General features: G+C 44.3%; 1 long non-coding RNA gene across 1 annotated transcript; it reads right to left on the minus strand.

The window, feature by feature from the left end:
- Nucleotides 1–13,099: 13,099 nt before the first annotated feature.
- LOC140470162 (uncharacterized) lies at nt 13,100–35,372 on the minus strand. Its single transcript, XR_011956454.1, has 3 exons — nt 34,866–35,372; nt 33,151–33,262; nt 13,100–13,230 (listed from the first exon to the last, which is right to left on the minus strand). It is a non-coding gene; the product is annotated as an uncharacterized lncRNA (long non-coding RNA).
- Between the last annotated feature and the right edge of the window lie 36,717 nt (nt 35,373–72,089).

Consider the following 72,089-nt stretch of genomic DNA (forward strand, 5'->3'; position numbering starts at 1 on the left):
CTTCAAACCCACCACAGCAGACGGTGGAACTTGAATTCAATAAAACATTTGGAATTAGCAATCTAATGAAATATTGTTGGTGGTCAAAACTAAAAAGCCCTGGCTCACTAGTGTCCTTCACAGAAGGAAATTTGCTATCTTCACTGGTCTGACTTACATGCGATTCCAGGCCGTCAGCAATGATAGACTCTCAAATGCCCATTTGCAATGCCCAAGCCAGCTATTAAGGCATAATACTACAAGTTCTCAAAGAAGTGAAACCAGACAGACCTGAGTACTTGTAGCCGATAGTATGTCTAAGTGCATGGGTTTAGAAAGGCAGTTCCCCAACACCTTCTCAAGAGCAACTCGGAAAGGGAAATAAATGCTGGCCCATTAATGAATGGAAGATGTCCACACTCAGGAAAGAGAGGTGGAGAGGAGAGAACTCACGTGAAACATGGACTTGGAAACATACCTACATGTGCATGATACGCAGGAATATGCGAAAAGGTGAAAATTCGTGAAAATACTCTCACATTTTAATTCCATCGCAGCTGATTATCAATAATCCATTTTTAATCCTTCTATTTCTCCATATACTCCAATCATTCCACCAACACACATTCCACAATTTCCCAGGTGCTTTCAGATCTGATACATGTTTAATGGATTAACTCTATTTTTCTCTCGACAGAGGCTGCCAAAAATACTGTTTCCCTAGCACTCTGTTTCTTTTTGTTTCTGATCACCAGTAACTTATTTTGTTTGATTTAACTTTTTTTTAATTTTGAGGGACATTGGCCCATTGAATCCACACTGACTGTCTGCACAGCATTTCACCCAGAACCACCTCATATCCTACTTCTGCACTTGCATTTGTTCACCCGTTTTCTAGCTTATACAAGCATTTTCCATAGCTAACACACCTAGCTGCACATGGTGGGTAATTTATCATGACCAATACACTGAATCAGTTTGGACTGTAGAAGGAAACATGAGGAAACACTAGCAGACCCGTGGAGAATGTCAAAACTCAATACAGTGTAAACTGTGTTCCTGGGACTGTGAGACAGCTGTGTTCATGACTGAGATACCGTGCTGCCCTCCCTCTCCCGCTCCCCCCCCCCCCCCCAAACTGGGTCCCTGGTACTGTGAGACAGCCGTGCTAACCACTGAGACACCATGCCCCCTCCCCCTCCCTCCCCACAAACCGGGCCATTGGTACTGTGAAACAGCCGTTCTAAACACTGAGACACCATGGTGGCCTCCCCCTCTCCCCCAAACCGGATCCCTGGTACTGTGAAACAACCATGCTAACCACTGACACACCATACCCCCCCCCCCCTCAAAACGGAGTCACTGTGCTTGGGAATACTGGGGAAAATGTAAATTTGAAATACAAAGAGTAAACAGTGACAAAACACCACAGATGAGTCAGGATCTGGAGGTAGAAACAGAGGCAGCATATTGAGTCTGATATGATCATCTTCTGAAAAAACTCATATTGGACTCAAGAAGTTAATTACGTATTCTCTCTTCTCAGAACCTGCACATGTTTTCCTGCACTTTCAACTTAGTTACTCTTTTGGACTGTGGATATTTGTCTGATCTGAAAGGGAACAGTGAAGCTGCCATTTCTGTTGACGCTCAAGTTACGGTTTTTGAATGAATAATTAAAAACTCTGTGCCTGACAACTCCCTAAATACCGATAGTTTATTGCCATTGTCATAATGCATCATGAAAATGTTGAACTCTGTGGTCATGACATCACATGAGCAATCCTCTGAATATAACTGATTGAAGTACTGATCCCAATTGTTATCAAATTCTTATCATGTTCCTGTTGTCACTGGCATCGTACTCATCCAGCAAGGTCTTACCTTTCTGATAGTTTGCATATAACTATGAAAACATAAAATATCTTTGTATTTTTAACAAGACATATTCATCCGGGATTTGGAAGGCACCAGCAAGGGCAGACTTAATTTGTCATCCCCAATGGCTCTGGAATAAGCGACACAGAGTTGCCCTATTTTACCTCTTCAATCCGAACTGAAGCAGATTCAGATAGAGCTGTTTGTAGGGGCATTCCAAGATTTTTTAACAAATACTTGTGAAGGAACAGCAAATTAGTCCCTAGTCAGGATGACATGCAACTTGGAAGATACCTTTCAGAGACTGATTTTTCTCTTGTTCCCATTCCCACTGCAGAATGTTCTCCAATTCCCATTAATCACAGTTTTGCTCAGGGTCCTTGATTCCACCCTCAGTCAAGTCCTGCTTCGATTGAAAGGGAAGTCACTCTGATCTCACCTCGAATTACAGGGAAATATAAGTTGAAAGAATAAGGAGCAAAAGACAAGAACACTGTTTGTTTGAACAATGTCCTCGCAATATTCAAAAGAAAATTGTTGCGTGGTCTTCTTTAATGCATTATATCTACATGACATCACTTTTCAAACAATATTCAGAATGTTGGGTATTTGTTCTTTGTATTTGCTTCCCATTCAACGTAGAAATGAGAACGTGAATTAACTTCTATAGTGTGTTTATAATCCAGAATTTAATTCAATCTTTATCATCATTGCTCTAGCTCTTTCAAACAAAATTAATGAATAAGCCTGTGTCCATCCTGCAGATGAAAGGGTTCTTTCAGCTCCGACTATTACAACGAATATTGTAAAGAATAAATTACAGGCCCACGTAAAATGGAAATGCTGCAGGACAAGGTGCCAAAAGTTAGTCCAAGGTTAATGATGTCCAAGCATTATGAATAATACATGCAGAGGGGCAGAGTATAAAAGCAGAATTCAACTCCATGTCCAAAATACTGTTTGAGGCTCTCTCACAAAAGACCATAACTGATTCATGCTGTAAATTCACCAAAATTGGAAAAAACAAGAGACTGGAATTCCCAATTCTGAAACCACGTTGGTAGAACAGGAAGAAAATCAAGTTTTTTTTCTGAAATTCATAAATGGTGATGATAAGAATGTGGGAGATGGTGGGGGGTGGGTGGTATTGGAGGATGATAAACAATGTTGTAGATGACACAATGATTAGCCAGTGGGTCATAATGAGGTAAAACTGAGATATGTGAGGTGTTGCATTTTGGAAGATGTAACAAGACAAGAGAGAACTCAAACCATGAAGATAGGTTACATTTGCTTTTGGAGCAGAGAAGGGTGAGGGGTGAACCTGACAGAGGTGTACTATAGCATGAGAGGTATGGGACGAGTGAACAGACAACAGCTATTCCCCTTAGTCAATGGGGAAATACGTTTGAAGTGAAAGAGAGGATACTAAGAGAGAGTTTGTGAAATCTGTTTTGAACCCAGAGCATAATATGTGTCAAAAATGCATTGTCTGGGAGGGTGGTTCAGGAAGGTAACCTCACAAACTTTATATAGCACTTTTATCAGCACTGAGTGATGGAGACACGATGGGCGTTGTCTTTATTAAATGATTCCATGAGTTGGCATCCATGAAAGCTCTGATATATACTGAAGCAGCAGACAGTTGGACTTGTTGGCTTGTTCCATCGAACTGTGCTTAGTAAGTGACGAGATTACTAACAAGCATCATCCCATGGAGTATCAGCACTTACTCAACTTCGGACAGCCCAGCCATCTCTGAAATCATCCAGGATAATTCACATGCACAGTGCAAGAATTGCCCAAAGACAGCATCAGCATTACTTCAGCTGTTTAACACAGTTATTTTAAGTTCACCAATAACACAGAAACAGACTTCGTTTCATTATTATATAGACTTCTCGTGTAAGGTTGTTATTTCTCTGAAGACTAATGAATTCCTTCCCATATATTTGTATTGACAAAGAGTCTGTTATCCTGCGAGCTGTTCATCACAACGTGGCAGTTTGTTTAACACTCCATCCACCACCAGTAATATTTACTCCCAGTTAAACCGTCACATGAGATGCACTGCTGGTACTCCCTCTCAACAGCCACTTGGATGGACCAACATCAACTGGACTGGAAATTCTCAAGGGCAATTAATGCTGGTCTAGCGACGTTAAAATCTCAAATGAACTAAAAAGACAACCCGATTTTCTAATAATTATTAAACAATGAGGACATTTTATTGATCTGATGGGTTTGACGCTGTCATTGAAATTGTGTGATCTATTTCTGTGAAATCATTTCGTGCATATATTGAAAGAACAAAACAGCTCAGTACACAGATACACGGTAATGCAGCGTTTAAACGCAAAATGAAAGGGAATAGTAGGCTATAGGTCTTCAGGTAACTGGGAATAACATAGATTGGTGTTTTCTGGCTGATGTATTTGTTTTGGGCTGGAGGGTCGGTTTGTATGCTGTATGACTGTCACTTTAATTATTGGAAACAGAGAATGTGGTCTCACTATTTCCATAGCTTGTGAGCATCAAATAGTGAGGAATACAATCTCCAAGGACACACAGGATTTGAAGCTATATCATTCTCCCTTCACTATCAAATTGTTAAGAACCCTATTTCTCCCGTTGTAACATTCCTGTTAGTGTTCCTGTGCCACAAGAACCCCTGGGGTTGATCACCATATTCTGATCAGAAATTAAACACAGGCAACAGAATGCTGGCCTTGCTAATGAAACGCACCTCATAACAACAACTGAAAGGAATCTGCATTGTTAAAGTTATCCATTCGACCCAATCTGATTCCTAAAGCAGTTTCAAGCGAGGCTTTCCCTTTGTCCTATGCTCCTGATGTCTCTACAACATCATGAATCTTTCCTGAGTGCTTTTGAGTGCCGTTTAAAAGTCACATATGGAAAGCTGTGCCCAATAATCTGAAAAGAAAAATCTTCATGTTCATGAGAAACGTGTCATTTTTTTTCAGTATCTGAAGACAACAAAAATGTAGAAACTAGCGTCAGGAATAAGGAATCTAAACAGCTCCGTCATGTGATAAGGTCGTGGATGATCTGATTGTGACCTCAATCACACATCACTCCTTTGCCCTGACAACGTTAGTGCGTCATTCTTAGTCAACAATCTGTTTTAGGATTATTCAATGTCTTATCCCTCAGTGCTATCTGGGAAGAGAGTTCCACAAAGACACAACACTTTGAGAGGATTACATCAAATCACCATCTTCTTTACTGAGATATTCTTCCGTCCACTCGTGGTAATCGCTCACACAAGCTGAAATATTGTTTCAGAATTCAATTTGTAACAACTACTTGGAATATTCTGGAGTTAAACAAGATCACATGTTGTTTGCCTAAACCCCAGCAGATCCAGGGCCAGTCAGTTCAAGATTTCCTCCTGAAATAAACGATCCTCAGAAGAGTCAGCTGAATGAATCTTCTCTGTACAGCATTTCATATCATTGTGGTCATAGCACTTTCGATGTGGTTAAACCATTACCTTGTAGATCTGTAGAAAATATTCCCTACTTTTAAATGTATTCTATTTCAGAAACTTTCAACATTTAACTTACCTCCCTAAAAAATGATGTGCACCGAAAGGTTTTATTTTGTAATTCAGGTTCCCAGTTCCTCGGTTCCTCTGTGCCTCAAGCCAATCTCTCCATTGAAATAATACCCTGCGTTTCCATTCAACCTTCAGACAACTTTGAGCATAGACATATTTTCCAACTGTGCTCTATACACCAATATTTGGCTGTTCATTTGACCCATCTTAATCTCTTTATAGACTCATGTCGTCGTCATATCTTCATTCTCTCACATTTTCAAAAGTTTGTATTCTTCCATAATACAGACAGAATATTTGGCCAAAGATATACACTCTGGCGACATTTCAAAGTAATTGACAATTAAATATTTTTTACTCAATGACTTAGCTAGAAATTTGTGGTAATGCTGGAGTATTTTGCAGTCCCATCACTCAGTTCCCATTACTCGAAGTAGAGTCAGATGGTATGGAATATGTGTGGGCAGAATTGAGGAACCACAAAGGTGCAAAACCATAGTTGGATTTATGTACAGGCCTAAGAATCGTAGGCAGGAGCTGGGACACAAGACAGAACAGGAGATGGCAAGAAAAAAAGCATGTGTAGTAAAGGCAAAGGTACACTGATTTGGGGGATTTCAATATGCAGGTAGACTGGGAAAATCACTGGCAGTCGTTTGCAAGAAAAGGAATTTGTGGAATGTCTACGAGATGGATTTTTGGAGCACCTTATGTGCAGGCAACAAGGGAATGGGCAATACTGGAGTTAGTGTTGTGCAATGGGGCAGACTTGAGAAGGAAGCTTAAGGTGAAGGAACCCTTTGAAGGCAGTGATCATAACATGATTGAACCTACTCTTCAGTTTGAGAGGGAGAAGGTAGAACCGGAGTTAATATTACAGCTGAATAAAGGCACCTACCAAGACATGAGGGAGGAGCTAGGTAGAATTGACTGGGAGAGGAGCCGAGCAGGACAGACAGTGGAACAGTTATGGCAGAAGTTTCTCGGAGCAATTTAGGAGTCACAGCAGAGATTCATCCCGAGGTAATAGATGCATTGTACAGGGAGGATGAGGTATCCATGGATGACTGGGGAATGCATGGCTAGGGTAAAAGAAAAAGAGAAAGCAGATAACATGGCAAATGGCAGTGAGAAACCAGAGGATTGGGAAGCTTACAAAGATGAACAGAAGGCAACAAAATAAGAAATAAGGACGGAGAAGATTAAATACGAAGTTAAGCTATCCAGTGATAGAAAGGACGATTGTAAGAGTCTGTTTAGATATATTAAGGGCAAAAAAGAGAAGCAGAAATGGATACTGGGGCACTGAAAAATGACGCTGGAGAGATAGTAGTGTGGAACAAATAATAGATGAGAAACTGAATAATTATTTCACGTCAGATTTCACGGCAGATGACATGAAACATATCCCAAATATTCAAGAGAGTGAGGAGGCAGAGCTGATTAGAGAAATTGCTCGAATAACTAAATGGATAAATAAACTGGATGGAGACATTAATAGTGATCTTTCAGGAATCTCTAGAATCAGGGAGGGTCTCAGAAGACGAGAAAATTGCGAACGTGACACCCTGTCTTTTTAGTAGATATTTTTATTGAAAACAGAAGATTTTTGAAATATTTTACAAAATTACAAAAATAGTACAAACTCGTTTATTCTGCTTTACAATATAATAACAACCCCAATATAGAATTTGTAAAAACTACTAATCTATTCTACAAACTATCAAAACATGAAGTAGGATATCCTGCATTACTAACAATAGACAAAAGGAGTAAAGAAAATAAATAAGTAAATAAATAACTAGATACATATTCAAAGTAAATCTATATTAAGTCATAACAGAACCTATATTCGTACAGGATTCCTCCTCTCAGGGGCCCCCGAACCAGCCAGAACCGTCCCCACGGCTAAACAAAGGCTCTGAACAATGTGGCTGATATATCTGTGCAAATGTAGTTCAAAAATGCTCCCATATTCCATAAAATAATTAAATTTTTGGTGCACCATATTCATAAGTAAGTCAGGGGGATATATTCCATGACTATCCTGTGCCAATTTGAAACTCCTGCGGGACCTTCGGATACCAAATTCGATAAAATATTTTTCCTCAATCAAAAGGGAAGGATAGTGAATTATTTCCTCCCGTGTACTTCCAAAAAGGGGAAATTTGGGGAGCCCCAAAGTAGAGACATTGGGTCCAACCCAATCTCTGTATCCAAACTCTTTGCCAGGGCATTCGCTACTCTGCCCCACTACCTGCAGATCTTATGGCAGGTCCACAGACTATGCGTGAGATTACCAACGACTATTTTGCATATGGGACACATTGGAGATGCTCCTGCCTTGAACTTTGCAATCACTCAGGTGCCATCTGAGCCCGACGAAGTATCTTTAGTTGGATAGCCTGAGTTCTGTTACAGATAGAGATCTTCCTGGCGTTTTCCCAGATACCGTCCCACACGTCGAAGGAGATTTCTATCCCCAATTCTTGTCTTTAGGTTTTATATAACCGTTCCATGTCCTTCGATACCTTATTAAATAGTTAGTGGTAGAGAGTACTGGGCACAGGCGGACGCATCAGCCGAAGCACTATACTTTCCCTCTCCGATTTATAAGGATTAATTATCAATTTGCAAAAAGTCGCCTATTTGAAAATATCGAAAAAGATCTTTGCTATGCAGCCCAAAATTCTGATGCAGTTGTTCGAAGGACGTCATGACCTCCCCATCGAACAGATCTCCCAAACAGAAGATACTTTTGCACTCCCAGGTTCTGAATACCGCATCACTCAGCCCTGGCTGGAATCACAACGTTCCCACTATAGGAGTATAAGGGAGGTTTTTTGTAGTTTACCCGCATCCTGTTGCATTATCTTCCAGGCTTTGATTGTATTTAATACAATAGATTTTTTACAATGATCCGTAATAACTCTCATCTTGTCCAAAAATTGTAGATTGATGAGGGGATACTTTCCGAGGGAGGCTTCAATATGTAACCAGATTGACTGTGGTTCACAAGAGACCCAATCAGTTATGAAGGATAATAGAGAGCTCAATTGGTGCCTCCTGAAATCCAGAAAATCCAGCCAACCCCTTACTTGTGGAAGCTGCAGCTTTTCTAATTTAATAAGCGGCTGTCTATGAATCCAAATAAAGGAGTCGAGCCAACCATAAAGCTAACGCAGCGCCTGTCTCGGCAGCAGCAAGGGGAGCATTCTCATAGCGTATAAAAAGCGAGGTAGGATGGTCATGTTGACCAAAGCTATTCCAACTAGCCAGGATATCAGGAGATCTTCCCAGCGTTGAAGGTCCTATCTTATTTTCTCAAACAAATGTGTATAATTGGTTTTATATAGCTGAACAAATGCCGGAGTATTAAAAATACCAAAATTAAGAAAACCTCCCAGTGACCACGGAAAGGGGAAACGGGATTCATCCGGAAAATTGGATATACTGGCAAGACGTCCCAGCACCCTCTCCAGTCTTAATGCCAACATTTTTGTGAGAACTTTAAAATCCACATTAAACAAGGTATAGGTCTATACGAAGTACAGTCATCTGGGGCCTTTACCTTTTTTAATAATGAGAGAAATATTTGCTTCTCTCAGAGAAGACGAGAGGCAGCCCTGACTATGTGAATAATTATACATATTTATAAGTGGCCTGGCCAACTCCCCAATAAATTCTTGATAGAACTCAACCTGGAATCCATCTGGTCTGGGCGCGTTGCCACCCTGGAGCTGCCTTATCGCCTCCTGTATTTCCTGGGTTGCCGGGGGGCATTCAGGAACAACACCTGTTCCAAGGTTAGGCCTGGGAGGGCCATATTATTTTTTTAAAAAGATTATATTCATCGTTCTATCCTCACAGCTCTTTGAACTGTACAATTTGAAACAGAACTTTCTAAAGGCTGCATTGCTCATTTCACGATCACAAGTCAGGGTACCAGCACTCTTTCCAATAGACGTAATGGCTTGGGGAGCCTTTTTCTTTCATGCAAGGTATGCTCGATACCTGCCAGGCTTGTCACCGTATTCAAATAATCTCTGCTTCGCAAATAATATATCCCTCTTTGCTGTCTGAGTCAGTGTGGCATTCAAAGTTGCCCTAAGGGCTGTGACCAGCTGTAGTCTAGTAATGGAGGGTCTAACCACATATGCTGTCTCACCTGCCTTCAGCCGAGTCTCGATCAGATGCTTTTGTTCTCCCTTGTGTCTTTTCCGGGTCACAGAATATGACATGACCAAGCCTCGCACATTTGCCTTACCAGTCTCTCACATCACCGAAGGGTTACCGGCCGTGTTTGAGCTGATATTCCAGAAGGTTTTAAATTCCTGAGAGAAATATGTTATGAACTTACTATCCTTCAATAGGAAAGGGTCTATACACCAATGTCGGGAAGCTATCTCGTCATCACTAGTCTTAGCCTCCATATGTAATGCGGCATGTTCTAAAATAGTTATATTACCTAGTTTACAAAACAATATTGAGTTCAAAAGGGTCGAGGGGGCAGGCGAATATCAATTCTGGTATGGCACTTGCGTGGGTTAGAATAAAAAGTAAAGTCTCTACCCTGAAGGCGAAGACACGTCCACATGCTTACCAGCCTTACCTCCCTAATCAGATCCACCAACTGCCTAGATCTCAAAGATATGCCCATAGAGCTCTTAGGTATTCTGTCCACCTCGGGACGATGGTACAATTAAAATCTCCCCCTATAATTGTGTGGCGCACCCCAAGAGCAACCAACTTGTAGATCACTTCCATTACAAATTTAAATGGTGCACCAGCGGGCAATAGAGATTCATTTTCCCATATTCCTCTCCATATATTAGGGCTTTAATTAATATATACCATCCAGACTCATGTTTTATCTGGCTTCGCATTTGGAAGGGAAGATGCTTCCCAGTAAGACTGGCAACTCCCCTACTTTTTGAGCTGAAAGAGGAAAAGAACACCTGTCCAAATCCACCCTGTTGCAGCCTCGAATGCTCCTTATCAAGTAGATATGTCTCCTGTAGAAGGGCGACATCCACCTTTTCTTTTTTTAAGACTTGATAATTTTTTTTCCTTTTGATTAATGAGTGGCTCCCCTTGACTTTGCAGGTGTACCACCTAAACGAATGACTAGCCACGATAGTCTAAGCAAGCCCGAGACCCCACAGGAGGGAGAACCCCACCCAAAAGACATTGGTTAGAAACCAAAAATGAATCACACATAAAATACTCTTTAAAAAAGCTAAATCAAAACAACTAAGAACTATTCATAAAAACAAATAACACAAAACATATTTAAAAGGAGACTTTGTCCCTTGTTTACAAGGGGCATTACTACCTTCCAATAATCCCACCATAACATCTCCCAGCCAGAGGCATTCCCTCGGCACAGGCATTACAAAGTAGAGTAAATAAATTCCAACATCTTATAAGACAGATGTTAGAGGTGTGCGAGCTAAACCACCATCACCTCGATACACTTAGCAAAACAACACAAGATGAAAATGTATAAAATTACAAAATTACAATCCCAGCAAGTAATAAGCAACCAAATAAAAAAAAAACACTCAGAAAAGTCCCCCTATCATCAAATAAACCGCACGATAGATAAGAGTCCATAGAAAGGAGAAGGAACTAGCACTCCCCCTCCCCCACCACCACGGAAAGATGGAGAAGAGAAAAAAAGAAGAAAGGAGGAGAAAAATAAAAAGAAAAGGGGGGCAAAATTAGGTCATAACCATACAGTTCAAATCCTGCAGTTTATTTGAGAGCATTCAGGAATTCTTTTCCTTTTTTCGGTGATCTGATACAGATCCTCCATGACTGTAGCATAGCATTGCCGGATATCGCATAGAATATTGAATATTTAAATCCCTCAGACGCTTCTTCGCCTCATCAACTGCCTTCCTCTTGCGGACCACAGCCAGAGAATAACATTATCCTGGAGGCCTTGTATATCATGGCATGGCGATCCTTCCCCAACATTTGGTGGACTCAAGCAGCATCTGTTTTTCCCTCTAATGCTGAAGTAGAACTAGGACCGGGCAGAGGCGCTGGTCCAAGCCGGGCCGGCGCACAGCAACCCGGTGGGCCCGCTCAACCGGCAACCAGCCCAGCTCCAACTCCAGTTTCAGCAGCTGTGGGAGCCATGGCTCCAGGAAATCAACAAGCTGACGTTCCTCCTCCCATTCGGGAAGGCCTAGCAACCGAATATTTTTCCGATGACCTCATCAATATGATCATCTAAGGTCGGATCTCGATGTTCCAGAGCCCAGACCTGACCCATGGATGACTCATCAGTGGTCTCGGAGGCCGAGGCCCATTGCCCCGCCCCACCCCTCCGCCGAAACGCTGCCCGAGTTTCTCGACCTCTCCGTCATGTTTCTGCATCATGACCGAGATCGACTCCCACCTGAACAGTGTCTCTTCAATGGACTCATCAATCTTCTCTCAGAGTTTAAGAAATTCCGAGATTAGGCTTGCCCTTGCAGGTCACGCCCCGGGGTGGACGCAGGCGTCTCTGTTGCTAAGGGGTAGTGGGGGAAAAGTCCCTGCCTGGGCTCTGCCCGTTGTGAACTGTGAGAGACTTTACCTCTGGTCATTTTAAAAAGCATCAGACTGCTAAAGTTTGATGTAGAATGGCTAAGGCTGCTGGGCAAAAGCTATTTTAGCAATTTAGCAGGTGAGATGAGGGTGGGTACTTCAATTTGCCTGAGTTTTGGGCAGAGCTCTGCAGACTGAGACCTACTGGGCCGCCGCCATCTTGGATCTCACTGGCTTCCTGTTTAAAAGGGGCATGAGGCAATAAACAGAAAATTAAAAACTGATTAGCCTAACCCCGGTCATGGGTACGTTCCTGGAATCCATTGTGATTGATGAGATTTCTGAATAATTGCCAGTGCCTGGTAAAGTACGGCAAAGTCAGTATGGTTTCATCAACGGGAGGTCATGCTAATGAATTTGTTAGAATGCTTTGAGGATGTAACAAGCAGGTTCGACTAAGGAGGGCTAATGGATACTGTGTGTCTGGACTTCAAGAAGGACGTTGACAAGATGCTTCACAGGAGATGGCTGAGTAAGAAAAGGGCCCATGGTGTCAGAGACTAGGTACTAGTGTGTACAGAAGCTTGACTGTCTGGCAGAAGGTCGAGAGTGGGAATAAAAGGATCCTTCAAGGATAGCAGCCAATGACAACTGGTATTTTGCAAGGGAACCATAACTTTTTACTTTGTACATGAAGAATCTAGATGAAGAAACTGAGGGAAATACTGTGTTTGAAATCTTATATTCAGCTAAAGAACTGAGACATCTCTTATAAACAATGATATTTGTTTATTGAACACAATTAATATTAGAACAATAAAACGTACAATACCGTAATGAAAAACACTACAATCTATCTTATTGTTTAACTGAACTTTGGATGATCACATATCACCCCACTAGAAGTTGGCCAGATTCCACGTGGTGAAGTCTTCTTGTTCTTCTGATGGTCTTGTAGGTGTCTTGTCTTTCAGTGGTTTTTCTCGAGCTACCACTCGCTGAGCAGTTTTACGTTGATTCTTATCCTCCCAAGTCTTCACGCCTTTTGGGAGGGTGTGAAGAATCTGCCAATGAAATTCACAGGTTCATTTACCCTGATTAATCAGATCCATCCTGGGGTTGTCACATTGATGGCCCAAAGGCGACATTCCATGGTCCCATTCAGGTCCAATTTCAGGTGTGTATTACAGGGTCTGGAGCTGTCAGGTTTGTTTGCAACCATTTGTGGGTAGCTGCAGCCTGTCTGCATTCTGTAGCATGTGGAAGAGTACAGAGACTTTGGTCAAGGCTAGGTTCTTCTTCCCAGCATGTTTTAATCATTGTTCATTTTTGTAACTCCATGGTAAATATATTATTGTCCATCGTAAGATTATTATTTAAGGTGGCCTTAAATACAGTGATGGCATTTCTTTTGCAATGACTTGAATGGATGGACTTCTGTGGCTCTACAAGACTCTGGTCAGACAAAATTTGGTTTGTTGTGTACCGTTTTGGGCCCCATAACTCAGGAAGGATGTACCACCCCGGAGCATGTTCAGAGTAGCTTCATAAGAATGGTCCTAGTAATTACAAGCTCAACAAAGAGGTCTCTGGGTCTATAGGTGCTGCAGTTTATAAGGGTGAAAGGGGATCTAATAGAAGCATACAGAATACTGGTTGCCTGGTCAGAGTAGACATTGGGAAGATGCTTTCACATTGAGGAGAGAAAAGATCAAGGACATAGCCTGAGAGTCAAGAGATAACCTTTAGAATGGAGATAAGGAGGAACGTCTTCAGTCTGAGAGTGGAGAATCTATGGTAGAACGGCAGTTTCCTTCCCTAAAGGACATCAGTGAACCAGGTATGTTTTTCTTGGCAATCGATTCATAACCACCATCAGTCTCTAAATTCCGGATTTGAATTCAAGCTCTGCCACTTGCTGTGGCAGGATTTGGACCCAGGTCACCAGAACATTATCTGGGTTTATCACATAAGAATTCAATGGTAATACCACGGGGCCACTGACTTGCCCAATCCTCCACACTGTGACTAACATGTGCAGTATGACATGCACTGGGATGTGCCTTCATGTTATCCTTGACTTCCTTATCAAGGTATGGATGATTTTTCTCCGTTATGCAATTCCTCTTCAATCGTTAGTATCTCCCTAATTGTTTGCCAAATTTCTTCAGCTGTCCTGCCTTTGACTGTTCTTTGCTCCCCCCAGACCATACAGCCTTCCTTCCTTAGGTCAGTATAATTATCGTTGCCTAACACTAAAACTCTCATGTATGACTCAGTCTTCACTCTTTCAATCTGAACGTGAAACTTCAGCATGTTGTGGTAACTTCTTCCAAGATAAAGCTCATCCACCAATCCTTCCTTGCCAAATAATATCAAGTCTAAATTAGATTAGATGCCCTACAGTATGGAAACAGGCCCTTCGGCCCAACAAGTCCATACCGACCCTCCAAAGAGGAACCCACTCAGTCCCATTTCCCTCTGAGTAATATACCTAACTCTATGGGCAATTTAGCATGGCCAATTCACCTGACCTGCACATCTTTGGACGGTGAGAGGAAACCCACGCAGACAGCGGGAAAATGTGCAAACTACACGCAGACATTCCCCCGAGGCTGGAATCGAACCTAGGACCCTGGTGCTGTACTAACCACTGAGCCATCGTGCTGCCCCATTCTCTGGTTGTTTCCATATCGTCCTGCTCTCAGAAATACTCTCTCATACACTCTATATTCAAGGATATCACTGTCCAGTTGATTAATTGAGCCAATTTGCATGTTCAAGCCACCCATAGTTACTGTTGTGCCCTTTTTACAAACCCTCACTCTTTTCCACCTCAGAAGTACTTTGGGGGGACAGTGGCTGAAAATTACTCTTCCCAAGAGGTTTCTTCTCTTGCTTTTTATTTGCACTGAGACGAATTTCAAATATTGTTTTTGCACAAAATACTTTGAAAAGGTCTGAGTTCCCACTCACACGAACAAATGTTTATTTTCTTTTCACTAGCCACATTTCATCAGTAAATAGCGAGGAATTAAGATGGCTAAAAGTGGTCAGGAGATATCGTTAGCAAACAGGGGTGAGGAAAATCCCAAAGAGTTCTTTTCATAGATATGGAGCAAGAGGGTAACTAGAGAAATGTTTGGCACACACAAGGACAAAGGAAGAAAGGATTAAGAGAAATTGGGGCGAGATTCTTAGTGAGTACTTTGCATCTGTATTCACCAAGGAGAGGGACATGACGGATGTTGAGGTGAGGGATAGATCCCCGAATACTCTGGATGAAGTCGACATAAAGAGGGAGGAAGTTTTGGATACTCTAAAAGGTATTAAAGTAGACAAGCCTCCAAGTCTGGATGGGTTCAACCACAGGTTACTGAGGGATGTGAGTGTGGAAATAACTGGGGCTTTAACATATATCTTTGCAGGATGATAGACCATGGGTGAGGTCCCGTAGGACTGGAGAATTGCTAATATTGTCCCCTTATTTATAAAGGATAGCGGGATAATCCAGGTAATTGTAGACCAGCGAGCCTGACATCAGTGGTAGGGAAGTTGCTGGAGAAGGTACTGGGGGACTTGAGTAAAGCATTTTATTAGGTTCCCCATGGTCGGCTGATGGAGACGGTGAAGTCGCATGGGGTCCAGGGAGTTCTATCTAGATGGATAGAGAACTGGCTGGTCAACAGGAGACAGAGAGTAATAGTGAAAGGGGATTTCTCAAAATGGTGACCTATGACCAGTGTTGTGCAACAGCGATGCGTGCTGGGACCACTGTTGTTTGTGATATATATCAATGATTTGGAAGAAGGTATCGGCTGCCTGATTAGCAAGTTTGCAGATGACACCAAGATTGTTGGAGTAACAGACAGTGAAGGGGACTGTCAGAGAATACAGCAGAATATAGATTGATTGGAGAGGTGGGCACTGAAATGGCAGATGGAGTTCAATCTGTGCAAATGTGAGATGATGCATTTTGAAAGATCCAGTTCAAGAGTGAACAATACAGTAAACGGAAAAGTCCTGGGGAAAATTGACTTAGAGCGAGATCTGGGTATTCAGGTCCATTGTTTCCTGAAGATGCCAACATAAGTCAGTAAAGTGGTCAAGGCTGCATATGGCATGCTTTACTTCATTGGATCAGGTGTTGAGTACAAGCGCTGGCAGGACATGTTACGGTTGCATAGGACTGTGGTTTGGCCGCATTTGGAATACTGCATATAGTTCTGGTCACCACATTAACAAAAGGATGTGGATGTTTTGAATAGGGTACAGAGTAGGTTCACCAGGATGCTGCCTGGGATGGACGGTGCTGGTTATGAAGCAAGATTGAGTAGATTAGGACTATTTTCATGACAAAGTCGAAGGTTGAGGTCAACAAAATCAAGACAGATATACACAGGGTGGATAGCAAGAAGTTTTTCCCCCACATTATGGAACTCAAATACTCGGGGTCATGAGTCCAAAGTGAGAGGAGAAAGGTTTGGGGCAGATATATGTGGGAGGCTTTTTACACAAAGGGCGGTGGCAGCCTTGAATGTGTAGCCAGCGGAGGTGGGTTGGGGCATGAACGAAAGCGTTATCTAAGATGTATTTATACAGAAATATAAATGGGTAGGGAGCAGAGGGATACAGGACCTTAGAAAATAGGTGGCAGGTTTAGACAATAGGAGGATCTGGATCAGCACAGGTTTGGAGGGCCGAAGGATCTGTTCCTGTGTTGGAATGTTCTTTATTCTTTATCATTCATTCTAAAAATAGCAACTTTTCAACTTATTGTATGCTACAATTTAATAATATAAACGATTTATTTATTTGATAATGCATGTCAAATTATTATCATTTCTAAATTACAGTCACAGGGTCAAAGAGATAGACAGCATGGAAACAGACTGTCTGGTCATACTTGTCCATGCCAACCAGATATCCCAACCCAATCTATTCCCACCTGCTTGCACTCAGCCCATATCCCTCGAAACACTTTCTATTCATATACCCATCCAGACACCATCTCAATATTATAATTGTACTAACCAGCACCACTTCCTCTGGCAGTTCATTCCAAGCACGTACAACCCTCTGAGTGAGAAAAAAATGCCCCTGACATCTCTTTTACATTTTTCCCTACCCAACCGAAACCTATGCCCTCTAGTTCTGGACTTCCCTATCCCAGAAGAAAAAGACCTTGTCTATTTACCCTATCCATACCCCTCATAATTTTATAAACCTCTATAAGGTCACCTCTCAGTCTCCAACATTCCAGGGAAAACAGTCCCAGCCTGTTCAACCTCCAGCATAGCTCACACCCTCCAACCTTGGCAACATGAATGTAAATCTTTTCTGAACCCTTTCAAGTTTCACCTGATTAATCAGGTTCTGGGGATTTTTCCATCTTCATGCATTTCAAGACATCCAGCACTTCTTCCTCTGTAATATGGACATTTTTCAAGATATCACCATCTATTTCTCCATATATCTACATCTCCCATGTCCTTCTTCTGAGTAAACACTGATATCAAATAGTCGTTTAGTATCTCTCCCATCACCTGTGACTCCACGTAAAGGCACCTTGCTGATCTTTGAGGGCTCTATTCTCTCCCTGTTTATCCTTTTTATCTCATGTATTTGTAAAATCCTTTTGGATTCTCTTTACCTCTATTTGCCAAAGCTATCTCATGTTCCCCTTTTTGCCTTCCTGATTTCCCTCTTTAGTATACTCCTCCTGCCTTTATACTCTTCTAAGGATTCACTCAAACTATTCTGCCTGTATCTGTCATATCCTTCCTTCTTATTCTTAACCAAACCCTCAATTTCTTTAGTCATTCAGCACTCTCTATAACTACCAGCCTTTCCTTTTACCCTAACAAGAATATACTGTCTCTGGACTCCGGCTATCTAACATCTGAAGACTTCCCATTTTCTAGCCGACTGCTTACTTGGGAATATTTGCCGCCCTCAGCTTTTGAAAGATGTTGCCTAATACCGTCAAAATTGGCCTTTCTCCAATTTAGAACTTCAACTTTTAGATCTAGTCTATCCTTTTCCATCATTATTTTAAAACTAATAGAATTGTTGGCAAATAACTGAAGCTCACACATTTCAGAGGAGAAATTAAATCGATTGATTTTATTTAAATGTGTCAGAGTTATAATTCTATTTGATTGTTCAATCATTTGCTCACTCTGAATATTAAATCATGTAGAGGTCAACCATTTTGCAAATGATAGGGTGACAATGTATGCATTTGAATACTGAGATTCAATGTGTAATTGTGATCACCAGCACAGTCAGACAACATGTCCTTTTTCGATACAAATAAAAATGTGATTCCTTACTTTTGTATCATAAAAGATTGTTTGGTGTTTATATTTTAATTCTATCAATATAAAATCAACTTCATTGTTTTCAGAGATGATGCAGTTATTGTTCATTGAATAATTGAAGCTCATACTTTATTATTGCCCAATTCATAAATATGGCAAACTCCTGATCATTGTTCAGGTCAGCAAACCCATCACTTTGCATCATGACCGACATTAAAAGTGGATTCTAAAAGGCCTGAATTCAGGTACAGTGCTACTGGACCTCACAGCTGCATGTAGCGATGACAGAGACCCTGTCCTGGTCCTGAATCTGTGAAGAGAGTTTCCAACCTGTGTCAGGGCAGTCATAGAAACATTCCCTCACAGAGAATCATTTGGAATCCCCATTGAGCAGGAGGAAACTAGCCAACAGTCTATCACTGCTCTCAGTGTAGGCACAAATACTGTCTAAATTAGATACCAATGACTGACCAGGAACCAGGTCTGACAAGTTCATCATCAGTCAGAGCCTGGCCCATGGAGCAGATGTATGGACATGGAGTGTCAGAATCACAATGCACACATTACTTATGGTGATGACATCTGGCATATCACCCAGACTCCCTACATCTGCACCCTGGGCCAGACACTGGGTGAAAACGTTCACATTTGACAGTCTATTGAAGCATTTTGTGTCTTACAGTGAATCCTCTGAAACTACATCCAATAAATGTACCTTCACATTCAACAGTATCAAAACAAAATGAAACATGTCTGTGGATATTCAGATACTAATTCATGGGTCACCCAGCAGAATGTATCTGTAGAAACCAGGAGCAAACAGCAAGCCAAAATCGTTTTAATAACTGAACTTGTGGATTTTGTCTGGTCTTGATAACCACACATATTGTGCTGACACTTAGGTGAATGTAACAATTACATCAAAAATGGAAGTCTTGGTCTAACGTCCCTACCCACCTTCCTGACCTCACACACCTCACTCCCTCACACACTCCATTCCCTCACTCCCTCACCTCCCTCACACATTCACCAACTGACGAAAATCCACAAGCTGAGTGAAATTTGCAACATAGAACAGTACAGCACAGTGCAGGCACTTCATCCCTCAATGTTTTGCCAGCCTTTTATCCCACTCTAAGATCAGACTAACCTATATAACCTTCAATGCACTAACTTTCGTGTGCCTATCCAAGAGTCTTCTTAAATATCCCTAATGGATCTGACTCTACTACTACTGCTGGAGGAAAGCCCTAGCAGCTCAAACTTTCGTTGTAAGATATGCCCTCCAGTCCAGGAAGCACCCTGGTAAGTCTCCTCTGCACACTCTCTGAGGCTTCCACGTGTGGTTGAACCACAGCTTTATAGAGCAAAGAAATAACTTCGCTGCTCATAATCTCTATCTCCCTGATAATGAAAGACAACACACCGTATTCCTTCTGAACAACCCTATCAACTTGGTGGCAACTTTGAGAGATCGATGGACAATGACCCCAAGATCCTTCTGTCACTCCGCACAGCCAAGAATTCTGCCTTCAACCCTGTATGTTTTATGCAAATACAACCTTTTAAAAAAATTGCTTCACATTTTTTTAAAGTTGAGCTCTATCTGCCACTTGTCAGCCCAGCTCTGCATCATGTCAATGTCCTGTTGCAAACTACAATAGCCCTCCACACTATCCACAACCCGATCAACCTTCGTGATATTGGCAAACTTACTAACCTACTTGTCCACTTCCTCATCAAAATCATTGATAAAAATCACAAAGAGCACAGGTCCCAGAGCCGATCCCTGTAGAACACCACTGGTCACTAAGCTCCAGGCTGAATACTTTCCAACTGCTTCCATCTTCTGTCTTCTGTGGGCCAGCCACGCCCGTATCCAGACAGCCAAATGTCTCTGCACCCCATGCTTCTGTACCTTCTGAATGAGCCGACAATGGCGAACGCCTTGTTCACCACATCTACTGGTCTCGCTTCATCAATGTGCTTTTTCCATCTTCAAAGATTTCAATAAGGTTTCTGAGGGATGACCTGCTCCTCACAAAGCCATGCTGACTATGTCTAATCAAACCATTGTTTTCTTAGTAATTGTAAATCCGGCCTCTCAGAAACGTCTGCAATACTTTGCCCACACTGATGTAAGACTGACTGTTCAGTCAATCCCACAGTTATCCCTAATCCATTTGCTGAACAAGGGAGTATCATTTGTAACCTTCCAATCATCTGGCTGGCACTGCTCCAGTGGACTGTGAGGACGCAAAGATCATCACCAAAGGCACGCCAATCTCTCACATCACTTCCTGGAGTAATCTAGGGTAACCCCATCTGGCCCAGGGGATTTACCTATCCTTATGTTTGTAATTCATTCAATCAGTGTATACTTCCCCTCAACTTTTCTGCACCCTGTCCAACCAACTGATTGACTGCTTTCCATTTCAGTGCAATACACAGTGCTGCCTCCCTGAGTAAGTACAGTTCACAACATTCTGTGAATCATGGAATGAAAAAATAAAGGAATGCACCAATGCCTTCCTGATGAAGAATTTATGACCGAAAGATCGACTCTCCTACCCCTCGGATGCTGCCTGACGTGCTGTACTTTTCTAGCACCACACATTTTGACTCTGATCTCCATCAACTGCAGTCCTCACTTTCTCCACTACTGAGGGCTGTCCCCTCTGTACACTGAGTGGGGAATTAACCATCAGAAACTCATTGTATGTGGAGCTGACTGCTCAGTTCTGGAAAGTTGCATTTGATGAATATGTTTTTTTTTTAAAAAAAGAAATTACAATTCCGCATATATTCATTTAGTGCCAGAGTTAGAGTTGTGGTTCATGGTTTGAGCAGCTTGATAAGAAACAGGAAATGACTGAAGAACTCCGAGGTACAGGGTATTCCAGGTATTATATTCCAGCTTAGATTAATGCTGGGAGTATTATCAGACAGGCTGACAGATGCGATAAGGGAATGAGTTGACATGTGGAGGTGTGACAGTTTTACCATCACAGAGGCTCTTTTGAGGGAGGTTAGAGCAAACAACTCAATACTCTGTTGTACTGGAACTATAGACAGGACAAGGCAGGGTGTTAAAGAGGAGGTGATGTTGCTTTATTAATTAACAAGTCAGTTACTGCTGAAAGGATGGACAATAGCTTAGAAGGGTCTTCAAATGAGACTTTGTGGGTTGAGGTTTGAATCAAAATGATAACACACACACTGCTTTTTTCAGCACATTTTAGCTTACATGTGGAACCAGTTCCTTAGGTCCAACAGGTCCACACAGACCCTCTGAAGAGCAATATTAAGACTGACAAGTTGCCAGGCCCGAATCAAATTTGTCCTCCGCTGCTTTGGAAACGAGAAATACAATTGCTTTGGAAACAAGAAATGCAATTGCTTCGCCACTTGCGAAGTTCTTTGCATCCTCGATCTCCACTGGAGTCGTACCTGAGGACTGGAGGGAGGCAAATGTAATTCCTCTCTTCAAGAAAGGAAATAGGGAAATCCCCGACAATTACAGACCAGTAAGCCTCACGACTGTTGTCTGCATGGTGTTAGAAAGGATTCTGAGGGATAGGATTTCTGACCATCGGGAAAAGCATGGCTTGATTAAATGCAGTCAACACGGCTTTGTGAGGGGCAGGTGATGATGAGGATCGAGCAGTGGATGTGGTGTGTATGGACTTCAGCAACGCATTTGATAAGGTTCCACATGGTCGGCTCATTCAGAAGGTCAGGAGGAATGGGACACCGGGGAACTTAGCTGTCTGGGTACAGAATTGGCTGGCCTACAGAAGACAACGAGTGGTTGTAGAAAGAAAATATTCTGCTTGAACGTCCGTGACGAGTGGTGTTCCACAGGGCTCTGTCCTTGGGCCTCTACTGTTTGCAATTTTTCCTAATGACTTGGGTGAGGGGATTGAAGGATGGGTCAGCAAGTTTGCAGATGACACAAAGGTTGGAGGTGTCGTTGACAGTACAGAGGGCTGTTGTAGGCTGCAGCATGACATTGACAGGATGCAGAGATGGGCTGAGAGGTGGAAGATGGAGTTCAACCTGGATAACTGCAAAGTGATGCACTTTGGAAGTTCGAATTTGAAAGTTGAGTACAGGATTAAGGATAGGATTCTTGGCAGTGTGGAGGAACAGAAAGATCTTGGTGTGCAGGTACATAGATCCCTTAAAATGGCCACCCAAGTGGACAGGGTTGTTCAGAAAGCACATGGTATTTTGGCTTTCATTAACAGGGGGATTGAGTTTCAGAGTTGTGAGATCTTGTTGCAGCTCTATAAAACATTGGTGAGATCGCACTTGGAATACTGCATCCATTTCTGGTTGTGCTATTATAGGAAAAATGTGGATTCTTTGGAGACGGTTCAGAGGAGGTTTACCAGGATGCTGCCTGGACTGGAGGGCTTATCTTATGAAGAGAGGTTGACTGAGATCGGACTTTTTTCATTGGAGAAAGGGAGGAGAGGGGACCTAATTGAGGTATACAAGATAATGAGAGGCAGAGATAGAGTCGAAAGCCAGAGACTATTTCCCAGGACAGAAATGGCTAACACGAGGGGTCATAGTTTTAAGCCGGTTGGAGGAAAGTACAGAGGGGATGTCAGAGGCGGGATATTTACACAGAGATTTGTGAGAGCATGGAATACGTTGCCAGCAGCAGTTGTGGAAGCAAGGTCATTGGGGACATTTTAGAGACTGCTGGACATGCATATGGTCACAGAAATTTGAGGGTGCAGACACAAGGATCAGTGGTCGGCACCACATCATGGGCTGAAGGGCCTGTTCTTTGCTGTACTGTTCTATGTTCTATGCTCTATTTCAAAGTCCTTGCACTTAATAATAAATTGCTCTTGGGTGTGGAACTGAGACCCATCATTTCAATGCTCCATACTGTGAGTTGTGCACTGTTTTCATCATATTGTTATAAAAATGAACTGAATAAAGTGGGGATTTTGTGTTTATTGGACAATTTAAAAGTTCGTATTACGAAAGGATGTCGGACCTTCAGTAATAAGACTTTACTGTTAATGGTTAGAACAATGTTGCAAACATTTACACAGAGATTTCCAGATCAAGTCACACACAAGTACGTTGGGCTGTAAAGCTGCCGGCCATCAATGGCGCTGCACAAATCTGTTTGGACACTGACATTGTAGAGATAACATACACTGGATATGGTTTATGAGGGATTCAATGTAAGATGCCATGTGCTGCAGGAGTCCATCACCTTTATAACACTTTCATTCAGGATTGCGTCCAAGGTACAGAACTACAGAGTTTAGGTCCCACACTGGAAGGGATATACTTCCAAGACATGGCTGTTTACAGGTCATTGTTATAGATGTTGAACTGCATTTTGACCAGTGCCATGTGCTAGTCCATTGACCAGTCTGCCCCACACACATCTCCCTGTTGTTCAGGTATGTCTCTAACCAGTCTATTGTGAGGGATTGTGTCAGTAACTGTCCAGCTCCAGTTAGGAAGCTCTCTGAACAGATCTTGGAGATGGCCAGTGTTTTGGACGTCATGGAGAGGCCCAGTAACACTGTGTCTGAGTTCAGGCTTTTTCTCAATGTCATTTCCAACAGCTTTGCTGCCTGTAAGATGGTGTGTTCACTGAACTGAACATGAATTGGCTGTTTACTACATTCACTGAACTGTAATAGTTAGGTTTGCGCTCTGGTAAATCAATTATTGTTCATTTCAATTGCTTTCAACTGAAAAACAATGATGTTTGTTTAAAAATGTAAGAAATAAATTGAAATTAACTCTTCAATTATACAGAATGTAAAATTGACTTGTTGTATATTTCCCACAGACTAATCAAGCAACAATCAGATATTGTCTGTAAAGCAGGATTCTGTGAACAGGACTATGTCCCAGGCATCACTATTCTCTCTGGTAGGTTCTGTACCACTGAAAGGTACAGGCAGGCAGAAGAGGGCAGCTCCATGGCACATAGTCAATATAGAGTGGCATGGTGGCTCAGTGGTTAGCACTGCTGCCTCACAGCACCAGGGACCCAGGTTTGATTCCAGCCTTGGGCAACTACCTGTGTGGAGTTTGTACATTCTCCCAGTGTCTGCGTGGGTTTCCTCCCACAGTCCCAAGAAATGCAGCTCAGGTGAATTGGCCATGGTAGTGGGTTACTCTTCGGAGGGTGGGCGTGGACTGGTTGGGCAGAAGGGTCTGTTCCCACACTGTACGGAATCTAATATAATCATAGTGCTCAGCATTGATGCTGGACACTGTGGTGGCTTGACTGCTCTGCGGCAGGTTATGGGGAACCAATAAAAGGGAAACCTATAATTGACCACATCATCACTGATCTGCCTGCTGCAGATCACCCCTACATTTCATATATCGGTAACAATGTTCACTGCACAGTCCTTATGGGGAGCAAGGGCTAACCTCACATTTTGCAGACCCTTCACACCATGTTATGTACTGAATTGTACAGACTTTAAACAGGTTAGGGAAACAATCACGATCATCCATGAGGTACAATGGCCCATCAGCAGCAGCAGAATCATATTGTGTATAACTCATACAGTCGGCAGCTTCCTGGACCGACATACCTCCCACTGTACAGTAACCGTCACAGCCCGACATACCTCCCACTGTACAGTAACCATCACACCCCGACATACCTCCCACTGTACAATAACCATCACAGCCCGACATACCTCCCACTGTACAGTAACCATCACAGCCCGACATACCTCCCACTGTACAGTAACCATCACACCCCGACATACCTCCCACTGTACAGTAACCATCACACCCCGACATACCTCCCACTGTACAGAAACCATCACACTCCGACATACCTCCCACTGTACAGTAACCATCACACCCCGACATACCTCCCACTGTACAGTAGCCATCACGGTCCGACATACCACCCACAGTAGAGTAACCATCACACCCCGACATACCTCCCACTGTACAGTAACCATCACACCCCGACATACCTCCCACTGTACAGTAACCACCACAGCCCGACTTACCTCCCACTGTACAGTAACCACCATGGCCGGACATAGCTTCCACTGTACAGTAACCATCACACCCCGACATACCTTCCACTGTACAGTAACCATCACACCCCGACATACCTCCCACAGTACAGTAACCACCATGGCCCGACATAGCTTCCACTGTATAGTAACCATCACACCCCGACATACCTCCCACTGTACAGTAACCACCACAGCCGGACATGCCTCCCACTGTACAGTAACCACCACACCCCGACATACCTCCCACTGTACAGTAACCACCATGGCCGCACATAGCTTCCACTTTATAGTAACCATCACACCCCGACATACCTCCCACTGTACAGTAACCATCACGGCCTGACATACCTCCCACTGTACAGTAACCACCATGGCCGGACATAGCTTCCACTGTATAGTAACCATCACACCCCGACATACCTCCCACTGTCCAGTAACTGTCACAGCCCCCACTATATGTTAACCATCAAGAACGGCACGATGGCTCAGTGCTTAGCACTGCTGCCTCACAGCACCAAGGTCCTAGGTTCAATTCCGGCCTTGGGTGACTGTGTGGAGTTTGCATATTCCCCCCGTGTCTGCGTGGTTTCCTCCCACAGTCCAAAGATGTGCAGGTCAGGTGAATTGGCAATTCTAAGCTGCCCATAGTGATAGGTGCTTTAGTCAGAGGGAAATCGGTCTGGGTGGGTTACTCTTCGGAGGGTTGGTATGGACTAGTTGGGCCAAAGGCCCTGTTTCCATACTGTAAGGAATGTAAGGCCCTGTTTCCACACTGTAAGGAATCGAATCTACTCTCCAAGGTTCAAGTCAGGGACATGATGGAATAATCACTTGTCTGAATGAGTACAGCTCCAACAGTACTCTAATCTGGATTTACTAGCAACCGGCAACACAGTTGTGTGGGGAGGATCATGTCTCACAAACATGACTGAATATTTTGAGGAAGTGACAAAATTGATTGATGAGGGAATGGGGCTGGATGTTGGCCGTTTGGATGTTAGCAAGGCCTTTAATATGCTTCTTTATGGCAGGCTCATACAGAAGGTGAAGTGAAAGGGGATCAGTTGGTAAGATGGATAGAGAACTGCTTGGTCTGAGAAGACAGAGTACTGGTGGGTCAGTGCTTTTGTGATCTGTAAATAGATTGGCGGAGGTGCATATTGTGAGGATGATTGCCAGAGAATACAGCGGGATATAGGTCAGCTGCAGACTTGAACAGAGAAAACATAGATGTAACTTTATCTGGACAGTTGTGACGTGATGCGTTTTAGAAGGTCGAATGCAGGAGAGAAGTATAAATTGTATGGAAAAACTACTGATTGCATCAACATCCGAAGGAATCTAGGTGTACAGCTCCACAGTTCCTTGAAAGGGGTAACACGGGTGGATAGGGTGATCAAGAAAACTGATGGCAAACTTGCAGACATGCATCAGAGCATGCAGTATGAAAACTAACAGGTCATATTGCAGCTGTAGAGAAACTTATTTCGAGGTACATTTAGAATATTGTGTACAGTACTCTTTGCCACACAATGTTGAAGTGTTGGAGAGGGTATGGAAAAATTTTACCAGCATGTTGTCTGGTTTGGAGGGTATTAGTCAGAAGGAGAAATTGAACATATAGGGTTTGTGTGCACCTGGGCATCATTGGATATGGGGCTACCTGACAGATATTTACAGAATTATCAGAGGCATAGATAGAAGGACAGTTAGAGGCTTTTTCCCCCCAGAGTAGAAGTATCAATTACTCAGGACTGTAGGTTTTAGGTAAAAGAGAGAAAGTTCAGGAGATGTGATAGGTAAGTTTCGTTTGCTGTTACAGACAGAATGTAAAGTGCCTGGAATGAAATGATATAGGGGAAGAAGCCAATATAGCAAGGTTTAAGAGGGATCTTGGCACAAGTATAAGCAAGTAGGGAATAGAATGACATAGAGGTTGTTGGAGCAAAAACTTTTGTTTTAACTTTAGAACGGCATCATGCGTCAGTGCGGGCTTGCTGGGCTGAAAGGCCTGTTCCTGTACTGGACTGTTGTTAATGTCAAGATTTGAGCACGGGAGAGGCGAGATCCTCACTGAATGATTACTGATGATCAACAACCACATTATTATAGATCCACCCCCTCATCAACTTGCAGCTTCATATCCTCCCCCACTGTGGGGAAACTCAATATGGAGAATTTGACACGAAAGTCAGACCTGTTACCTGGTGACTCCATCTCGGCGCTTGCTCCTGCAGACTTCTATCCTGAACAGCATCATCTCGGGGGACACTGCACAGAGAGGAGCTGCATGTACACACCCACCAATGATGGCATCTGACACATGCCAGCCTCACCATGCATTCCCAGCACATCCCGGACCCACTGACAGTACGCTTCAGTACTTCAATGCTGCAGCTCAGGGTATACTGACAACTCTCATTGCAATGCTGCTACAAGGACGCTGTGCTCAGGAAACACACTCACAGCTCATGGCTTGTCCCTCTGGGCTGCTCACTCCGTGTTTGTACACACTCACTTTGAACTGACTTGAATGCTCACAGAATTATTGCCTTGCCTTACCCTGCCTTTAGCAGCGTTTCCCCTCAGCTAGAGCTACCTGTTTCACCCGTCTGCTGTATTGTCTTGGTGTTTAGCAGGAACACAAACTCAGGAAGCTTGATATCATTGTCCACAGTCAGTCACGGTGCCCAGCACAGTGAGTCAGGGGGAGTCTCAGATCCCAGTCCGGGAGCTCGGACACGGTCAGTCACGGTGCCCAGCACAGTGAGTCAGGGGGAGTCTCAGATCCCAGTCAGCGAGCTTGGACACAGTCAGTCACGGTGCCCAGCACAGGGAGTCAGGGGGAGTCTCAGAATCCAGTCTGCGAGCTTGGACACGGTCAGTCACGGTGCCCAGCACAGTGAGTCAGGGGGAGTCTCAGATCCCAGTCCGGGAGCTTGGATACGGTCAGTCACGGTGCCCAGCAGAGTGAGTCAGGGGGAGTCTCAGAATCCAGTCTGGGAGCTTGGACACGGTCAGTCAGCCTCTCGTGGTTGTTAGGGTCAGGATCCTTCCCCTGTTAGGGGGTGAGGAGATGAATATTAGGCTGCCCCATATCCCTCTTCGTTCTTTGTGCCCTAGTGCGGGATGGTTCCTTCTGGAATGTGAGAATTACCAAGGAGGATTAGGGAAATGGAAGTGGTTGGTACAGCTGTTAGTGCTGGGACAGTTGGGGGGAAGGTGTCGAGGTGTTCTGAGTGAGTGAGTGGGCAGCACAGACACCAGGCAGAGTTGGGCAGAGGGGCAGAGAAGAGATTACAGAGAGACTGAGAGAAGGTGCTGCATTCACTGACAGTGGGAGAAAATGAGCCTTGGTGGGAGGTGGGTGCAGTAACAGAGAGAGTGAGAGTGAAGTCACAAAGTGCAGATGGTGGCACTTACCCTGGTGCACGGGAGAAGGTCACTGACCTCCTTCCTATACTGATAGATATTCACCCAGAAGGCTGGCACCTCACTGACCCAGGGATCAGCCTCTGACCAAGTTGGCAGGGTCTAGTGTCATAGCTTCCCCTGCAATCCCTGGAGGAAGATAATGTCCCTCTCATGAACCATGTCATACACCAGGACCAGGGCCTTGCCCACAAAGTGGGGCCCCAGTTTACCCCTTCTGCCATGTCCAGGCCAATTTCGACTTCACAATCCAAGAGTAAAATGACTTTTTAAAGATGGCTCCTGGAAACAGGGAGGCTGGTAAATTCTTGGGTATCCAGGCAGAGGGCAATTCTTATGAAGAAGGGGAAAAATCATCACGTTAGTGTCAGATGAGAGGAAGACCACGCAGGCAGGTAGGGTATAAGGCAGATTGGGTATGGTATCATGAGAAAATGCAATTCACCTTGTGGAGAGAAACACTCCATGAAACCCGATTAAAATGAGACTTGACCAAATCATAAGATGGGTTTGGCCTCTGTCTGTCTGAATCAAAATAGGGATGAAATATTGGGAGAAACAAACTTGGAAAGGAGAATTATACAGGAGATTCAATTCCTTAAAAAGGGGTAATACAATGTTCCAGACTGTTAAAAGGTGCCGGGGAAAATTCCCTGCCTTATACTTACCTACATTATATAATCCTCCCTGGATGCAGGGATGGTGCCGGAGGCCTGGAGAACAGCTAATACCGCAACTTTGTTTAATGTGGAGCAAGTGACTGACTGAATAGGTCGAGGTTAGAATTCTGCGACAGTGGATAAACTGTCACTGAGGAAATCCCAGGGACTCCAGGAGAGTCGGTCTTGATTTTTTCAAGGAAGATCGTGTGTAATTAATCTGACTGTGTCGGTTTGAGGCAGTAACTTGGAACTGCATGTGACTTACTTGGATTTGACAAGAGATCCCATGGCAGATTGTTTAAAAACAGAAACTGTGGGGTCCAGGTGAATGGAGCAAACAACCCAGAGAAGTGCAAGGCAAGGCATTTGGGGACATCAACAATAGAGAGGAATACACAATAAATGAGAGTATGGTCAGTGTGGGCAGATAAATGAAGGTAGCTGGACAGATAAATAATCTTTTTAATGCAGCAATTGGCATGATTTTCTCTGTCAGCCAAAATACAGAATTTCAGAGCAGGAAGCTTAGGCAGGAACTGTATAAATAATGAGTTCAGTCACAGCTTGGGGACTGTATACAGTTCTGGTCACCCGATCACATGGAAGGATGGAATTGGACTGGAGAGGGTACAGAGGAGATCCGTTACCCTGTGACAGTGGAAGTGCAGTTATGGGGAAAGATAGGGGAATGGAGGATACTGAGAGGAGATTTGATTGGGGTGCACATATTGTCAGGAGCCTGTGTAGAAAGGGAGAGAACATTTTGCTCTTGTAGAATTGCATTACAAACGGTGAATATTAAACGTAATTAATTGAAATATTAGCGAAGTACTGAGGAAGGTTGTTATTTCACCCAGAGTATGGTTGAGATCTGGGAGTCACGCATGGAAGTGGAGTCGAGGTAGAAACTGTCAAACCATTTTAAAAAGGTGCCGGGAGCTGAACTGGAAGGCCTATCGTCTCTGGGGAGAGAGAACTAGGGCTTCAAAAATAACATGACATCTTGTCCAATGTAGACAGTTTGCAGAGTGATTTCCTCTATACTGTACTATTTTATGAAGTTTTCAAGATTTACCAATATCTGACAGGATCAATACGCAGGAATGAGGGGAGAAAACAGGGAGGAGCAGTGTGTGAATTGATTATCATCACAATAATACTGATCCCAATCTTTATACACAGTGTACTTCACTGAGTTAGCCTTTTTATCCTTCCTGTGTTAATGGTAAACCCCTTTGATATATCCAGTTCTCGGTCATTGTCACACTGGAGCCACATCTCCATTATGACAGCTCCATCTGACCTGGTTCATGTTATTTAAATCTACCATTTCATTGGCCTTGTTCAAACGTTAGGAAGGAATTCAGGGATGGCAGCAAGTGCAAAGTCCAGGATTGCTGTAGGGTCCATAGGTGGTTAGAGAGATAGGAAGTTGTGTGAAAGTTATGGGATATTGCAGGGATATGGGTTGTTCTAGAGGCTGAAGAAGATTACAAAGACAAGAATAGTTTTAGGTTTTGTTTGAAGTGAAAATGAAGCTGGAGCAGCCAGATCAATATTCTGGCTACGAGAGCCTTGTAGAGAGAAACCCTCCCCGACACCTGATGAAAATGTTACCGGGACAATTTATCACATGGTTTATTTATCTTTACCTCTCAGCTCCAGATATAAAAAAAATTCTGTCCACTGTGCCTACATACTACCAGTCTCTGAAACATCCTACATGTTCCATGACCCTTCCCACTTCTGTAAACCCACTAGTTTCTACAAACATTCCTATTTGTGTAAAGGTCTCCATGCCTTATGAAGCTCCCTGTTTCGAATACCCCTTCCTCCTTATGAAGAACGTCACACACAAACGGCAGACCGAGTCTTTGGAACCAGTTAGTGATTAGGAAGAGACATTTTGGGTGGAGAACATTGAGACGGAGAGTTTGTAGAAAACAGGAAAAAAAGCTTGTATTGGTCCTGCAGGAGATTGATAACAGGAGGATCGACTGAAAGGTACAGGACTGTCCTTGGGGAACTTTACAGAGACAGCATTGGTGAAACTGGAGGAGGTTTCAGAGACTAGGGGATTTGTAGGTGTTAATTAACCTTAGAGATACGTAGAGTGTTTTTACAGTGATTGGAACGAGGTCAGTCAGTTAAATCTCATTAATACGTGTTACCTGATTGGGACTGTTAACTGGCTCTAATCAGGGAATCCTGGCTCATAAATAAACAGAAGCTTCAGGGACTCTGTTAACTATAAGAGCCGGCTCTGAGCTAGCTTGGGTCAGTGCCATGGATCATGCATGAAGACATAAAAGGTGATTTGGTAACAGGATACCAGCCTCTGTGGAGTTATTTCAGTTTGAACATCTGGTAGATATTACAGAGAGGGGGAGGGCTGGGGGCATTTCCACAGATCAGGACGGGTTTAGAATCTGGAGGTTGCAGAGACAGTGAGCTGTGTCGGGGCAGAAGGTGGTTACAGAATCAGGAGCATGGTTGGGACTAGAGGATGTTACACAGCTGGTTAGGCATTGGATTAGGGTACACAACAGGGAAAATTGTAGGAACTGGAGCAAAGAAAATAGATTGGCAGTGTTGTCAGTGCTGGAGAACGTTGGAGATATAATGAACACTGTAGTGGCTGGAGTCTATTGAGATATTGCAATCTGTCAGGGCAGGAGGAGATTAGTAAGGCTGATTGTTGTGTGGATTGGAGGAGATTGCAAAGATTAGGTTTCTATGGATCAGATAGTTGCAGAGAAGGGGAGAGCTGTAAAGACTTGAGAAATATTTTATAGAGAGGAAAGGTTATTGGGGCTGGAGGAGATTCCAGAGAAAGGAGGTTTGTATGGCCTGTATGAGTTACAGAGATAAGGACGGCGACATTGGCTGATGGAGATTTAGAATGTATCATACAGGATCGACGAGGTTATAAAGACGGGATATTTATGGATTTGGAGGACTCTCAAGACATCACACGGAATGACACAGACGCCTTTTGGCACAGAAGGGTATCATTTGGTCAATCATGACTACACCAGCTCTTCAACTGAACTCTTTGCTGAGTAATGATCTCCTCCTTCATTCACATCCTCACATTTGTTTTGTATCAAATATCATCTAATCGCCTCCTGAATGTTTCAGTCAAACATGCATCTACAACGCATCTAAGTGCATCTTAACTACTTGCGAAGATCTTTTTCCAGGTATAAATCCTCTTTCTAATTTTGACGCAGCCTTACTCCATCTTTTGATACGTTCGTTATGAGGGGCCCGCAGGAGGATTCCGGGACAGCTCTATGGTGGCTCTCAGTTTTCCCATAATTCCCCTCTGCTCTACCATCTCCCCTCTGAACCTCCAGCATTCCTCGTGGCTCTTAATTCGATTCTCCATCTGACACAAATTCTATTGTTTATCACACGAAGCAGCATTGGGGTTGTTTATCCTGCTGTTCCTATTTGAGGGACCATTCCTCAACTGGACCCAAGCCATCTTGTCTTTGCAGGGAGCCCATGGTTCAGTTTGTCATTTTCTGACCAAATTGGTGTTCCAGTCAAACCTTCCCAGCTTCATTCTTGCCCCATTGAAGGCTGCTCTCAGTCCACTAATGTTTCTCACTCTCAGTTACTTATATCATTCTCTACCATCATCCTGAACTTTACAATAAAATGATCGCTGTTCCCCAAAATCTTCCCCTACTGACACTGGATCTACTTGCCCCATCTTTTTCCAAGGACCAGGTCCAACAGTACATGTTGTCTTGGGCTGGACACATACTCCGGCAGTAAGCTCTCCTCCATGTAATCTAGGAATACTCGAACCTCGTGACCCTGCAACACCAATAACACAGTTAATATCAGTTAATATTTATTCCCTCCGTCATTTTCTTTTGGTTTCTGCCGACAGACTGTACCTCACAGTGTAATTGTATATTTTTTTGTTCTGTAGCTCCAGCCAAATTAATTGTTTCCTTGGATGGATCATCTTTGTCTTGGACTCCTAAACTAATGCTAATTTAAACCAGTACTTTTCCCTTCATCCTTTCCCTTCACTTCTATCATTTTGGAATTCTTTATCCCCAGCAATATTTGACACCCAGTCCTGCCATTCCTTGAGCCAGATTTAGACACACCAATCTGCACCTGTAACTCTACACACTCCGAGTATTAATGTCTATGCAGAGAACCTCAGATTAAGGCTTTCTTTCTTGCTCCATCTTCCACTGATAAACTTGTTGTTGTAAGTTAGTACCAAATGTATCTCCCAGTATTTTGAGAATCCTGGTAGTCTCCTCTAATATTCCTTTTTGGATCCTAAGCACAGGCCAAGTTATTTTCAATCCCTCCCAAAAAACCCCGTAAGAAATTCAGTCCCGGTTCTGTCACGTTAGCCCATCCACCTTGCACAATTGCTGCCTTCCTCAGAACCAGTCCCAGTGTCGCAGGAATCTGAAGCCCTTCCTGCTGCACCATCGTTCCAGTCACACTCTCATCTACCTAAAACTCAGAGTTCTGTTCTCACTTTGACACGGCACTGGCAGTAACCAAGGGATTGCTACATTTGAGGTCCTGCTTGCTAACTATCCACCTAGCTCCCTAAATTCTGATTCCCAGACCACTTCACCCTTCCTACCCAGATCATTCCTATCAGCATGGACGTGACCTTGGACTGCTCACTGTACCCCAGACGAATGTCCTGCAGACACAGTGACATTCTTAACCCCACTATCCTGAAATTACAGAAACACTGACATCTTCTTCAATTTCCGGAATCTCCTGTTCCTATTGTTCCTTCTTCCTTCTACCTCCGATCCTGTACAGTCAGGCTGCTTGTGGGGCCACAGACATGGCTCTGACTGCCCTCCCTTGAGCAGCCTACACCTTAATCAGATTCCAAACTGGGAAACTGAATTGGGAGGGAGATATCACGGTATTCCTGGATTCCCTGACTGTTTCTCTTCGATTGCCTAGTCCCCCATTCCCTTCCTTATTCCAGGCTGTCATGTCTGCAGGGTGATCTGCTCTCTGTGTGCGCTATCCCCATAACTCTCAGCATCACAGAGTCTCGAGCACTGTCTGATCTCCGAGACCCCGTGTTCATCTAGGACACGAGCAGGGGCTATGAATTCCCAATGTAACAGAACATAATTTCCATCTGACAAATATGTCTTGCCATGTCGTAAAATGCAACAGTCTAGAATAACTTAAATAATTACTTAGAATGAAGTTAACATCCGGGAAATAACAATATGGTTAAGTCCCTTATTCCACTGTGGCTTACTGAGGGTAATTGACTATATTGGCACAGAATTTCACAGTGTCTCTTAATTCTGAGTTCGAACCTTACTTCAGAATTGGAAAATTAACTTTGCAGACTTACAGCAATTAACTGATAGTCGTTAATAACGGTGTATTTATCAGCCAATGAACTTACAGCCTTTTCTGTGATGGCTCTTGCACTTCTTCCAAACTCAGTGCAGGCAGGTCCCAGTAGCAGAAAGTTGTCTCTGTGACTCCCAGATACGTGTAATCCTCCAGCTTCCACTCCACTCTGCTCCCTCACAGGGTCACCGTCTCTGTGACTCCCAGGGATGTGTAATCCTCCAGCTCCCACTCCACTCTGCCCCCTCACAGGGTCACTGTCTCTGTGACTCCCAGGGACGTGTAATCCTCCAGCTCCCACTGCGCTCTGCTCCCTCACTGGGTCACCGTCTCTGTGACTCCCAGGGATGTGTAATCCTCCAGCTCCCACTCCATCCTGCTCCCTCACAGGGTCACTGTCTCGGTGACTCCCAGGGATGTGTATTCCTCCAGCTCCCACTCCACTCTGCTGCCTCACAGGGTCACCGTCTCTGTGACTCCCAGGTCCGTGTAATCCTCCAGCTCCCACTCCACTCTGCTCCCTCACAGGGTCACTGTCTCTGTGACTTCCAGGGACGTGTAATCCTCCAGCTCCCACTCCACCCTGCTCCCTCACAGGGTCACTGTCTCTGTGACTCCCAGGGATGTGTATTCCTCCAGCTCCCACTCCACCCTGCTCCCTCACAGGGTCACTGTCTCGGTGACTCCCAGGGATGTGTATTCCTCCAGCTCCCACTCCACTCTGCTGCCTCACAGGGTCACCGTCTCTGTGACTCCCAGGTCCGTGTAATCCTCCAGCTCCCACTCCACTCTGCTCCCTCACAGGGTCACTGTCTCTGTGACTTCCAGGGACGTGTAATCCTCCAGCTCCCACTCCACCCTGCTCCCTCACAGGGTCACCGTCTCTGTGACTCCCAGGTACGTGTAATCCTCCAGCTCCCACTCCACTCTGCTCCCTCACAGGGTCACCGTCTCTGTGACTCCCAGGTCCGTGTAATCCTCCAGCACCCACTCCACTCTGCTCCCTCACAGGGTCACCATCTCTGTGACTCCCAGGGATGTGTAAACCTCGAGCTCCCACTCCACCCTGCTCCCTCACAGGGTCACTGTCTCTGTGACTCCCAGGTACGTGTATTCCTCCAGCTCCCACTCCACCCTGCTCCCTCACAGTGTCACCGTCTCTGTGACTGCCAGGGATGTGTAATTCTCCAGTTCCGACACCAATCTGCTCCCTCACAGGGGCACTGTCTATGCAACCCCTACTTACGTGTAATCCTCAAGCTCCCACTCCACTCTGCCCCCTCACAGGGTCACCGTCTCTGTGACTCCCAGGTCCGTGTAATCCTCCAGCTCCCACTCCACCCTGCTCCCTCACAGGGTCACTGTCTCTGTGACTCCCAGGTACGTGTATTCCTCCAGCTCCCACTCCACCCTGCTCCCTCACAGTGTCACCGTCTCTGTGACTGCCAGGGATGTGTAATTCTCCAGTTCCGACACCAAACTGCTCCCTCACAGGGGCACTGTCTATGCAACCCCTACTTACGTGTAATCCTCAAGCTCCTACTCCACTCTGCCCCCTCACAGGGTCACCGTCTCTGTGACTCCCAGGTCCGTGTAATCCTCCAGCACCCACTCCACTCTGCTCCCTCATAGGGTCACTGTCGCTGTGACTACCAGGTGTGACTCAGCCTTAATCCTCAGTGCTGATTTATATCCTCCTGCTTTGCTGCCTCTGTAACTCCCAGGTATGTTAGACTCAAGCTCCTGCTCCAAGTTGCTCCCTCATATGGTCACTCCCTCTGTGCCTCAGTGCTGGTTTCAAGCCTCCTGCTCTGCTTTTTCTCCTACTCCAAGTCCCAGTCGGTCCCGACCCTCGCTACTGATTAATATTCTCCCGCACTCTCTCAGGTTCTCTGTCCTTGTGACTCCCAGGTAATGGCAGGCCTCAAGCCTCAGCTGAGATTTATAACGTCCCATTCCGCACTGCTGCCTTACAGAATTACTGTTGTGCCTGGAAAACAGTGGAAAAGAGGAGAATTAGACAGAGCAGAGGGTGTCACAGTGATTGAGCGAGCCATATGGAATGGAACAGGTTATCTAGGGAGCTAGGCTGATCTGCAGCATCTGAAGAAGTTTGCTAGAAGATACACGAGAGTTGCATATACTGATGAAGGCAAAGGACACAGAGAGATAGTGGCTTATTCATGACGGAGCTTTGTACAGTCTAAAGGGCTTTTTCTGAGTTGATTACAGAGATGTGTATTCTTCAACAAATGCAAATTGATAGCCAGAAAGTGGCGTATGGTACTGGAGACTGTTGGATATTACAGAGTTAGAAGACTTGCAGTAACTTGGGGGTAATATAAACTTTTGGAGCACTGGTGGTGTTCAAGGACCCTCAGGACATGAGGAGGTGCAGAGAATGGGAGCATTCCAAATATTGGGATTATAGGGGCTGGAAGTCCTGAGATGTATAAGGAGGAAGAAAATTGCCAATTTAGCACATGCAACCATTGTAATTACAGAGATTTAGGAAGGGAACCTGTGCTATCATTGATTACATTTATATGGAGAGTTACAGCAGCTGAAAGGGTTACACATTTTAAAAGGGAGAGATTTTGGGTGATCAGAAGTTTAAACAAGAATAAATGAATTTCAGTGATCTCTAGCACAGATGGGAATGGAGAAGGTGAGATATTGCGAGGAACTGTCAGATTTATATGGCGGGGAGTATATAGGATATGAAAGGGAGAGCTGCATTGTCTGTATGCAGTTGCAGACATGAGGACAAGCACCTGCTGAATGGGACACAGATAACAACAGTTCCAACGGCTGGTGCAGTGGCTCAAGAAGGCAGCTCACCACCACCTTCTCAGGGACAACTCCATATCACCAATAAATGCTGGCTCAGCCAACAGAGCTCATGTTCATTAATGAATGACGTATTAAAAGATCTACAAGCAGCACTGAGGTCACTCAGGCAGGCCCTTTCAACAGTACTTCACAAACCCGGAACCACTATACCCTGGAAGGACAGGAGCTCCGGGTGCACGGAAACACCAACATTTCCAAGGTGCCCTCCAAGCCATGCTCCATCCTCCCAGCACTGTGTCTGTCCCTACACCCAAAGGACTGCAATGGGTCAGGAAGGCAGCTCCCCACCACCTTCTCCAGGGAATTACAGATGGGAAGGTAATGGAGAAACTCTGCTGTTTACAACCAGACAGAAAAATAAATCCAGCAGTGGGTGTGAAATGACATTTCCGTTTCAGAACAACATGCAGAACATGGATAGAGGATTTGTCTGATTGGCACAAGGCAGAGAGTTGAAGAAAGGGCAAGTTTTCACGATGGGAACTGGTGATGGGGGGAGTACCGCAGGGGTCAGTTTTGGGATGACACTCTGCTCATTATACATTAAGAGTCTGGACAAAGAATGTGAAGGGGTATGAGAAATGGGTTTCCAAGAAAGATCCCAGCGATGAATTTTGTGTCATATGAGGAGCAGGTGAAGTCTCTGGGTCTGCACTTGATGCAGTTTAGGCGGCGGCGGCGTAGAACCTTGTTCAAACTTACAGAATACTGAGGGGCCTGGATGGAGTGGACGGGGGCAAGATGTTTCCACGAGGAAGAGAGACTAGGGGACAAGGGCACAGCTTCAGAGTGAAGGGACGGCCCTTCAGAATAGAGATGTGGAGGAATTTATTCAGCCAGTAGGTGATGGATCAGTGGAACTCACTGCATCATGGGGCTGTGGATGCTAAGTGATTCAGTGTATCTAACTCAGAGATAGCTAGGTTCTTGATGAATAAAGAGATCAAGTGTTACCCGGAGTAAGTGAGCGATTGGGGTTGAGAAACAATTCAGCCATAAGCAAATAGTGGAATAGACCCGATGGACCGAATGGCCTAATTCTGCTCCTATACATGATGGTCTGATGGACTGCCCTTTTTCCGTAGGTTTCCAAGTGTGTAGTTATCATTTCTGGCATATTGTTTACCATACATTCCAGCACTTTCCTGATTATCGCTGTCACCACTTGGTTTCAGATCAACTCCAGAAAGCTACATCACAGAGTAACTTGAGAATCATTGTGTATAAATCTCAGAAAGGTGGCATACAGGGCCAGCAGGACACAGAGAAGGCAAAAGGAATGCTGGCATTGATTTCAAAGGGAATGGAGAATAAAAATACGGAAGGCTTGTAATAAATATAGAGGACTCCAGCCTGCCCACACTGAGAATACTGTGAACAAGTTTGGTCCCCTACCTGGAGGGAAAATGTCCTTGCATTGGAGGCAGCCCAGAGAAGGTTCACTAGGTTGTTCTTCAAAATGGAGGGATATTTATGAGAAGAGGTGGAGAAGGTTGAACTTGCAGTCGTGAAAATTTAGAAAATGAGGCAAATTTATTGATACACCGAAGATTCTTGTGTTCTTACAGATTCGGTACAGAGACATTGTTTCCCTGAGCAAGGATCTGTAACTGGAGATAAAGGGGAATACAGATACCAGAGAAGCTAACAGAGAAAAGCTGGGTTGTAGAGACTGGAGGATGTTAGCGTTCAGGTGGTTTGAGATCACTGTTGGTGGTTAGAAATCAGATAGGTTTTTGGGCTGAAAGATGTCAAGGAGATTTACAGGGTTATCAGTCCTGAAGGAGTTAGAGCGATAGTGAGGAATATAGGGACTAGAGATTACACAGATATGGGTGGTCGTTGGAGCTTCAGGAAATACAGAGATTGGGAGGGTTGTCGGGACTGGAGATTAAATAGAGATTGGTGGTAGTTGGAGCTACAGAAGTTTTAGGAGAAAGGGAGGATTGTAGGCACTGGATATTAGACAGTTGGAGTGGTAGTTGGAGCTGCAGTTTATCGAGCCCGGGAGGATTGTTGGTGCTGGGAGCTACACTGACATGGACAAAAGTTGGAGTTGCAGGAGAGAGGGAGATAGAGAGGGTTGAAGGGTCTGGATCAGTTCACACAGCCAGGGAGAAGTGTAGGGATTGGAGGAGCCAGAGATACTGAGGGTTGTAGGTCTGAAGGAGCTCAGAGAACTTGTGAGGACTGTGAAGGCAGGTTTGCAGCATTCCTATCAGTTACACAGAGATGTGGAGTGCTGTTCTGGAGGAGGTTACAGAAATCAACAGGATTGCAGATTATGGAAGATATTACAAAGACAGTGAGCTGTAGTATTTGAGGAGGTTACAGGGACAGGATGCTTTGAGGAGTTGGAGGCTGCTACTGGTGTTAAACATGCTGCAAGGGATCAATATCCTTACAGCGATCAGGGGGATTGGAAGCTCTGGAGATAAAGAATGAGAAATGCAGTAACTGAAGAATATCACAGAGATGGGGAGGAACATATGAGGGGCATTAATCACTCAGATGTGAAAGCAGAAGTTTTCGTTAGTAGGTTTACAAAAGACGTGAAATGTGAGGCCGTTGTCCACAGTGAGGGGGATGGTCTCAGGCTGCAGTCTGAAGGTTGAGGCTGGGACAGAGTTTCAACAGAGTAATTTCAATTGATAACCAGGTAAGAGCACAGCAGGCAATGAGGGAAAACTGATGAATTAAGCTGCATTTATTTTGATGTAAAATGCCTGACAGGTCAGGCAGATGAACGCACGGCATAGATGGGAACATGGGACTGGGAAATCACAGGAATTACAGAAACACAGCTAAGGGACGGACAGGACTCACAGATCATTGTTCCAGAGGACAGATTCAACAGGAAGGATAGAAGGGGAGACAAGAGAGTAGGGGGAGTGGATCAGTGAAAACATCACTGCAGCACAGAGAGGATATTCCTGAGGATCGCCCACTGAAGCTATGTTAGTGGAACTGAGAAATAAGAATGAATAGTCAGTTTGATATGACGGTATTACGGGCCCGCAGTAGTCAGCGGGAAATTGAGCAGCAAATATGTTGGAGATCTCAGATATCTGTAAGAAGGATCGGGATGTAATGGTCGGGGATTTTAACTTTCCAAACCTAGACTGGGACTGCCACAGTGTTCACAGCTGGGATGGGAGGGATTTGTTCAGTGTGTTCAAGAAAACTCTCTCAATCAGTATGTAACTGGCCCGACTGGAGAAAGGGATAAAACCTGACCTCCCCTTGGGAAACAAAGTAGTAAAAGGGGCTGAAGTGTTTGTGGGGAAGCACTTTTGCAAAGTTACCACAATTCTATTAGTTTGAAAATAGCGATGGAAAAGGACAGGCTTGGTCCACAAGTTAAAGATCAAAACTGGCCTTGCCCCAGTCCAAAAGGTATTAGGCAAGACTGTCCAAAAGTTGATTTGTGGAGGCTGTTTGCTAGTAAAGGAACGTCGGGCAAGTGGGATTCTTTCAAAAGAGAGATAAATTAAGATTTCAGGGCCAGCATATTCCTGTTAGTGTCAAGGACCATGCTGACTCAAGTGGGAAAAATTGGATGACTGGCGATATTGAGGTTTTGGTCAAGACAGAAGGGGACACATGTCATATACAGCCAGCTGGATTAAGTCAATCCCTTGAAGAACATTGTGGATGTAGTATTACTCTAAAGATGGAAACCATGAGGGCGTAAAGGGGAATGACAGGGCTTTGGCAGAAAAGGTTCAGGAAAATCCAGAGAGATTCTACTAGTATATTAACAACAGAAGAATAACTCGGGACAGAATGTGACCCCTTAAAGATTAATGAAGCCATCAGTGTGTGAACCCACAGGAAATGGGTGTGATCCGAAACAAACACTTCGCGACAGAACTTACTGTGGAAAACACACTGGAAAGCAGGGAAATAAACAGTGATGCTTTCAAAAGAGTCCACATTGGAGAACAGGAGGTGGTGAAGGTTTTCAAACACATTAAAATTAGACAACTCCCTAGGAACTAATCAAGTATATCCCAGGAATTTGAGGTAAGTTAGGGAAGAAACAGACAACGATTGTTCTATCACTGACAGCCACGGGTGGTGAGCTGGGAGACTGGAGGTTGCCTAATGTTGTGCCAGTATTTAGGAATGGCTGCGACCGAAAGCTGGGGACATAAACGCCAATTAGCTTGATGTCAGTCGTGCCAATGTCGTCGGAAGCAATTCCACGGGACAGGACTTACATGCATTTGGAAAGGCAACGATTGATTAGGGATAGTCAGCATAGCTTTGTGCATACAAAGTCATGTCTCTCAAACTTGATAGAGTTTGTTGAAGAGGTGACCAAGGAGATGGAAGAAGGCAGAGCAGTAGACGTTGTCTATCCTGACTTCAGCAAGGCCTTAGACAGGGTTTAGCGTGGTGCACTGGTTAGTAAGGTTAGATCACATGGGATCAGGGCTAACGAGACAAACAGACACAAAATGGGCTTGACAGTAGGAGACAGAGGATGGTGGGAGAGGGTTGTTGTGCAGACTGGGGGGCCTCTGACAAGTGGTGTGCCATAAGGATTGGTGCTGGGGTCACGCATGTGTATTATTGACATAAACAAGAATATATGAATTATTGTTAGTAAGTTTGTGGATAGTAAAATAAGAGTTATAGTGGGCAGTGAACACAATTATCAAAGGTGATCTTAACCAATTGAGCAAGTGGGTTAAGAAATAAAAGATGGAGCTGAATTCAGGTATTTGATTTTGTTAAGACAAACCAGAGACGACGAATACAATTAATAGCAGAGCTCTGGACTGTGTAGTCGAACGGAGAGAGACCAAGGGCTGCATTTACATTGTTCCTTGGAAGTGTCATCACAGGTTTTTTTTAGACTATTAGATTAGATTACAGTGTGGAAACAGGCCCTTCGGCCCAACAAGTCCACACCAACCCACCGAAGCGCAACCCACCCAGACCCACTCCCCCACATTTACTCCTTCGCCTAACACTACGGGCAATTTAGCATGGCCAATTCACCTGACCTGCACATTTTTGGATTGTGGGAGGAAACCGGAGCACCCAGAGAAAACCCACGCAGACACGGGGAGAATGTGCAAACTCCACACAGAGAGTCGCCTGAGGCGGGAATTGAGCCCGGGTCTCTGGCGCTATGAGGCTGCAGTCCTAACCACTGTGCCACCATGCCGCCCACGACAGGAAGGAGAAAAGCAGATTAGGCAGACTAGCCCTCATGGGTCAGAGCATTGAGGACATGAGTTGGTCCATCATGATACGGCTATATCAGACATTGCAGGGTCTCCAGCTGGAGTACTGTATCGAATTCTGATCCTCCTGCTTTAGGAAGCATATTCAGAATCTGCAAATGGAGCGAAGATTGATGAAGATGTTACTGATACTGCAGGGTTTGACAGAAACAGAGAGGCTGGATAAGCTGGAAAGCAACATGGGTGAAATTAGATAGATTTGGCAGATAAGGTTAAGGAGAATACAAAAAAGATTCTACAGCATACAAGTACAAAAAAACTACTAGAGAGACAATAAGGCCCCTCAAAGATCAATGAGGCAATCTATGCCTGGAAACACAGGAGATGGCCGCGACCTGAAATGAATATTTCATGTCAGAAAGTACTGGACAAAAACTAGGAAACAAAAGAAAGAAACAGTGATGTGTTGAAAAGAGTCCCCATTACTGAAGAGGTGGTGATGGAGGTCTTAGAACACAAAGGTAGAGAAAGCCCTAGGTCCTGAACAAGTGTATTCCAGAACATTGTGGCAAAGTGGCAGTGGGGAATGTGGCAGAGATTTGTATCATTAGCCTTCATATTCTCATTGGGTGTAGCTGGCTTAGGGGTGACCGTATAAAGGTTTATAAAAACATGAGGGATATACTTAGGGTGAATGGTGAAGGTCTCTACCCCAGGGTAGGGGAATCCATAACTAGAGGCCATAAATATGAGTTGGGAGAGGAAATACTTAAAAACGACCAGAGGAGAACATTTTTACACAGAGAATTGTGCACATATTGAATGAGCTGCTGCTGTAGTGGTAGAGAAAAGTACAATTCCATCACGGAAAAGACATTTGGGCAGGTAAATGGAGAGGAGAAGGTTTGACGGGATAGGGACCAAACGCAGGCAAATGCAAATCCTTCAGGAACTGTGGTCAGCATGGACTAGTTGGATCAAAGGAACCACTTCTGATCTGCATGGTTCTTTCTCCAGTTATTGGAGGAGGAGACTACTGAGATAAGGCATGTTTAGGCATTGAAGCAAGTTACAGCGATGGATATGGTAATCTAGAATGCAGTATATTTCAAATCTGTGGAGGGACTATCAGGAAGGGTCGAGGTTACAGGGACAGGAAATGTTATAGGAGTTAAAAATTATTGAAGAGACTGGTCCATGAGACATTGTAAATGTACAGTGTTGGAGAGAGAACACAGAACAGAAAGATCCCAGGCAGCATTCCCACCCACTCATGGGAAGCCTGCCTTCCCCTCTGTTATACTGATGTTCACTAAGACATCACAGGCCTGGATAGATATCTGTGACACTCCCGATGCTGTCTCAGTTCAACAAAACTTACAGTAGGGGTGGTGATTGTCTTGGGGTGTATCTGTACTGTGCTCCCCCTCCAACACTGTATCTAAGTCATGTCTTGTTAGCCGATGTTTGGAACCCTCTCGTTGCTCTCTGCTCTGTTCACTGTGAGTGATGTTACCTCACTGCAGGATTTATTCAAGGTTCCAGATCTCCCTGCCCTTTGTCTCTGTGGCTGACCACCCATCTTCAATGTGGTGATGAACAAGATACCCAGTAGTTGGGAAGTCTATTTTTCCTGATTACCTGCAGGAGATAGAAAAATAGGCAGAATGGGAAATTAGACTGATGTAGTGAGGATTACACATAGAGAATGGCAGGGAGTCCCCCAGAGATCTGGAAAATCCCAGTCTCCATTCCTGGCCTGTGCTGTTGTGTCTCTGTGGAGTGGAGAATTCTGTTGGCTCAGGATCTGGAGTAGATCTGTAAGAGTGAGAGACACTGACAGAGGCAGAAATTGGACCGACACAATGAGGGATACCACATGGAGAGATACTAAGTGATATCACCAGAGTGCAGGAAGGTATCAGGATCAAACAATCATGAAGGAAAAGCAGGTTTAGCTCCATGATGCACTGGTATCAGTGTTCAGGGATGAGTAGCCTGTGAGCAGGCGAGGTGAAGGTCGAGTGGTGTTATTGCTAGAGCATGTATCCAAAACCTCAGCTAATGTTCGGGGGAGGAAGGTTTAAACCCCACCATCTGAAATGGTGGGATCTGAAATAAATTATTTTAAAAATAGTAATTGACAATCTAAAAATACCATAACAGATGTACAATAGATCCAAATACTTCGCCTTTCAAGAAGGACATCTGCCCATCCTCACGTGGTCTGCATGACATCCCCACAGCAAACGTTTGCCTCTCAATTACCCTCTGAAATGGCCGAGCAAGTTACTCAGCTGAACGGCAGCTAGGGCTGGGCAAGAAAGGCTGGTTAGCCAGAGACATCCATTTCCCATACTTGACTTTTTTAAAAAATCCATTCCGATGGTCCCACTGAAACTGTGCTGGGGCCAGTGTCCTGGCCAATCATGTCGGTAGGTTTATGGACAGGACTTTAAACTGACAGAGAGGACGCAGGGACAGGGTTCAGATGAAAGGAGCTTTCCAGATCCAAAGAGAAAAGTTGACGCATTAGAACAGCATGGGAATGTGGCCGTAAACAAGTAGAAAGGAACAGGATGGGACAGAGTTTAACTAAAACTATACATCAGCGAATCGATTTGTGACAGGAAATTGTGGGAAAGAATAAATTACGTATTTTTTGGAATGGACAAAGTCTCTTCATTAAGGTGGATGGATTTGTGACACAGAGGTTAAAGAGATTTAAACACCAGAGATACGTGGTGACAGGACGAACAAAAGGTGAACAGGAATATTCAATAGTTCACAAACTTGCAGAAACTCGGTCAACATGGGTAAAGCTAACAATAATGGATACCAAAGGCATTACAGAGGAAGCATTTGGCTGCAGATCATGAAGTAGAGTCAGTCTGAATGTAAATTCTGGCTACTACTTGCCAAGGAAACAAGCAGTAGAACAGTTTTAGCCACCGAACAGTATTCCATTGCTCATCACTGCATTAACCAGGAACTCATTGGAATTTTTTTAATAAGGGCATTGTGATTATTTCGGAAAACTTCAATATTTGTATAATCTGGGACAACACACGGTCAACATTGATATTGGAAAAGGAGTTCGGTTAATTTTTTTTCAGTGTTTCTTTGAAAAGCACATTGTGCAACTGTTCAGGGACATAACTATCGCAGAACGACTGTGTAATGAAACTTAGTGAATGAGTAATGTCACCTGCAGAGATCCTTCGGGAAATTGTGATAAAGTGCAGTTTAAAAAAATATAATTTTAAAGCGAATCACAGAAAGGACAAGCTACAACTAGAAACAAAAATAGTCAATGACATGTTTGCGAGAGGAGAACTGACCGAGGTAAGCAGGCTAAACTGACTGAAACATGTGCCTGTAAATGGACAGCAGAATATATTTGAAGGAACAGTGTAAAACACTCAACAGAAGGACATTCCACTTAAACAGTAAAAACCTCAGCAAGAAATCCCCACTAGTCCCGCACTCAGGACATAAGGGATCATACTAGATTATGAGGCTGAGAAGATCACCAAAAAGTACTTAAAATCCTGAAGTGAGAGAGTGTTTTAGGAGTAAATGTTAAATTGTTTGCAAAGGGTCTGCTAGCAGGAGGTGGGCTGTGGGAAGGGGGACCATGGTCTGGGTTTATTGACACGATAGGAACAGGGAGAGGTGAAGGTGCTGGAGGTGGTGAGAGTGTTACAGGGAGTGGTCCAGGGAGTGGTCAGGGTGTTACAAAGCCAGTACGGATTGCTGCAGCTGGAAGTGTTTGCAGAGGTAGGGAGGGACATATGTATTTTTATTTATTCATTCATGGGATGTGGGTGTCACTGCCTGAACTAACATTCTTTGATCCAACTGCTAATTACCCAGAGGGTAGCTCAGAGTCAGCCATATTGCTGTGGGTCTGGAGTCACATGTTGGCCAGACTAGGTTAGAATATTTAATGCTCTTCCTTAAAGGAAGTAAGTGACTAGAGGAGTTCTTCCTCCTGATAAACAATGTTTTTATGGTGGCTCCACCAATATCTTTTACAGATACAACATGACATCCCAACTCTTACTCTTAATGCTCTCCCGAATGAAGGTAACCATCCCAAACGCCTGCTTCACCAGTCTGTCTACCTGTGACACCACATTCAAAGAACTGTGTACCTGCATCCCCGGGTCTCTAACTGACAACACTGCCCAGGGCCCGAACATTAATTGTACAAGTCCCACCCTGGTTTGTTTCACCAAAATGGAACACCCCACCTTTATCTAATTAAACTCCATCTGCTATTCTTCAGCCCACTATCCCAGTAGTACTGTCCATCCTGTTGTATCATAGATAAACTTCTCCACTATCCACTTTACCACCAATTTCAATGACACACAAAACAATTACTTACCAGGAAACCAATATTCGCATCCAAACCATTTATCCAAATGACAAACAACAGGGGACCCACTCCAACGCTGGTGACATGCCTCCAGTCAGAAAAACAACATGTCTCCTACCACCCTCTGTCTCCTACCATCAAGCAAATTTTGTATCCAGTTCACTAGCTCCTCCTGAATGCCATATCCTTTTACACTGATCTGAGCTTATTACCCAGTTTACCAGAAAGAACACAGAACACAGAACAGTTCAGCCCAAGACCCTTCGGCCATGATTTCATGCCAACCTTTTATCCGACTGTAAGATCAAACTAACCTATATATTCTTCATTTTACTATTATCCATGTATCTGTCCAAGAGTCTATTAAATGTCCCGAATGTGTCTAATTTTACCACCACCATTGGCAGTCCATCCAACCACCTACCATTCTCTATCCTCTTATCCATCCTCCATTCACCTTAAAATTACGCCACCTTGTAATAACCATTTATGCCATCGGAGGAAACGTCTCTGACTATTCACTCTCTCTGTGCCTCTTGTCATCTTGTTCACCTCCACAAAGTCGCCCCACCCCCTTCTTCAGTCCAATGAAAAAAGCCTTAGCTCCCTCAACCTTTCTCTGTAAGAACTGCCCTCCATTACAGGCAGCATCTTGGTAAATCTCCTGTGTACACTCTCTAAAATATGCACAGCCTTCCTGTAAACAGGGGACCAGAACCGAACACAATATTCCAAGTGTGGTCTCACCAGGACGCTATAAAGATGCAGGAAAACCTCAAATCTCTAACAGTTAATCCCCTTCGAAGAAAAGCCAACACAACCTATGCCTTTTTAACAACCCTATCAACTTGCGTGGCAACTTTGAGGGATCTATGGACATGGACGCCATGATCTCTCTGTTCCTCCACAATGCCAAGTATTTTGCGTTTTAACGCTGTATTCTATATTCAGGTTCGACCTTCCAGAATGAATCACTTCACACTTTTCCAGATTGAACTCCATCTGTCACTTCCAGCCCAGCTCTGCGTCCTGTCAAAGTCCCATTGCAACCTCCAACAGCCCTCCACATTCCCCACCACTCCATCAACCTTCACGTTATTGGCAAACTTACTAACCCACTCTCCAACCTCCACATCCAAGCCATTTACAAAAATCACAAAGAGCAGAGTCCCAGAGCCGATTGTTACAGAATACCACTGGTCACTGAGCTCCAGGCTCAGTACTGTCCATCTGCCGCCATACTCTGTCTTCACTGGGCCATCCAATTCTGTATCCAGACAGACAGATTTCCCTTTATCCCAATCATCCTTCTTTCCTGAATGAGCCATCAACGTATTCTGTCATATTCTTAAAGAATTCAATAAGGTTTGTGAGGCATGACCTGCCCCTCACAAACCCATGCTGTCTCTAATTTAACTATGGTTTTTTCAAGTAGTCATAAATCCTTTCTTTAGAGTCCTCGCCAATAATCTGCACACCACAGACATTAGACCAAATCTGTCATTTCCAGAATTCTACCTCCGTAATATGGTCCAGACGCTACAAATCTTCTCTCCTCTGCCATGTTCCCCAGAAGGGTACTGGAGGGTGGTAGGGATTACAGAGTCAGGGAGGGATATCAGGACAGGAGGATTTTGCAGACATTAGGAGGGTTGCAGTGCCAAAAGGAGGCTTCAGTAATTGTGAGGTTTCATGGTGATGATGGCATTTGAGGAGGGAGGGTGGGAGGATTGTAGGGAAATGAGAGGTTTCACAGTTTAGGTGCTTTGTTAGGACTGCAAAAGGTTATTGAGTCGGGGAGGTTTAAGCACTGGTGGATATTACAGAAACATGTGGTTTTGGTTGCAATGGCAGGAAGAGGATTCAGGACGCTGGGGAGTATGGGGTCTGAACGAGGTTACACAAATAGGAAGAGTTTTCAGGAGTGTAGATGTTTACAGTGACAGCAATGGTCTGATCTGGAGCAGAGCACCCAGACTGGGAGGGACGTGGGGACCGGAGGTGGTTTCACAGGGTGGGAGGACCATAGACCCACAGGAAGTTACAGAACTGTGGTGAGCTGTAGGGCTGATGGGCTCATGGAGTTGGGAATGCTGGGAGGGATAGAGAGGTTTACAGGGATAAGGATGTTTGTCGGACAGGGCTGGATTACACAGACAGGGACTGTTTTAGGGAGCTGAGCAGATTACAGAGATAAAGAGGTTTGTATCATCTGGCGGAACAAACAGCGATATGGAGGGTCATCGTGACTGAAGATGTTTATAGATATAGGAAGGCTTAGGTTCTGGGGATTATTTAGACATGGAGGCTGTGGAATCTGGATTCTTTTTTTGAGAGATTGGGTAGCAAGATTAGTTGGAGACAGTTTCACAGATAAGGGAGCATAGCACAAACAGAAGGATGTTCCTGCGGTAGGGAGGGTGCGAGTGGAGAGTGATGTTTACACAGATGGGGGTATAAGAGCTTCAGAAGGTTATGGAGACGAGTAAATGTTTAGAGATGCAGGAGGAGCTTACATTGACAGGGTGGGTGATAGTCATGGGAGGATGTTACATTGTTAATGAGTCTTGTAGGAACAGGATCGGGAGATGCACAGGCATTGGAGAGGGATCTACAGATCGGGAGTGTTGCAGGGACCTGAGAGGATAACACAGATTGGGATGGTGTTAGAGTCTCCACAGACTGATAGCGTTTTAGGGACTGGAAGAGGCTTGGTAGAGAGGGAGGGCTGGAAGACTGCAGGAGATTATGGAGAGTTGAAGAGTTGGAGCAGTTCACAGAGGGAGGGTTCTCCAACAGGAGTAGGTCACAGATAGTGAGGAATTTGTGGCCTGAGAATGTTAAAGAGAGGGAGAGCTTTCGGGTCCGGAAGAGATTACAGTGACAGGGACAGTTGAAGAGACTGGAGCAAAAATGCATGCAGAAGGTTACACAGACATGGAGGATTGTATTGTTAGACGGAGCTTAGAGAGAATGGGACTGTTGTAGGGATTTACACAGATAGGGAAGGTTGTGCTTTTGGAGAAGGTTACACTGATACAGACAGTGTTCGGGAGTGTTTAGTGGACGACAGAGGAGCTCAGAGAGAATGTATTATGGGGAGTGGAGGAGATTACAGACACAGAGATGGCTGTCGGTTTGAAAAGAGTTTCTACAGATCCTCAGTGCTGTAAGGCTGGAGGGAGGTTACAATAATAAGGGTTTCCTACACTTAATGACTTTTTTCATATAGAGAAAGTCTCCGAACAGGACTGTCAAAAGGAAGTATAGACAGTCCAGATGAGTTTACAGAGATATAAATGTTTTTTGGGGTTTCAGGATGGAATAGTGATTGAGAGTGCCGTAACGAATGACAATAGTTATATAGAGGGTTCTAAAAGCAGGAAGAGGTGACAGTCATATCGATCTTTGTAAGGACTAGAGAAGCTTACATCGCAAATGAATGTTTTAGAAACTGTTGGAGATTACACATATAAGGACAGTATTGAGGATGAGGCAAGGTTCAAGAGACAGGGATGGTTGACAGGACTGGACAATAACCTGAATAGAATCTCCACAGTGTGGAAACAGGCCATTCGGCCCAACACATCCACACCAACCCCTCTAAAGAGCATCCTAACCAGACACATCCCTCTCCCTGTCCAATAAACCCTGCATTCCTCATGGTGAACTCATTTAAACCACACTTGCCTGAATACTGCAGTCAATTTATGATGGCCAATCATGTATCGTGCAAATGTTGGACTATGGCAGGAAACCAGAGCACCTGGAAGAAACCCACACAGTCGGGGGGAGCACATGCAAAGTCCACACAGACAGTCGGCCAAGGCTGGAATTGAAGCCAGATTCCAGTCACAGTGAGGCTGATTATACAGAGCACTGCAGAGATTGGACTAGGTCACAAAGTTCACAAGGGTTTATTGGAACAGGAGGAAATATAGTCAGGAACAGGAGAAGCTTACATAGATGGTGCCCATGAGAGGGACTGGAGGAGGTTAACGCAATAGGGAGGGTTGTGCATTCTCTCGACAATTAGAGGTAGGGATGATTGGGGAGACTGGATGAAGTTAGTCATACTCAGAGTTGTACACACTCTGAGTAATGGCAGATGGAGTTTACTTCTGATCACTGTGAGGTAATGCACTATGGGAAGTCTCATAAGCGAAGGATATACATCATGAAGGGTAGGTCCTCCTGGAGAACTGAGTAACACAGGGACCTTGGTGGATAAGTCCCTGGATGTCTGAAGGTGTCAGCACAGGTAGACAGGCTGGGGAAGGCACCTGAACTGGGAGAAGGAGGGGGACCCACATCCTGATGGGGCAAATTGTTACAGCTGCTTGAGAGGATATAATCTAATCTGGCAGGGTGTTGCACCTTAAACAGTCATAAGGCCAGAAAGAAGATTGAGGTTGGTGCATAAGTTAAAGACAGCAATTTCAGCAGACAAGGCAGGCAAGAACATAGCAGGAAATGGGGGAGGGGGAAACTGATGATTAAACTGCATTTATTTCAATGCAAGGGGCCTGACAGCTCAGGAAGATGAACTCAAGGCATGGATTGGAACATGGGACTGGGATATTATAGTTAGTACAGAAACACAGCTGATGGAGGGACAGGACTGGCAGCTCATTGTTTCAAGGTGGAGATGCTACAGGAAGCATCGAAGGGGAGACAAGAGAGGACGCGTGGTTGGGGGTTTTCATTGCATGAATCATTACATCAGTACCTCGAGAGGATATTCCTGTGGGATCACGCAGTGACGCTATGTTAGTGGAACTGAGAAATAAGATTGGGTCATCACTCTGACACGATTGTCCTACTGACCCCAAATAATCTGTGGCAGACTGAGGAACAAACATATCAGGAGATCTCAAATATCAATCATAATAATAGGGCTGGTTAATGTTGGGGTTTTTTAACTTTCCAAACCTAGATTGGGACTGCCAGTGTTCAGTTTTTGGAAGAGAGGAATTTGGTAATTGTGTTCCAGAAAACTCCCAATCAAAATGTAAATGGCCTGAAAAGAGAAAGGGGCAAAGCCTGACCTCCCCTTGGGAAACAAGGTCTGGAAAGGGACTGAGGTGTGAGTGGGAAAGCATTTTGCCAAAGTGACTCAAGTCTATTAGTTTGAAAATAGCGATGGAAAAGGACAGGGCTGGTCCACAGGTTCAAGTTATAAAATGGGGCCAGACTAATCTTGACAATATTAGCCAGGAACTCTCAAAAGGTGGTTGGTGAGTCTATTTGCAGGGCAAGAGAAGTCTGGCAAGTGAGAATATTTTAAAAGTGAAATAAATTGAGCGATCACCACCAGCATGTTCTTGTTTGTGTGCAGGCCAATGCTGACAGCATTCGGAAACATTGGCTGTCTATTGAGGGTCTGGTCAAGGAAAAGGGGGCACATGTCAGGTATATCCAGCTGGACCAAGGAAATCCCTGAGGATCACAGGGACTTTAGCAATACACTTTGGGTAGAAATCAGGATTGCAGAAAGTGTACATGCAATAGCCTTGGCAGAGAATGATAAGGAGAATTCAAAAGTGATTGTATAAATATATTGTGTAAAAGAGACACAATGCTGTCCCTTAAAGATCAATGAAACCATTGGTGTGTGGAACCGCAGGATATGTTTAAGACCGTGAACACATTTTTTACTCCCGAACTTATTGTGGACAAAGACTGGGGAACTCAGGGAACAAGAGTAATACGTTAGACCACATTTGGAGTTCTCTGCAATTCCAGTATCCCCGCTATAGGAATGATGCTGTGAAATTTGAAAGTGCTCAGAAAAGATTGACAAGATGTTGCCAGGGTTACTGCTGAATAAGCTGGGCTGGAGGGTGGCATAGTGGACAGTGAAGACGTTGTAATCGAGGATAAAGCGGATGGCCCTCAGGACAACTCCATACAACCCTGTTACGGTGGACGCTGCAAGACGTGTCAGATTGTGGACATAGATACCACTATTATGCGTGGGGACACCTCCCACCTTGTTCATGGTAGGTACTCATGTGACTCAGCCAACATTGTCTCACTAATACATTACAGGCAAGGATGCCCGGAGGCATGGTACATTGGGGAAACCGAGCAAAGGCTACGACAATGGATGAATGGACACCGCACAACAATCAACAGACAGGAGGGCTCCCTCCCAGTTGGGTCCCAGAACATTCAGCCTCGGACCTTCGGGTGACCATCCTCCAAGGTGGACTTCAAGACAGGCAGCAGAGAAAAGTGGCCGAGCAGAGGCTGATAGCTAAGTTCAGTATCCATAGGGAGGGCCTAAACCAGGAACTTGGGTTCATGTCACATTACAGGTGATCACCATTGCACTACACACACACAGATATTCCTACACACACACGCACTCTCACATACACACGGATACAGGTACATACAGACGCGCACACAGACACCCACACACACATTTATAGACACACACACTCCCACACTCACACATGCACCCCCTCACAGACTTAAGACACTCTGCACCCACGACACACACACTTTCTCACACTCACAACCCCCACCCCAGACAGACACACAGACAGACAAAGACCCACAGGCACACATATATTTTGTGGGGTGAATTTGTACTTGCAGGATTACATTGTACTTTGCTCAAAAACTGCATGCATTCATGTAGAACTCTGAGCTCAAAAACTGCATGAATTTATGTCAAACCCTTATCTCACTTTTTAGAGTATAATCAATCTAAATATCATGGCATAGACAGAGAACACAGTGGGCCAACACCTTCAACATATTGTCTAGCTATCACTATTGTTAACAGCTAACCCGAGAATGCAACTTAAAAAAATGTTTTGTGATTTACACATGAAAGAAGTGAAACTATCACTGTATTCTAACCGATGAAAGGCTTAACAGACAATCAATTTTTCAATGTATAATGTCAGTTACATCACACTGTAAAATTTTACTATAAATTCTGTGTTACGATCGAGCCCTCCACTATCACCTGATGAAGGAGCTTCGCTCCGAAAGCTAGTGTGCTTCCAATTAAACCTGTTGGACTATAAACTGGTGTTGTGTGATTTTTAACTCTCTTCAATAAGGTAGATTGATTTGTGACACAGAGATAAAAGAAATTTAGACACCAGAGAGACGTGGTTACAGGACGAACAAAAGGTGGACATAAATATTCAATGGATCACAACCTTGAGGAAACTCAGGCAAAATGGGTAACGCGAACAATAATGGATAACAAAGGCAGTACAGAGAAATCATTAGACCTCAGATCATGAAGTAGAGTCAGTCTGAATGTAAATTCTGGCTACTACTTGCCAAGGACGCAAGGAGCAGAACAGTTTTAGCCACCGAACAGTATTCCATTGCTCATCACTTTTTTACACAGGAACTCATTGGAATTTTTTAACAAACACTTTGTAATAATTTTGGGAAACTTCAATAGTCCCATAATCTGTGACAGTCACACTGACAACAGTGATATTGGAAGAGTAGTTCAGAGAATTTTTTTTCAGTGTTTCTTTGAATAACAAATTGTGCAAGTGTCTCGGGACATAACTATCTCAGAGCCATCTGCGCCAGGAGGATCATCAAATCGGTGAAGGACGCTCTCTGGGCGGTCCGAAACTTGTTGATCTTCCAGCTGAAGGAGTTGACCCCGACTGAGTGTTGCAGACTGGCACATTCCAAGGTCCAGGACTACGTGTTGAGGGACGCGCTGAAGCTTGGGGCAGCTGCCGCCAAGGCGCGGTGGGGAAAGACCACCGTGTAACATCGGCCTGCCTAAAGAAGAACAGGGGGCCCATGGGGACGTTTTTTTGGGGCTCTGCTGATGCCTCAGCCAAATATATGTGCATAAGATTGAGAAATGCACAGACCTGTATATAGCAATGATAAATTCTGATCTGTGCATGTAAATGTTGACATATGTATGGCATGGCCAAATGTACAGACCATCAAATCATTTTATGAAAAAAAAACTCAGATCGACCGTTGTGTGATCAAACTTAGTGAATGAGTAATGTCACCTGGAGAGATCCTCAGGGAAATTGTGATAAAGTGCAGTTTAAAGAAGTATAAAGTTTTAATGTGAATCACAGAAAGGACACGCTACAACTAGAAACAAAAACAGCCAATTACATGGGTTTGAGATGAGAACTGACCAATGTAAAGAGGTGAAACAGACTGAAATATGTGCCTGTATAAGAACAGTGGAAAACATTTGAAAGGACAGTGTAAATCACTCAACAAAAGAACATTCCACTGAAACAGACAAAACCTCAGCAAGAAATTCCCACCGGCCCCTCACTCAGGACAAAATGTATCATATTAGATTATAAGGCTTAGAAGATCACCAAACTGTACTTAAAATCCTGAAGTGAGAGGGCGTTTTAGGAGTAAGTGTTAAAGGGATTGCAAAGGGTCTGCTAGCAGGAGTTGGGCAGTGGGAAGGGGAATCAGTGTCAGGGTTCAATGTCACCAAAGGAACAGGGAGAGGTGAAGGTGCCGGAGGTGGTAAGAGTGTTACTGAGAGTGATTAGATTAGATTACTTACAGTGTGGAAACAGGCCCTTCGGCCCAACAAGTCCACACCGCCCCGCCAAAGCGTAACCCACCCATACCCCTACATCTACCCCTTACCTAACACTACAGGCAATTTAGCATGGCCAATTCACCTAACCTGCACATCTTTGGAGTGTGGGAGGAAACCGGAGCACCCGGAGGAAACCCACGCAGACACGGGGAGAACGTGCAAACTCCACACAGTCAGTCGCCTGAGGCGGGAATTGAACCCGGGTCTCTGGCGCTGTGAGGCAGCAGTGCTAACCACTGTGCCACCATGCCGCCCACTGGTCAGGGCCTGAACGATGTTACAAAACCAGTACGGATTGCTGCAGCTGGAGTGGTTTGCAGATGTAGAGAGGGACATATGTATTGTTATTCATTCATGGGATGTGGGTGTCACTGCTAATTACCCAGAGGACAGCTCAGAGTTAGCCATATTGCAATGAGTCTGGAGTCACATGTTAGCCATGCCAGGTTAAAATGTCAGATGGTCTACACAAAAGGAGGTCAGGGAACCAGATGAGTTCTTCCCACTGATCAACAACGCTTTTATGGTGATCTGACCAATGTCTTGTACAGATACAACATGACATCCCACCTCCTATGCTCAATGCGCTCCCCAATGAAGGTAACCTCTCCAAATGCCTGGTACAATTGCAACATTTAAGTGGTATTTGGATGGGTATATGAAAAGTAGGGGTTTGGAGGGATATGGACCGGGTGCTGGCAGGTGGGACTAGATTGGGTTGGGATATCTGGTCAGCATGGACGGGTTGAACTGAAGTGTTTGTTTCCATGCTGTACATCTCTATGACTCTAACTTCCATACCCTTCATTTTATTATCATCCATGTGCCTATCCAGAAGTATATTAAATGTCCCTAATGCATCTAATTTTACCGCCATGGCTGGCAGTGCATTCCACACAGGCACCACTCTATATGTAACGAACCTACCTCTGAAATCTCCCCTAAACCATCCACTAATCACCCCAAAATTATACCCCATTGTAATAACTATTTATTTGAGGGTAAAAAATATCTCTCTCTATTCACTCTGTCTATGATGCACATCACCTTGTTCACCTCTGCCAAGTCACCCCATCCCCTTCTTCACTCCAATGAGAAAAGCCTTAGCTCCCTCAACCTTTCTTCATAAGTCATGCTCTCCAGTCCAGGCAGCATCCTGGTAAATCTCCTCTTTACCCTCTCTAAAGCTTCCACATCCTTCCTGCAATGATGGGACCAGAACTGAACACAATATTCCAAGTGGGGTCTAACCAGGGCTCTGTACAGCTTCAGCATAACCTTACAGCTTTAAAACTCAATCCCCAAACTAATGAAATCCCACACAATATATTGCTTCTTAACAAGCCAATCAGCTTGGGTGGCTACTTTGAGCGATCTATGGACTTGGAACCCAAGATCCCTCTGTTCCTCCACACTGCCAAAGATCCTGCCTTTAACCCTGTATTCTGCATTCAAATTCAATCTTCAAAGTGAATGACTTCACACTTTTCCCAGATTGAACTCCATCTGCCATTTCTCAGCCCAACTCCGCATCCTGTCAATGTTCCGTTGCAACCTACAACAGCTCTCCACACTATCAACCACTCCACCAACCTTTCTGTCATTGGGAAACTTACTAACGGACTCTTTCATTCACACATCCAGGTCATTCATAAAATCACAAAGAGCAGAGGTCCTGTAACCTCTCCCTGCAGAAAACCACTAGTTACTGAGCTCCAGGATGAATGCTTTCCATCTATCATCACCCTCTGTCTTCTGTGGGCCAGTAATCCTGTATCCAGACAGACAGGTTTCCCTGTACCCCATGCCTCTGCACTTTCTGAATGAGCCATAAAGATGTTTTGTCACATTCTCTAAAGATTCAATAAGACTTGTAAGGCATGATCTGCCCCTTACAAAACCATGCTGACTATCTCTCATCAAACTATGGTTTTCCAAGGAATAATAAATCCTGTCTCCCAGAGTCCTCTGCAATAATCTGCACACCACAGACATAAGACTGACAGGTGTGCAATTCCCAGGATTATCCCTATTCCCTTTCCTGAACAAGGGAATAATATTTTCCTGCCTCCAATCATCTGGTCCGACTCCAGTGGACAGTGAGGGTGCAAATGTCATCACCCAGGTGCTCAGCAATCCACTCCCTCGGTTCCTGTAGTAACTTTGGACGCATACAGTCTGGTTCAGCGACTTATCTATCCTTATCTTTTACAAAATTCTTAGCACATCCTCCTTCGTAACATCCACCTGTTCACGTACATCAGCCTGTTTCACGCTGTCATCACAAATGACAAGAACCTTCTCAGCAGTGAATACTGAGACATAGTATTCATTAAGGACCTCCTCTACCTCCTGTGACTCCAGGCACAAGTTTCTTCCACTATCCCAGTTTGGCCTTATCCTCACTCTGAACATCCTCTTGTTCCTCGCATAAGTGGAGAATGCCTCACGGTTTTCCTTAATCCTTCCCAACAAAGCTTTTTCATGCCCCCTTCTAGTTGCCCTATGTCCATGTCTTGGTTCTTTCCTGGTACCTTCCGAGAATCCCTACAGTGTGGAAACGGGCCATTTGGCCGAACAACTCCATATCAACCCTCTAAACAGTATCCAACCCAGCCCCATTCGCCCACTCTATTACTCTCCATTTGCCCTGACTAATGCACCAAACCTACCCATCCCTGAACACTATGGGTAATTTAGCATGGCTAAGGCACCAAACTGGCACATCTTTGGGCTGTGGGGGGGAAACCGGAGCACCTGGAGGAAACACACAGGGAGAATGCGCAAACACCCCACAGACAGTCGCCTGAGGCTGGAATCGAAATGGAGTCCGTGGTGCTATGAGGTCGCAGTGCTAACCACTGAGACACCGTGCCATCCAATGTAACTCTCTGGAGCCCTGTCTGATCCTTGCTTCCTCAACCTTCAGTAAGTTTCCTTCTTCCTCTTGACTAGATGCTAAAGTCCATGTGGACAACGTTGACTGCTCTGCCTTCATCTATCTTTGGCCTCCTCCTCGAAGAGTCAATCCGGTTTGTGAAACATGGTTTCCCACTCACAAAGCCATGCTGACCATCTCGAATCAGCCCTTGCCTTTGTAAATGTAAGGATCTCTTTTCTCTCAGAATCTCCTCCAACAACTTCCCCATCACTGGTCTCACGAGGCTGTAATTTCCTGGCTTTTCCCTGCAGTCCTTCAGTGATGGAACAGCATTAGACAACCTCCAGACTCTCACTGCGTCTGTTAATAATATACATATCTCTGTTAGGGATACTGCAATCTCTTCCCTAGCTTCCCACAATATTCTAGGATCGACCGAATGAGCTACTGAAGACTGATCGACCTTTATTTGTTGTAAGATTCCAGCACTTTCTCTTCTCTGGTGAGGATTCTTTCCAACACATCACTATTTATTTCCCCACATTCCGAGCTTCCATGTCTTTCTCCACAGTAAATACTGACAAGACTGTTTTGTCTCAACCATCTTCTCTGGTTCTACACATAGGTGACCTTATTGATCTTTAAGGGGCCCTATTCTCTACCAAGTTACTCTTTAGCCCTTATTGAAACTTACATAAAGGCTTCTGATAATTCAAGTACACCATATCCCCTATACTAGTACACCCCTCCTACACCCTTACAATTCTGTCATTTATATTCACACCAACAAATTCAATCCAACAGGCTCGTTGCTGTATCAGTCGGCATGGAGACCACTGTCACACACAGTTACTGTACTGCCCTTGCCATAAGTACATTCAGTGCCCTGACTGTAACCATATTGACATTCCCATCACTGTTTGCTGCCTACAAAAGAATTCCTGCTAACGGTTGCTGCTGTTTGCTTATTCGCAGCTCTACTTTTCATATTCAGATCCACATGACTGTCTCATTAATGTATTAAACTCATCCTTCCTTCATAACTTGTTGGCTTTTTGCCTAGTCTGCCTATTGGGATTAGATTGGGTTGGAATATGTGCTCAGCATAAATGGGTTGAACCGAAGGGTCGGTTTCCATGTTGTACATCTCTCTGACTCGATGACTCTATCTAAACAAACCTTCAGTATTCACTTCCCTGCGATGGACATTCTGCAGCTACATCTCCGGAATGACAGTTCCATTATATCTGTTCACTGTCATTCCATCTTCCTTATGGCGAACGCAGGGAGTCATTCCTCAGTAGTTGGGGTTGGACAGATGGGTAGAGGTTACAGAGATAGGGAGGCTTAGAATTAAACAGAGTTATATCTGGTAAAGAATGTCAATGGGACAAAGGTGTTTGGGGATTGGAGGAATTTACAGAGATAGAGGGAGCTGGATTAGATTCTGGAGATAGGGATAGGATTGGAGAAAGGAAGAGGCAGGCAGTCTCAGAGGCACAGAAAGGGAGCTGTTTCATCTAGGAGAGTAATGTGTATAGTAAGAGATATGGAAGGGTGTTGTGTCTGAATACATTTATAGATATAAGGCGGCTTCTGGGCTCTGGAGGCTACAGAGATAGGAAGGCAATGGAGAATGCCAGGTTACTGGGTTGGAGACAGTTACACAGATGGGGAGGGTTGCACAAACTGAAAGAGGTTCCTGTGGTTGGGAGGGGTATGGTGTCGGGAATGAGGGTGAAATTTAACAAGATAAAGATCAAAGAATTGGAGAAGGATAAGGAGATTACAAATTTTTCACAGCGAAGGAAGGGTTGTAGGAGCTGGAGAAGATTACATAGGTAGGGACCGATTGAGAGGTTAAAGACAAATACATTGACATGGAGGGTGGTATTGGTGGGAGGATCTTACAGGGATAAACAGGGCTGTCAGGGTTTACAGGGATGAAGGAATTTAGTATCTACTGCAGAAGGTTAGGGATTAGGGTGTTAGGGATTGGAGAACCTGACAGAGACAGAGACAGAGACACAGAGAATGATGTGGACTAGAGGAGATTCCAAACAGAGGAAGGATTATCGGGACTGGAGGATATTACAGAGATCACGAACACAGCATGGGCCAGGATTGATGCCTGCGATCCCCTGTGCTGTCGCATTGAGGACCAGTACAGCACAGGTGAAACCAGGACCCTCACAAGATGGTGGGAATGAAACCTAGAATGTTGCTGTTCCTTACCCAGCTCTGTATCTATGTCCGGTCTTCCAGGTCTGAATACAGAAGTCTACTACCTCCACCCTGTGCTGTTTACTGTGAGCGATCTTAACAGCTGCAGGAATTACTGAAGGCTCCAGATTTACCTCTCCATCTCTCTCTCTGGCTGACCAACTGTCTTGAATGAGGTGATGGATGAGACAGGAGTTAGGAACATCCTGATGACCTGCATGCGACTGAAATAGACAGAATGGGAAATTAGACTGATGCAATGAGGATAATTCATGCAGAGTGGCACAGAGTTCAGAAGAGATCTCGAAAATCCCAGTCTCCATCCCTTGCCTATGCTGCTGCATCGCTGTGGAATGAAAAATTCTGTTGACTCAGGATCTCAGACCATCTGTAAGAGGGGGAAATGCTGACAGAGGAAAGAAGAAAGGAAATAGGGAAATCCCCGGCAATTATGGACCAGTAAGTCTCACGTCGGTCGTCTGCAAGGTGTTAGAAAGGATTCTGAGGGATAAGATTTATGACCATCTGGAAGAGCATGGCTTGATTAAATGCAGTCAACATGGCTTTGTGAGGGGCAGGTCATGCCTCACAAACCTTATCGAATTCTTTGAGGATGTGACTAGAAACATTGATGAGGGTCGAGCTGTGGATGTGGTATATATCGACTTCAGCAAGGCATTTGATAAGGTCCTCCATGGTTGGCTCATTCAGAAGGTCCGGAGGATTGGGATACAGGGAAACTTAGCTGTCTGGATACAGAATTAGCTAGCAAACAGAAGACAGCGAGTGGTAGTAGAAGGAAAATATTCTGCCTGGAAGTCAGTGGTGGTTGGTGTTCCACAGGGCTTTCGCCTTGGGCCTCTACTGTTTGTAATTTTTATTAATGACTTGGATGAGGGGATTGAAGGATGGGTCGGCAAGTTTGCAGACGACACAAAGGTTGGAGGTGTCGTTGACAGTGTTGAGGTCTGTTCTAGGCTGCAGCGGGACATTGACAGGATGCAGAGATGGGCTGAGAGGTGGCAGATGGAGTTCAACCTGGATAAATGCGAGGTGATGCATTTTGGAAGGTCGAATTTGAAAACTGAGTACAGGATTAAGGATAGGAGTCTTGGCAGTGTGGAGGAACAGAGGGATCTTGGGGTGCAGGTACATAGATCCCTTAAAGTGGCCACCGAAGTGGACAGGTTTATTGAGAAAGCATATGGTGTTTTTGCTTTCATTAACAGGGGGATTGAGTTTAAGAGTCGTGAGATCTTGTTGCAGCTCTATAAAACTTTGGTTAGACCACACTTTGAATACAGCGTCCAGTTCTGGTTGCCCTATCATACGAAAGATGTTGATGCTTTGGAGAGTGTTCAGAGGAGGTTTACCAGGATGTTGCCTGGACTGGAGGGCTTATCTTATGAAGAGAGGTTGACTGAGTTCGGACTTTTTTCATTGGAGAAAAGGAGGAGGAGAGGGGATCTGACTGAGTTTTTCAAGATAATGAGAGGCATAGATAGAGTCGAAAGCCAGAGACTATTTCTAAGGGCGGAGATGGCTAACACGAGTGGTCATAGTTTTAAGCTGGTTAGAGGAAATTATAGAGGGGATGTCTGAGGTGGGTTCTTTACACAGAGAGTTGGGAGAGCATGGAATGCGTTGCCAGCAGCAGTTGTGGAAGCAAGTCATTGGGGACATTTAAGAGACTCCTCGACATGGATATGGTCAAAGAAATTTGAGGGTCCATACATGAGGATCAGTGGTCGGCACAACATCGTGGGCTGAAGGGCCTGTTCTGTGCTGTACTGTTCTATGCTCTATGTTCTTTGTTGTAGATGTTGGCAGCCTTTCTATAGCAACGAGCCATGTAAATAGAGTCAAGGAGATTGGCTGTGCACCCAAACCTCTGTAGTTTCTTGCGGTCCTGGGCAGAGCGTTGCTTTATGAAGCCATGACACACCCAAACAGTATGCTCTCAATGGTGTATCTGTCGAAGTAGTACATGCTGAATTTCCTGAGTCTCCTGAGGAAGAAGAGGCGTTATTGAACCTTCTTGACTGTCACACATATGCAAGAAGACCAGGGTAGGTTGTCAGTTATCGTCACTCTGAGGGAGTTGATGCTCTGCACTTCCTCAACCACAGATGTAGATGATAGTGTGTTCTTCTCCTTTCTTTATGAACTCAATGATCAGTTCCTTACAATTGCTGAATTTGAGAGAGAGGTTATTATCATTACACCATGCCACTAAGCAAGGGATGGAGACTGGGATTTTCGAGATCTCTTCTGGACTCTGTGCCACTCTGCATGATGGTCTGAGATCCTGAGTCAACAGAATTTTCCATTCCACAGCGATGCAGCAGCATAGGCAAGGGGCGGCACGGTGGCACAGTAGTTAGCGCTGCTGCCTCACAGCGCCAGGGACCCGGGTTCAATTCCCGCCTCAGGTGACTGACTGTGTGGAGTTTGCACATTCTCCCCGTGTCTGCGTGGGTTTCCTCCGGGTGCTCCGGTTTCCTCCCACAATCCAAGATGTGCAGGTCAGGTGAATTGGCCATGCTAAATTGCCCGTAGTGTTAGGTATGGGGTAAATGTAGGGGTATGGGTGGGTTGTGCTTCAACGGGTCGGTGTGGACTTGTTGGGCCGAAGGGCCTGTTTCCACTCTGTAAAATAATCTAATCTAATCTCCTTTCTGTATTCTGACTCATCGTTGTTTGATATCCCTCCTGATTTGGTGATTTTATCAGCGAACTTGTAGCTGGCGTTGTTTGGAATTTGACAACAGAGCCGCATGTGTTCAGGGCGTACAGTCGGGGTGGAAGACAGAGATATGGGAGTAGAGGAAGTAGGGTATGGGGCTGAGGACTCAACCTTGGGAGTAGAGGGAATCGGGTATGGAGATGAGGACACAGCCATGGGAGTGCAAAAAAAGCGAGGGAGAGACACACACAGCAAGAAAGAGACACATATACACACAGTGAGAGAGAGACACACGCATACACACAACGCAAGGGAGCGACACGTACACACACACACACACACACACACACACACACACACACACACACACACACACACACAGAGTGAGGGTGGGACACACACATACACAGCAATAGGGACCCACACACACATTGAGAGAGTGACATGCTCAAGCGTATAGACACAGACACAGACACACATACCACATACACATACACACAGCAAGGGAGCATCCTGCACAAACGGCGAGGCCGGGATAATGCACACACACACTGCAATGACCAGGAGTCTGGTATAGGCATCCATGTTGTCCAAATGTTCCATGGATGAGGGCAGGGCAGGTAAATGCATCCGTTGTGGACCCGTTACATCAGTCAGCACATTATAGGACAGCAGGTCAGGCTGGGAGACTGAAGATGGTGTGGGCCATAACCAGCGTCTCAAAGCACTTTATGTTTATTGAATTAAGAGCTACTGGGTGGTAGTCATTAAGGAACGTTGCATGTGATTTCTCACTTACAAGGATGATGGTGGTCTTCTTGAAGTGGGTTGGGATTTCGGCTTCGGGAGGGAGAAGTTGAAGTTGTTTTTAAATACCTCTGCCAGTTGGTCCTCACAGGATCTGAGTGCTCACCCAGGAATACTCTGCAGGCCTGCCAGTTTCCTTGATTTGACCTGCAGGAAGACTGATCATGTCTGCCGTGGTGATAGCAGGCACAGGTACATCCGATGCTGTCAGGGCAGGTTTCACACTGACAGTCACACAGTCATTCATCATAAACATTCCCTCCCCCAGCTCTCTCTATCATCATCAACACATCAGTTACATTGGTTGTTGTGAGCAACACACAGTTAGTGTTGAGACAGAGTGACATCATTAGATTGGGATTGTGCACCATCAAGTCCTGTGTCACCATAACGGGGTAAATTCATAACAATTCGGGGGCAGGGTGTGCTCCTAATGGGCGTCAGTGGTGCAGGGAGTGAAGATGTTACAGGTATAGTTCCAGTCAAGCCACTGATTTAACCTGAATGTAGTCAACCACCTTGAGTGCTGTGTTTTCAATGGTGGACAGTCCTTAGGGAGTCAGGAAGTGCCATTTACATGAACCACCTGAACAAAGGACCTGAGGGCAGTTTTGCTCAGTTTGGAGATGATACAGCGATCATTGGATCGGCAGGCGATATTCATGAAGTGGGGAAGCTGCATTAAAGCTTGGACAGTTTTGGACTGTGGGCAAACACGTGGCAGATTGAACACAATATGGAATCGTGTGAGATTATGCACTTTGATAGGCGGAATAGAGGCAGACACTATGTTCTAATAGGATCCATTGAATCTGAAGCACAAAAGGATTTTGAAGCACTCATCCTCTCTTTTTGGTTAATGTGCAGGTTCAGTTGACAGGTAGGAAACCAAATGTAATGTTAGCATTCATTTCAAGGGATCTAGAATACAAGAGAGGAGACATACTGCCGAGAATGTAATGGGCTATGTTCAGACGGCATTTGGAAGTTGTTTTGGGCACTATCTCTGGGGGAAGATCTGCTGCTGTTGGAGGAGATCCATCCTGGGGAAGGTTATTTGTCATAGACACGGCATTGTGTGTACTCGATGGAATTTAGAAGAATGGGAGGTGATATATCCGATAGAAACTGATTGATCACTGCAAAGATTGACACAGTCAGTGTGTAGAAGATAGTTCCACTAGTCATACAGACAATGACAAAATGGCAGTTTCAGAGTGAAGGAATGGGCTGAATGGCCTAAAACTATTACTATATCTCATGCTCTTTCGGTAGTAGGGTCTATTATTCAGTGCAGAATTGTAAGTCTCTGACCTGCTTTTGTAAAACTTGTATTTGTATGGTGATTTTACTTCACGTTCTGTTCAATGGTAACCCCTATGATATGGATGGTTGGAGTATTCAGTGTCAGCCAGTAGTCCATTAAACGTTGAATATAAAGTGATCTGTGAGTCTCATCTGGCGGGAGTTCATTGTCTCTCCGATGATTGTCATTTTCAGTTTGGTATTTTCGAAGGATTGATCCTGTTACGCCAGTATTGATGAATTAAACAAAACAGATGCAATTTATCACAGCACACAGCAACAATAAGTCATCGAACACTGAACACCCTTCTAATAACAAAAAGTCTACAATGTTCTGTATAAGAAACACTGCTTTCCTGTTCATGTTCACATCAGATAACCTATCCCATTAAGATGCTCAACTTGGAGCTATTTTTTAAAAATCTTTTTTTTGGATGCAGGCATTGCTGGATGGGCCCACGATTTCTTGTCCGTCCCTCATTGCCCCCTTGAGAAAGTGGCGTTGAGCTGCCTTCGTGAACCGCTGCAGTCCACCTGCTGTGTGTTGACCCGCAATGCTGTTAATGAGGGAATTCCAGCGTTTTTACACAGCAACAGTGAAGGAACGGCGATATATTTCCACATCAGGATGTTGACTGGTTTGGAAGGGAATTTGTAAGTGGCAGTATTCCCATAAGCCTGCAGCCCTTGTCATTCTAAACGAAAGTGTTCGTGGGATTGGAAGATGCTGTCTGAGGATCTTTGGGGAATTTCTGCATTGTGTCTAGTAGATAGTACACACTTCAACTACTGAGAAACGGTGGTGGAGTTTGTGAATGCTTGTGGATGTGATGCCAATCAAATGGACTGTTTTGTCCAGGATGGTGTCAAACTTCTTGGTGTTGTTGGGTCTGCACTCATTCAGGCAAGTGAGAGAATTCCATCTCATTCCTGACTTGTGCCAAGTAGATGATCGACAGGCTTTGGTTAGTCAGGAGGTGAGTTACTCGCACAGTATTCCTAGACTCTGATCTGCTCTTATATTTATGTGGCGAGTCCAGTTGAGTTTCTGGTCAATGATAACTCCCAGGATATTGATAGTGGGGAATTTAGTAATGGTAATGCTGCTGAATACCAAGTTGTTACATTGTTTCTTATGGTGATGGTCATTGTCTGGCATCTGTGTGGTTTGAATGTTACTTGCCACTTATCAGCCCAAACCTGGTGAGGGTCCAGATCTTGTTGCATTTGGGCATGGACTACTTCCATATCTGAGCATTTGCGAATGGTGATGAACATTGTGCAGTCATTGACAAATATCCCCACGTCTGACCTTATGATGGAGGGAAGGGCATTGATGAAGCAGCTGAAGATGCTTGGATTGAGGCTTTATCTGAAATGTCACTGAAGATATTACCTAGTATGGTGATGAAACGTCTGATAATGAACCTTCCAGCTCAGCGAGCAAACCTACATTCACATTATCCTGAGAGACTGCTGCAGAAATGTTCTGGAGCAGAGATGACTGACCTCCAACAACAATGACCATCTTCCTATCTGTCAGGTATGACACCAGTAATGGAGTATTTGCCCGCAATACCCTTTTTGATCGGGTTCCATGATGCCACATTTCAAAGAATGTAGCTTGATGGTAAGGGCTGGAATTCAGCTCCTTTTTCTATGTTTGAACCAAGGCTGTAATGAGATGGATAGATATGGACAAACAGAAGTAAGAAGTTTTATTTAGAAATTCCCCTGGACTGCAAACCCTTTGTCTGGGTATCATACACTGTGAGAAGTGTGTTGATACTGGCTGTCATCCCAGATCACTTATTCCCAATAATGTTACAGAGCTAGGTTACTGACAGCGAACAATATCCATTCGGCCAATAGATCAGTACCATGGAGAAGGTGGGTTTTAAAAAAAAATAGACTATGCGAGGAACAGCAGGGAATGATAAAAAAAACCCACTGTGTGAGAGACTGGTCCAGAGAATCTCAATCAGGTGGATCGCTGACTGTCGTGGAAATTAATCTGACTGGACTCAGATGTGAGCAAGAGCAAAGGAAAAGCTTTATTTTTAACCACTGCAGGGAGCCAATACACTTGGCAAACACACCTTGTGTAAGGGCCCTGAACATTATTAACATATTCCTTTTATGTCCTTCTTATCACACGCTCAATGACAAGAGTTGGGAAACATTCGAGTTCTTATTTTCTCATCCCCTTGCCGTGGACATAACTGTCTTTATATTTTTCTTTGCTTTTCTGCTGAATTCGCCTGCTCGCCAGGCCAGGTTGAATGTATACAAAGTTCAGTAAAGACAAGCTGTCTCTTCGACTGCAGAATTCAGCAAAGTGTTTGCAATGTTCAGAAAAGTTTTAGAATTAGCATAGCATTCTCTTTCAGGTTTCACAGAAAATGTTAAGTTTGTTAATTTTCCATTACACTGACAGAGGGGAAATCAGGATCTCAGCTGTGGATCAAATAATGATTGATAAATATCACACACCACTTCCATAGTCTGTAATCCACTTTTCAATTTATTTAGCTCCATATCAGGAGTACATTTTAACAACCTTATCTCTTTGTAGTTTGCATGTTTCCGTCTGTACAGAAAATCACTTTTCCCTGTATTTTGTATTGCATAAATGCATTTCATTAATATTGTCTCTGCTTACTCCTCATTGCAGATATACCCTTGAATCTCTTCTTCATATGAGTTATAAAGAGTAACGTTCCAATGCTAGTGATTGGGGAACATCACTGTCCCTCCACCCAGACTGAACAGTCATGTCCCCGAGTCCTCGCCATCTTCTCTCTTTTCCCCAATGTCATAATCACAATGTAAATGAAGTCCAGTAAATGATACTTCATCACAGTTCCTTTGCATCGATAACATCAACAACATGACCCACAGCTGCCCTCTCTGATTCTGGAATAACAATCTCAATTGTGTTTGTCATGTACAATTCTGCATTAACATATCCATGCCGTTTGTTTGTTATAAAACCACATTTTCTCAGGCACATTTGGCCATCAGATCATGGATGAAAGATGTTCTTTCAATGTTTTACTGATATTGCAATGACTGATCTGTAGTTACAGGATTTGTTTCTCCATGTATGAGCAGAGAAGCATGTTTATGGTCTGTTAAACCTCTGGCATTATTTCCATATCCAAGGCAGACTGAATGATTACACACAATCAATCTTCCATCTTCAACATTCCTTCCTTCAGTCACACTCACATATCACACCCAGAATGCAGGAACGTGCAAAGTTATTTTGAATTTTAATGAAACAGTATTGAATTGAAAGGGATTAACTGAGCTGTGTATTCAGCGATTGTGATTATGTCAGTCTCCATGGATCCTATGCAATCCGAGAGAAATTCCCTCTTCTATGAAGAAGGGAATGTTTTCAGTGTTTTATCCCATCGTATGATCAGGGGCATCACCCACACCAGTAACAGGGATCTGCAGCTTCAAAGAGAGGGTGAGGAGAGATCAGAAACTGATAGCAGTGGACTGGAATATTCCAACAATGGACGGGAGTTTATCCTATGGTCTTTCCTGGCTTTCCCAGCCTTGGATATCATTAGTATCGTGGATTGAAGATATACTGATGGTTATTCAATCTGGTTACTATCCTATCCTTGCTATAGTTGGTACTCCTAGTAAGTCTCTCGAGCTGTCTAGTGGAACAGTCTGAACTGAATTTATGCTCATTATATGTAAATTTTGGAAAGGTGCAAATCAACGTTTCCATTTTCAATCAAAGATTCCATTCCTTAGAAATTATAACGAACAAAGTACTCAATACCAGTTGCTCACCAATATGCGAGGATGAAACCGACTGTTCTCCACCTCCTTGATTCATTTTCCCCTCCCCAGTTTACATCTCCATATCTTCCCCTCTCACCAATCCTTTCCAGTACCACCGTTGAGACATCCAGTGTCCTCCTCAGCCTCATGCAATTCCTGAATAAACCTTTGTTTGTGCCTTTGTTAATTCCGGATACAGCTGTTTCACGTCCCTTCTACCACGTGTCCATTGCAAAACAATTGCACTTGAGATGTTTAACTTGTTCTCTGCACAGAATCTGAAAAATGGGATGACAGTGTATGGTGGTCACATCATTGGTTCATAATCCAGAGCCACAGAATTATAATTTGTTGTTATCGGCTTGCCTCATGCCCATTACAGAAAGCAGTGGGTCATCCTTTCCTCGTCAGGTTTCTGTGTGACTGCAAACCCACAGTACTGTGTTTTACTCTTTTATGTCCTGTGGTAAAGCTGCACTAGCCACTCAGTTCAAGGTCGCCATAAGATGCTGGTCTGACCAGGTCTGCACAGATCCTGCAAGGGTAGATCAAAAGGAAAGAGAGCTCCCTCCCTCTGCCTGTATCCCATATTCCAGCAGTTCATTTCCATTCAGGTAGGTGGCCATTCACTGTTTTAGATGGATTCTTTGTGATTGAGTCTCTCCCCTAGAGTGATGTCCATCTGAATAGGCACCTACGGTGCTTGCTTTATTGATGCTGACCTACAGATGTAAGGATGTTTTAAATTGCAACTCAGTGACAGTGCATCGTAAATGAATAGTTTCCTATTTCACACAAAAGGAACGGAGTCAGCTAAGTGAGGGAAAGGAATGTTTGCGATCAAACCTGAGAGTGTAGTTGAGGCCGTATTTGGAGCATTATGGACAGATTTTCTCTCCTTTATAAGAAGTGATCTTACCAGAGAGAATGTGAAAAGGAGTTCCACCAGATTAATCTCTGGGATAATGGCACCCCGAGGAGTGAGTGAGGGTTGATCTGTAGCGCTGTGAGAGAATTCGAGGTGATTGCATTGAACCCTGGGGGGGTGGGCAATCACTCATTATATTCTAAACAAACAACGGGAAGTTGATAGATCCCATGACTGTTGTTTCACTCAGGATGCATAATTCTGGATAGTTTAAGTGCCTCTGAGGACGTTACGCCCTCCCCCACCCCAACTCGCACTCCCCACTGTAATTGACAGAGAAGGAGAGGTCCAGGTTTTGAATAAACTCTCCCCACATTAAATCAGTGCAATTGGTGTGCGATCCTGCACTGAATGTCATATTATCCACCACCCTGACAGCAGCCACAATGCCTTCATTCTAAAACAGTTAACTATTCCCTCCACCTTCTGACCTTCATGAAGAACATGAATCCATCTTCTCGGAGATGCAAGCTGCCTCCTTGAGGTTTAAACCATAAGACGATAAGACATAGGAGCAGAAATTAGGCCATTTAGCCCATTGAGTCTGCACCACCATTCAATCATCGCTGATGGGTTTCTCAATCTCATTCTCCGACCTTCTCCTTGTAACCCTTGATTCTCTGGATAATCAAAAGCTTATCTGTCTCTGTCACAAATATACTCAATGACCTGGCCCCCACAGCCTTCTGTGGCAACAAATTTAAAAGGTTCACCATTCTCTGGTTAAAGACATTTCTCCTTATCACTGTTCTAAAAGGTGCTCCCTTTCATCTAAGGCTGTGCTCTCTGTTTCTAGTCTAATGGAAACATCTTACCAACATCCACTCCGTCCAGGTCATTCAGTATTCCGCATGCTTCCATTACAATCCCTCTAATCCTTCTAAACTTTATCATGTATAGACCCAGAATCCTCCAACATGCCTCATACGATAAGCTTTTCATTCCTACGACCATTCTTGTGAAGATCTTGTGAACATACCCCAGGGCCAGTACATCCTTCCTGAGATATGTGTCTCAAAATTACGCACAATACTCAAAATATGGTCTATATTGAGCCGAATACAACCGTATTCATTTCCTCTCATAAAAATGCTATCAATAATAAATGCAATTGTACTCCTAACAATTGCCTCAACCTGCAATCTTACCTTGAGAGAACCCTGCACTAGAACTCCCAATTCCCTTTGCACTTCAGATTTCTGAATTTTCTCCCGATTTAAAAAATAGACCATGTCTCTATTCTTCGGGCCAAAATGCATGACCTCACACTTTGCGATGTTGGATTGCAGCTGCCGATCTCTTTACCTGTCCAACTCCTTCTTCAGCCTCTCCACCTCCTCAATATGACCTGTCCATTTGCCTATCTTTGTATCATCTGCAAACTTAGCCAGAGTGCCCTCAATTCCCAAGTCTAGACTGTTAACGTTACGATTAAAAATTATGATTCCAATTCTGAGCCTTATGGAACACCACTTGTCACTGTCTGCCTTCCTGGTAAGGACCATTTCATCCCCACACTCTGCTTTCTACCAGACAGCCAAGCTTCTACCAATGCCACTACGTTGCCTCTAACACCATGGACCCTTATCGTACTCAGTCATCTCTTGTGTGAATCATTGT

Source organism: Chiloscyllium punctatum, chromosome 50 (assembly GCF_047496795.1).
Source record: "Chiloscyllium punctatum isolate Juve2018m chromosome 50, sChiPun1.3, whole genome shotgun sequence".
Lineage (NCBI taxonomy): Eukaryota > Metazoa > Chordata > Chondrichthyes > Orectolobiformes > Hemiscylliidae > Chiloscyllium > Chiloscyllium punctatum.